We start from the raw sequence: 72,089 nt of genomic DNA on the forward strand, positions 1-72,089 counted from the left end.
CCTCAGAAGGGCTAGGCCTATTGTTTTCAAAGGTGTCCGCAATATATTTAGGGGTTGAAATGGACCAACAACTAAAATGTTCCTGATTTTGCAGCCGTTATAAAGGTCACAAATAGAAACTAATGGACACATAATCTCGCATGAAGTTAGAGTTTAGGACAGCGGGTAGAATGAACCACTACTTTTGTCTGCAAAATACCAACATTACTTACGAGCGATAGCCGAAATACACAAAATGCGAACTTCTGCCTTTTTTGCTGATTTCGTTGACGAATATAGCCAAATATCCTAGACAAGCAAATCATATAGATGAGTCTAAATTTAGAAATACAGAGGGACCTCTTGCTTTTGGAGATGATCGCACAATATTCAAGAACAGGAAAAATTTCCTGACACAATTGAGAAGAAAGTTAGGGACAGGGAAGAAGTCTAGCATTATGTATGGCCATTGGATTATATTTAGCTGTAAAATGGACCACTACAACTAACAGCACGACGAAGTTCGTAAATATTGGTTAAATGTCCCTGGTCGAAATGCTAGTAATATCTGGGCAGTGCTCCGTGGCATAATTTCAAAAGCGAAATCTTCTAACATGGATTTGGACATAAGGGGGCTTCTAACATATTGTAGTGTTGTAGGGTATCATATGGTCGGCCCCGCACGACTATAGCCTTTGCTAACTAGTTTTTTTTTTTTTTTTGAATAGTTTAACAGCATTGTCCTACCAATCTTACTGAAGTTTGTAGGCCTATACTGGCTTAAGTGCATGCCCAAAAGGGCTTGAGGCGAAATTGTTTTGCCCCTCTTTTTCAACCGAACCTACTGAAGTTTGTAGTTTAAAGTGGAACACGTTTGAATGCAAATATATAACAATATTTTCTTTAAAACAAAAAAAAAAAAAAAAAAAAAAAAACAAGTAAAAAAACTGTAAGTTCCTTCCCACAATTTTCAGGAATTTTCACAAAAAATCTGTTAAAAATTCTGTTCAAATCTTAAAAATATCGAATGTTGCCGTTATATTAGGGTCTATTCGACGATGTGGACCTGCATACGCAACTTTTGTCATAAACCATTACAATATTCAAATGCGAAACTTGAATAAAAAATTCGCTGAATATGAAAATTCCGAATATAGGGAGGTACCGTTATATATGGGGCCTATACGAAGATCTGGACCTGCATAGACAATTTTCTGTCATAAACTGTAGTTCCCATTACGAACACCAAATATGTAATTTGAAACAATTCCGGAGAATAATGTCGCTAAAATCGTCAAAATACCGAATATCAGGAGATACCGTTAAATGGTGGCTATACGAAGACGTGTACCTGCACAGAAAATTTTCTGTCATATGCTGTTGTATTCATTACGAACTTAAAATACCAAATTTGAAACAATTCCGATGAATAATGTCGCTAAAATCATCAAAGTACAGAATATCGGGAGATACCGTTATATGGGGGTTATAGGAAGACTTGGACTTGCATAGACAATTTTCTGTCATAGGTTGACGTACCCATTAAGAACTTCAAATACCAAATTTGAAACAATTCCGGTGAATAATGTCGTTGAAATCATCTAAATACCGAATATCGGGGAATACCGTTATATGGGGGGTTTACGAAGATGTGGACCTGCACAGACAATTTTCCGTCATAGGCTGTTGTACCCTTACGAACTTAAAATGCCAAATTTGAAACAATTTCGGTAAATAAAATCGCTTAAATCACCAAAATACCGAATATCCGGAGGTACCATTATATGGGGGCTATACCAAAACCATCACCCATTTTCAATACCAAAAGTCCTACACACATAATACACATTTGAGTAAAATTTTATCCACATACTTCATTTCGTTCGGACGCTAGAGTGATTTCCACCGATGGACAGACGGACTGACATCGCTAAATCGACACTCGACTTAATGGGGTCTAAAATGTATATTTTAAGGCGTTACCAACGGAATGACAAATTAAATATACCCTACATACCCCCCATGGTGGAGGGTATAAAAGTAAAAAGTTCGGCCCGGCCGAACATAATGTTGTTGTTTTTTTTTTTTTGACCACGGTTTGACGGCGGCACTGCTATTTGATCTTAAACTTCTAATATACTTCATATAAGTTTGACTTATCGTTACTTATACCTTCCATTTGGTATAAAGATTAAATAGATCCAGTTTTCCATAAGAATTCCATTAAAATTAAATTCCCTTGTTAAGTTTACTCATGTCTTTCCCTTTAATATATCTTTATATGCTGTATTTGTGTATCTGGGAGTAAATCGGCAAAAGTACAAATGTAACCTTTTAAATTTATTTTAAAGATCTTAAATATCCTTCAAATCTTCATACCCACTAATGCACAATAAAATTCCCCTACAATCTTATCCTTTTGCCATATCCATTTAACATTGGATTTTATTAACCAAATTTTTCTATTTTCTTTTCATTAACCACTCACTGTCGTAATTGAAATATTTGGAAATTTTCTATGTCAACCCTAATTTCGACAACAGACAATTTCCCAATGGCCTGGTTTTAAAGAAATTTGAATATTGCAATTGCATGCTTCTAATATTTATGGTCAACATGAAAAGCAATTAGTTGCAGTTTCCTTAAGCAATGACAACAGCCAGCAACAGGAATAAGAGCAACAACAACTATAACTAGAACAGGAAAATATAAATATCTGAGATAATTTGTAAAAATTTTCGAAAAATGCAAATTTTTTCTTAGTTATATTTGATTGCAGTAAATATCTATGAACTAATGATAGAATTCAGGCTCCGAAGCAAACATGCTTTTGCATGCAGGCAATTTCTGCTGAAATTGAAAACTTTATATGTTGAACGTCACATGAAATGTTGAAGCTGGAATTATGCTACGACGACGAAGCAGAACCAAATATCCGTGTTGGCATGCAAACCAATAGGCGGGCAGGCAGAGAAGCTGTTAGGCACAAAGGATGGTTGGCAGGATATGCCATATATGACAAATAGTGAGTGCTTTCTCTTCTCGTTGTTCTTCTTCATCTGGATATTACTCGTTTCACTTGACTGGATTTAGGTTATCTTCATAAACTAGGCTATATACAGCCTGGCATGAAAGGCATTAGCATATGAGAAAGCATCTTTGATATGGGGCTTGTGTTAGTGTTTTGCGAGTTTTTGCTGCCATGGCAAATTCTGGCTAACTCAGCTTCGAAGTGAATCCTTGAAAGTAATTGAAGAAAAATGGGCAAAATATATATGACATATAATTAATGAGAATTAATTTCAAATATAAAACGTATTGCAGGGTATCTTGTAAATTCATTTAACGTAGCGTTGGCAGGCAATTCACTCATTTATAGGGGAGTAATTACAAAGATTGAGGAAATGTTTTCCAGGTATTAACTTATTAATAAGGACATATGTGGATAAGGTTGTAGCTCAAATCATAAAGATATGATATTAATGGCAAGACAAGTTCTGTTTGTAGTTATAATATCTGTGGAGTAAGTTTAAAGATGGAATCACTTATATTTCAATGCAAAGATTACATCAACACAGGTATCCTCGTTGGATAACAGCTTCCTTCAAACTAATGGCGGAGATTGATAATTTTTGTGCAATAATTTTAAAATTAACAAAAGTTCTCCTCTTTTTATTTTGGCCAAGCAGTCATGTTCAATCACGTCATTTTTGTTTTTACAAAAATATTAATTTATTATGCATATATTTTTGTAAACAAAGTACAGGTCGCATTTATTATAGGAACGAGATGAAATTTTAAACAAATAATTTGTTTGACGCAAGGACTATCCCAATTGAAATTGGAGATAATCGATCAAAATTTAGCTCCCATATATATCTTCATGCCTTTTATTGTAGACCAAATGTGTAATATTAGATACAACCAAATTATCCCTAGAAACAAGTATGTTAAATTTTGTGGAAATCGTTTCAGATATAGATATAGCTGCCATATTGTTTATCCGATTTGTTTTATTTGTCCTCCACAGCCGCAATGTGCACTTCGTAACAACGATATTCGGGGAAATACAGGGTGAGATAAAAACAAACTGCAACAAAGTTAAACGACATATGATTTTATTTGTATACCCTACAACACTATGTGTTGGGGGTATTATAAGTTTGATTGGGCCAAAAAATGTAACACCTCGAAATATTGGTTTCCCACATAGGAAAGTATACATGGTTCTTCCTATCTCACCGAGATGAGTCGATCTAGCTATGTATGTCCGTCCGTCCGTCTGTCCATGTTAATTTGTAATCAAGCTACAGGTCGCAATAATGAACCGATCCTCACGAAATTGGAAATGGAGGTGGGGTTATGGTCAGAATAGAACCCTATTGTTTTTGGAGATGATCGCACGATATTTAGGATTTGAAATGGACCAAAAACAGAAAAAATTCCTGATTCTGCAGTTGCTCTATAGGTCACAATTATGAACCAATCAACGCGAAAAATTAAATGGAGTTAGAGTTTAGGAGTGGGCAGAAACCTACCAATCAGACAATAATTAGCGGGTAAAATAGTCCCTAACTTTTATGTAAGAAAATAGGAAAATTTCCCCTAAACCGCGAATATTTTCAATCCCAGTCAAATCGCAAATACATTAAAAGATCACTTCTGACCATTAAAGTGATGCTAATAGTCAATAAATCGGATATATAGCAAAATAGGTACAATATATATGTAAAAGAATTGATCTTATTTATTCTGCTTATAAATCAAGAACTGCTGGGCCGATTTTCACAATTCCCATCAATTCGGAATGGTCTCTTGCCAGAAAACGACAATATCTAAGAAAATCGCGGGAAAATATACCAATAAAAATGTGAATATCTTTTGTCGATTTTTTTTCAATTTTTGTCATATTTTTTATCGCATGCGAGTTTTTCAATTTGACTTACAATTTTGAATTGTAAATTTTCTAAATTTTTACACTCCCCAACACCACGTTTTAAGGGTATAAGATGCATATTGCAATTATCGTCCGATCCTCACGAAATTTTGCATGGGTGTAGGGTTAGGGTCAGAATTAAAGCCTATTGTTCTTAAGATGTATATTTTGAGGTGCAAACGAACTAAAAAAAATGTATTTTTTCTAATTTTGTAGGCCACAATTGAAAACTAATCGACACGGAATTTCGCATCAGAAGAGAGTTAAAGACAGAGAAGAAGTCTAGCATTTTGGATGACTGTAAAATGGACCACAACTTTCGTGTGAAATTGTTTTGATTACTTAACAACACTACGGAGTGCGTCAATATTGGTCAAATTCTCCGGTTCAAAAAACTAATGGTAATCTCTGGGCGGGGCTCCTTGACATTATTTCAAGAACGAAATCTTCCAAAATGGATTTGGATATAAGGGGAGTTCGAACATGTTGTAGGATATCACATGGTCGACCCCGAACGACTACAGCCTTTGCTTACTTGTTTAATTTTATTGAATGAAAGCAAAAAATGTCGGAAATAGCATCAAATTTTAGAATAAGTTTGGATTTGCTCGAATCGGTCACCTTTGGCACGAATTATGGCCTTCAAACGGCCAATGAAACCGCAGCCCGGATGTTGTTCGCCCATTCCCGACGAAGCACTTGCTTGATGTGATCGACACTATTTTAGTGCCAATCTTGCTTTCTAAAATATTCCAGACACAATAGTCCAACGAATTGGTATCCGGAGATTTTGGTGGTAATTGTGTGCTGCAAATGAAGCGGGGAACCTCATTTTGTAACAATTCTTGGGTGGCGCGTGCAGAGTGCAATGGTGCTGAGTCCTGTTGGAATGTCGAAGGTCTGCGGCCAAAATGTTTGCGTTCCCAAGGCTTGAATACACCCTCTAGAATATTTTCGCGATAATATTCTGCATTAATTCTGATGCCACGGTCGATTAATTTGAGTGGACGGCTCGTATTGCCATCGGCTGTTATGTCGCCTCACACCATCACCATTGGCGGCGTTTAAGTTCTGGTGGCCAACCGAAGGTGCACATATTCAGCTGACCTCTTTGGCAAGTAAACACCATAATTTTTTTATTTTTTTGTTTACAAAATACTGGACAACGCATGTTTTCTCATCGGAGAAAACCAAATTCAGCAGTTCATCACTTTCGGCCAACCGAAGCAACTCTTTAGCTCTTTTAAGTCTATTTTCTTTCTGTTGCGGTGTAAGTTCTTACACGTTTTGGAATTTCAATGACTTTACCCCGGCCTCATTTTTCAACATTTGCCGTATGGAATATTGCGATATGTTCAGCTCACAAGCCATTTTGCTAGTCGCTTCTTTACTTTTCGAACTATTTCCGCTGATGTTGTTGTTTGTTTAACGTCGGGCTACGCCACCAGTGTCACGGTAACGAGCGATGGTACGAGACACAAAATATTTATTCACATTTAAATGATGGAGTGGTGTAACGATAGCCCCTTGTGAATTCCATCACGAATAAATTTTTTTTTGGAAAGTTCTCACCAAAATACTTTTGTACGCTTGTAAACAATATAATGATCTGTCACTGGAATAAATTTAAGAGCTGTCGGACAAGTGGCTTAAAAATGACAGCAGTCTGAAATTGGTTGCAGTTTTTTCATCTTAATATATCCCATTTCCACACTAGATCTTGTATTGGTAGTTATATATGGATGTACTGAGTTTGAAAGTTATCGGATTCTCATAATCGGATGCGCCAGATTTCGGGTTAACATATTATTGTGATGTGTAAAATTTGAAGACAATCGGACTCTTATGTTACACTTGATATTATTCAATATTTTTTAATAGTGATTCAAAATTTTGACCCCCTGTAGAGGAGATTTCTGCAAAAATTTTGACTTCAGGGGAAGGTATCAGAAGGAGTAGACCAATATTGTCCATCTCCGAACTCGATCTATGCTTGATAAAAATATTACGATATACCAAGTTTCTACCAAATGGGATACTCCTTTCGAGAGTTTTAGTGCGCACCAGCCTTCAAGACATACTGACGGGCGTATACCCGTAGATCGACTCCGAATTTTCTAAATATATTCTGTCCAATTAGTCCTGGGGTCCAAAACGGAAAATTTGAAAAATGCCGCTGAGAAGTGTTTTATGGTATCATTTGAACCATATGAACAGTGCCTAAAGTGCCGAAAACACCTTAAATCTGGCGATACAGTTATATGTGGACCTAGAATACATCTGAGTAAAATTTGAATGAATGAATAAATTCATTTAGATTTTAGGTAAGGCCCGTGAACTTACCTGTCCCAAAAATTGTTTTCTTTTTTATTACAAAAAAATAAATTTAAAAGTCTTTTTAGTTTTATCTAAAAAATACTATAAGAAATGATCTAGTAATTATCCTCTTAATGGCCAAAAAAAACACTTCAACAGCTGCACTTTTCCCTAAAAAAAACCATATCCTCTTTAAAGGCATATACCATCACGAAATAACACCGAAAACGTTTCACACCAATCTGATAATTTATACGATGCCCTAGAAAAGATATCCCATCTCTCTGCCCATTGTCGTCGTCCTCATGCTCGGCATTCATTGACTTCGATTTAAGAATTCTCGCAAACAATTCCTCACATCATTTAACACGTTGTTGCATCGACATAAGACGAATTTCGTCCATGACCTTTTACTTTACTCTGCAGCAGATTATGAAAACCACTTATAATGATAATTGGCGCCACAGGCAGTCCGTCTTAACGACTGCACAACACCAGCACCATTCTAAGCATTTATGCCAGCTCTGAGACGGTGGCGAGAGCGACAGATACAAAGGTGGTGATGATGGCGATACTGATGATGATGATGGTGGTGGTGGTAAAGCAATTATCTCATTTGACGATAGAATTACAAACGGCTAAATGTATTGATAGGTACGAAGGTAGATAGTTAGGTACCATAACCCGAGCGAACAGGTGAAATTTCTCAAAGGATTCTCGAAATCCTCTTACCATGAATGCTTGCATGTGGTTTTTGGAGGAAACTGACACCTGTTTGACTACTGAATGCGGCCAAATAGGACAGCAGCAGCAACAACAACAATAATAACTACCTGTGATTCTTTGAAATTGTTCGGTAATTAGATGGCAATAAAAGGGAGAAAAATCACATTGACTGTGGTGTGTTTAAGGATGAGATTAAAATAAATGTTAAGTAAAATTTAAAGGTAATATTGAGAAGAATTGTTAATGCATTCCAGTCCAACTTAATAAGATATTTTTAAATACTAAAGGGGAAAAGATTCATTTTAAATGTTTTGCCAGAGGGCAGGTTAAGCTCGTAAATGGCCATGTAGGTCCACGTTTGCATATAGCCACCACAACGGTACCTTCTCATATTCGGTATTTTGATGATTTTAGCGACATTATTCACCGGAATTGTTTAAAAATTGGTTTTAGAAGTTCCAAAGGGATACTACAGCCTAAGACAGTAAATTGTCTATGCAGGTCCACGTCTTCGTATAGCCCCCATATAACGGTAGCTGTCGATATTCGGTATTTTGATGATTTCAGCGCATCATTCACCGGAATTCTTTCAAATTCGGCATTTAAAGTTCGTAATGGATATTACAGCCTAAGACAGAAAGTTGTCTATGCAGGTCCAGGACTTTGTATAGGCCCCACATATTTTAGGTACAATACTCACCGAAATTGTTTGAAATGGCGTATTTGAAGTTCGTAATGGATGCTACAGGCTGTAACAGAAAATTGTTTATGCAAGTCCAGGTCTGCGTATAGTTCCGATGTAACGGCACCTCCCTATGTACGGTGTTTTGATGATTTGAGCTACACCGTTTATTTCAAGTTTCGAATTTGAATATGGTAATGGCTTATGACAACAAACCGACGTACAAACCCGGCTATATTTTTTAAGATTTTAACATAATTTTTAATTTTATTTTGTGAAAATTTCCAAATTCGTTCAAATGTGTATTCAAAGTTCGGGCCGGCCGAACTAACTGCTTTTAACTTGTTTTTAATTGTTAATCTCAAATATGGTAGAAAGAACCTAATGAAGAAATGTTCAACAGCTGTAAAAAATGACAATATAGGAGCAATCATTCCGGTAACTTCACGATTATTGTAAGCATTTGAAGCAATCGTAAATAATTATCGTGTATGCCATAGCGTGTTCTCTAACTAAAATCGTCAATAAATGTTTTCAACATAAAGGGTCAACATTTCGAATAATTTGTTTTTGTCAAAAATGGGCGATAAGTGTCCACTGGTACCTCCCTTACAAAATGTCGAAATTTAATAAAAAATTGTAGTATAACATTTTGTAGTAATAATAGTAATAACTCCTTCGTACTTCTGACAGACAAGTCCAAAATCGGATAATATTTGTTGACTTTTTTTCATGCCTCCACCACATAAAATAAATAAAATTTATAAACTCACAACATGTTTTCTTTGTATTATCAGTCATGTGGTCCACATAACTCTCATAAAATGTGATGTAAGAGTCCGATTGTCTTCAAATTCATATATTTTTATTATCATAATATTTTTATTAACCCAATGTCTGGTGTGAAGATGGAACATATCGGTCCTCTTCTTCTGGTACCACCCCCCACAAAAGAGTCAAAATTCTCATTTTCCATGAAACTCATAATACATGAACATCCAATTCCATTCAGATTTAGAACATCTCCATACTCCCATCAACACAAGATCTTTTATAAAAATGGTAGATATCGAACCCATTTTTCTGGTACCTAAAAACAAATCGTCAAAGTTCTGAATAATCAAAACGATTACTAAAATCGACATATGAATCCGGTTCATTTTATATTTGACACATTCCATTTTTTCTAATAGCACAAGATCTACTATGAAAATGGAATACAAAAGGGTCAAAACTTTCATATTCCATGAAGCTCATAAAACGTGAAATCTGATTCCATTCAGTCTGGGCACATCTCAATAGTTCTCTTCATAATACAAGAAATGTTGTGATATACATATATTTGCGAATCCCCTCTGGTACCTCACCCACAAAGCCTCACAATTTTCAATTCTTTTATATTTCATAACTTGCGAAACAAGTCAACGATTTTTTATAACTAGTTAGGGTAAGTGTACCAGTAGTCGGCACTTTTAGGGTTTTCGCGATTTAAATCGCTTACAATTCTGAGTGAAACTTTTCAATTATTACAAAGTTAATTTATTCAGATTCGAAATTTTGTATAGTTTTTGCAGTAATAAATAAAGTTTTAATAAATTTTTATTAAATTTCATAAATTTGTAGAATTATTGTAACAATGCTTTTTTGCCAGTAGTCGGCACCACTTGCTAATTGTCCGTATGGCATGTTCCAACAGTCGGCATACCGATTTTTTTTTGTAAGAATAATTAATAATAATAATAAATTAATTAATTAGAATATAATATTTTTGTTTAGTTAAACTGATTCGACGTCTTCATTGTACTTTGCTTAAGAATATGGATTGTTGAGGATCTTCACAGACAAAAATTTAATTTTTATTAGAATAAATCATCTTTTCTTAGCGAAATTGTACACAAAGACAGCTGACAATATGTTTGAAGTAGACAAAAGATATTTAGTTATAATAGTTTCATTTATTTGGGCTTAAAAATAAAAAGTTCCGACTACTGGGACATGCCGAACTTAGGCACACTTACCCTATATCTAAATATTTCTCTCAACCAGAAACCTGAGGTAAGTATGGAATTTATGATTTCACTCTTGAAGAATGATATTTCGTAACACATATTTTATAGTGCTCGAAAATACATCTGTCAAGTTTTATCGAGATCGGTTCAGATTGGGATATATCTTTCATATATATCTCTATCCGATATCAAGACTACTGAATTTTGGCCATTATGACTAAATTCATCCTATAAATCAGTATTTCAAAGTTAGTGTAAATTGGTTCAGATATAGCTATAGCTCCCATATATGTGTTTCATCTGATTTGGTGTTTAAGTCCCTCACAAGCGTAATATGCATTCCACAACAATGTTCTTTAGTACCAAACATCAGATACAGCTCCGAAATAAGTGTATCAAATTTTTTCAAGATCGTTTCAGATTTGGAAATAGCACCCTATATATCCTCAACCGATTTCGGATTAATTGTGCACCAAATGACCAATATCAATGCAAATGACGTGAGTTTTGGCATATCCGATCGAATTTACATTAAATTCGGAGAAAATCGGTTCAGATATAGCTATAGCTTCCATATATGTGTTTCATCTGATTTGGTGTTTAAGTTCCTCACATTCGTAATATGCTTTCGACAACACTGATATTTTGTACCAGATTACTTATAGAGCCCGGAAATACCTCTGCCAAATTTTATAAAGATCGGTTTAGATTTGGATATAGATCCCATTATATTTCGGATTAATTGTGCACCAAATGACCTGACCGAACGAATTCAGACTAGAAGCAAGTATATATATATATATATATATATATATATATATATATATATATATATATATATATATATATATATATGGTATATATATATGATGGTCGCTCTCCACTTGCATAAATCGACGTGGCATCAGAATAAATGCCGAAAACATTCTGGAGGGTGTATCACAGCCTTGGGCACGCAAACATTTTGGCCGCAGACCTTGGACATGCCAACAGGACTCAACACCATCGCACTCAGCATGCGCCACTCAAGAAGGTTACAAAATGATGTTCCTCACTTCATTGCCAGCGCACAATGGCCAGCAAAATCTCCGGGTACCAATCCGTTGGACTATTGTGTCTGGAGTATTTTGGAAAGCAAGGTTGGCACTAAAAAATACCAAAGTGTCGATCACCTCAGGCAAGCGCATCGCCGGAATGGGCCGAAGTACCGCAGAGCAACATTCGAGCAACGTGTGGTGGTTTCATTGGCCGTTTGAAGGCCATAATTCCTGCCAAAGGTGGACAATTCGAAGAAATCTAAACGTATTCTAAAATTTTATGGTTTTTCCGACATTTTTAGCTTTGATTCAAAAAAATTTAAGAAAAAAATTAAAATTATGGCGTTTGTCTTTATTCCAGTTGTTTTATCTCACCCTGTATATCTGCGAATCTCCTCTGGTACCTCATCCACAAAGCGTCACAATTTTCAATGCTTTTATCTGTCATAACTTGCGAAACAAGTCAGCGATTCTTTACAACTTGTTATAACTAAATATTTCAATCAATATGGAATTTATGATTTCATTCCAGAAGAATGATATTTCGTATTGCATATCAGATAGTGCTCGAAAATACCTCTGTTAAGTTTTATCGAGATCGGTTCAGATTGGGATATATCTTTCATATATATCTCTATCCGATATCAAGACTACTGAATTTTGGCCATTATGACTAAATTCATCCTATAAATCAGTATTTCAAAGTTAGTGTAAATTGGTTCAGATTTAGCTATAGCTCCCATATATATGTCTTCTCCGATTTGAGGTTTAAAGTCCCTCACAAGCGTAATATGCATTCCAAAACAATGTTCTTTAGTACCAAATATCAGATACAGTCCGAGATAAGTGTATCAAATTTTGTCAAGATCGTTTCAGATTTGGAAATAGCTCCCATATATATCCTCAACCGATTTCGGATTAATTGTGCACCAAATTCCAATATCAATTCAAATGACCTGAGTTTTGGCATATCCGACCGAATTTACATTAAATTCGGAGAAAATCAGTTCAGATATTGCTATAGCTCCTCTATATGTGTTTCATCTGATTTGGTGTTTAAGTCCCTCACATTCGTAATATGCATTCGAAAATACTGATATTTTGTACCAGATTACTTATAGAGCCCGGAAATACCTCTGCCAAATTTTTATAAAGATCGGTTTAGATTTGGATATAGATCCCATTATATTTCGGATTAATTGTGCACCAAATGACCTGACCGAACGAATTCAGACTAGAAGCAAGTATATATATATATATATATATATATATATATATATATATATATATATATATATATATATAGCAAACTAGGTGGTATGATCGACTTGAAATAAATTCTTTTGTTACGGGAGCTCTACTAAATATGCATAGTGGTTTATGGTATGATATAGTCGGCTTTGACTTTTTGACTTTTGACTTTTCCTTACTGTTTTTTTTTTTTGTTGTTGTTGTTGTTTTTTGTGAAAATATTGATTACAGATTCTATCTCAAATTTGACATGAGCACATTATTTTCTAATCAAAATTTAGAAAAATAACATTGGTCAAAACTATGTCTCCTAATACCGAACACAATTCGTTCATTCAAATCAAAAGGATTTCAGACCCACAAAATCCTTAGTACGGCATACTAATGACCGGAATGTAGCCCAAAAAGATGTTTCCACCCTAAACTGGACAATGGTTCTACAAAAACTTATCATGGATCCATTTTAGGTCTAAGAGTCAAATCTATTTTCCTCCGAAACACCCATTGCCATTATTTATTAAATAAAATGAATTTATTAAATGAGGTCCTGCTGTAAATCTAATTAATGCTATAATCTGCAGCCTACAGCTTTAATATCGTCCATATATCCAAATTATTTGCCGTCGAAATTGCTCACCTTTTATTAGTGTCTTAATTATGGATACTCAAAAAATTTCTGATTATGACTAATTGGCAGCCATAACCTTTTGGGTCAATGTTAAACAATAGTATCCCTTTCATGGGAAGAGTTCATTTTCCAACTTCAAAGGTCATTAAAATATTCCCCACCACAAATCACTTCCGTCAAAGAAACGAAAAAGCCAATGAAAAAAAAAAAAAACGATAAAAACGCAATTATTTGAATACTCCAGCCAAAATATATTTTTACAACAACGCCAACAACAATCACAACAATAAATCGTAATTATACGCTAGACTTAACTTACCAGTATTATATTTAATTAACATATGACCATTTATAAGTTTTTAAATGAATAAATGTTTTAACGCCTTCCCCAAAAAAATCACATCGGTTTCCAGACAGACGCACACGCATACACACAAACATACACATGCAAACATTCAGCACACAGGTGTTGGTGGTGTAGGTGCAAAGCCATCGACAGACATTTAATGCCGTCTGTCTGCCTCTTAGTCGGTCTGTCTATCGGATGGCACAAGTGTTGTTCGGGTATTAAAAAAATAACTGCCGTAACTGAATATCCTTTTTGCGATCATAAATCACTTCACAATATGTTGCTCGGCCAAAATTTATTTTTCCAACATATTAAAGCACTCGCACTAAAAGGGGGAAACAAAACGAAACGGACGAGAAGAAAAATCAAAAATTTCTTTCTTTCAACAACAACAACAAAAATTACACATTCTGAAATAACAATCAAATGAAATGAAATGTTGAAAATTTATATCGTTTTTTTGCTGTTTGTCGTGTTCCTAGCAGGGCCAAAGGATCTCTTCTTCCTCCTCTCTCTCTCTCTCTCTCGCTTAGCGTTTGAGTGAATAATTTCCAGTTATAGTTAAATGTGGCCCAGGAATTTAATTATGGTGGTCAGATGTTTGATGACGGTTTTCGGTTAAGGCAAATCATCCAGCGATGGACGATGGTGTTGTGCCGTTGACGTTTGCGTGTTTTTACATCATTTGTTGTTGGGTGATGTGGCTTTTACTGTTGCCACCGGTTTTTTTCCTTGTATCCTTATTTTTGCCTCGTATCCTTGTTAAACGAATGCTCATGTTTTGGCAATTTTATGCAATAGAATTGTGGCAATTTCGAATGGAATTTGAATACCGACATTTAGCCACATTATGTGGTGTTTAGTGATTTTATAGCCAACGTTTTCAACATTCCTTCTTCATTTGGAGAGGAAATGAATTTTATTGTATCCATTTCATTATACGATTAAACATGCGAACGACCACAGGTGAATGGGACACTTGTAGGCTAGATGATTGGATGCGGTGTTATATTTACTATAACTCGTGGGGAAGCAACATGTATTTATTACCAAGATATGCGACAAGGGCTTTTGCTTTGTATTGTCAAAAAATTAAGATATGTATCAGATAGTATTTATAGCAATGCTTACTGCGACCCGCGGAATATATCGGAAAAACTCTAGTTTAGTAAAAACTCTTCATTTTTTTGGAATTTTTTTCCAGAGGTACATATTTTTGCCCTGATTCCGGGCAACTATTATTTATTGGGGAACGGACCCGGGACCCAAAAGTTCGGGTTGAAGACCCGGATCCACTTACCCGATATAGACAATAAAGGTTTAAAAGCTTATGAAAATACCTATCCCACAAATGATCTCATGATGGGGGTTCTTTAAAGCGGTTCGAAAAAGTCGAAAGAGAGCCCATTATGGGGGACAGAAAAATGCATGTCAAATTTTACCCGACACTCCTACCATTCCAAAATGCAAGAATTTGTGCTAATAACTTTTTCGAGTCCAAAGATACATACATTGTCTACAGGGTGAGATGAAAAAACTGCAACCAATTTAAGACTGCTGTAATTTCTAAGCCACTTGTCCGACAGCTGTTAAAATTATTCCACTGACAGCTCATTACATTGTTTACAAGCGTACAAAAGCATTTTGGTGAATATTTTCCAGAAAAAAAGTTATTCATAATGGAATTTAAGCGTGATAGTGTGATTTCTTTATATTTGGCTGGAAAACCACAAGTGGCTATCGTTAGAGCACTCCAGTATTTAAATGTGAATAAATCTTTGTGCCTCGTACCATCGCTCGTTACCGTGATACTGGTAGCGTAGCCCGACGTCAAGGAAGTGGAAGGAAGAAAACAGCAACATCAGCAGAAATGGTTCGAAAAGTAAAGAAGCGACTTGAATGGGTCGTGAGCTGAACATATCGCAATATTTCATTCCATTGAAATTCCAAAAAGTGCAAGAACTTTCACCGCATCAGAAAGAAAATAGACTCTAAAGAGCTAAAGAGTTGCTTCACTTGGCCGAAAGTGGTGAACTGCCGAATTTGTCCAGCAGTTTGTAAACAAATAAAATGATCGTGTTTACTTGCCAAAGAGGTGCACCTTGGGTTGGCCACCAAAACTCAAGCGCCGGCCATGGTGATGGTGTGGGCCGTCATAATGGTCGCCGATGGTCGCTTTACGCTCGTATTAATCGACCGTGGCATCGGAATAAATGCTGAATATTGTCGCGAAAATATTCTGGAGTGTGTATTAACGCCTTGGGCACGCAAACATTTTGGCCGCAGACCTAGGACATTCCAACAGAACTCAGCACCATCGCACTCAGCACGCGACACCCAAGAATGGTTACAAAATGGGATTCCTCACTTCATTTGCAGCGCACAATGGTCACCAAAATCTTCGGATATCAATCCGATGCACTATTGTTTCTGGAGTATTTCGGAAAGCAAGATTGGCACTAAAATTCGGGTGGCGTGTGACGGTTTCATTGGCCGTTTGAAGGCCATAATTCGTGCCAAAGGTGACCAATTCGAAAAATCTAAATTTATTCTGAAATTTGATGCTATTTCCGAATTTTTTTCCTTTCATTTAATAAAATAAAAAAAAAACAAGTAAGCAAAGGCTATAGTCGTGCGGGTCCGACCATGTGATACCCTACAACACTACAATATGTTAGAAGCCCCCTTATGTCCGAATCCATTTTGGAATATTTCGCTTTTGAAATTATGTCATCTAGCACTGCCCAGATATTACCCTTAGCGTTTTGACCAGGAACATTTGCCCAAAATTTACGCACTCCGTCGTGCTGTTAGTTGTTGTGGTCCATTTTACAGCTACATATACCAATGGTTATCCAAAATGCTAGAATTCTTCCTTGTTCTTAACTATCTTCAATTGTGTGATCAGGAATTTTTTTCTGTTTTTGGTTCATTGGAACCCCTAAATATTTTGCGATCAATTCCAAAAACAAGAGGCCCCTCTGTATCACCAAATTTAAACGGTTTTTATTCGTCAACGAAATCAGCATAAAAAAGTCAGAAGTTCTCCTTTTGTGTATTTCGGATATCGCCTGTAAGTAATGTTGGTATTTTTACACACAAAAGTAGTAGTCCATTGTACCCGCTGCCCTAAACTCTAACTTTATGCGAGATTTCGTGCCCTTTGCTTTCTATTTGTGACGGCTGCAAAATCAGGAAAATTTTTAGTTTTTGGTCCATTTCAACCCCTAATATATTGCGGACATCTTTGAAAACAATAGGCCTAGATCTTCTGAGCCCAACCCTACCCTTGTGATAATTTTCGTGAGAACCGGGCGATATTTGCAATACTTATATAATATCCCCAAGCTGTGTTGTAAGGTGAAAAAATATTACAAAATATTATAAGTCAAATTGAAAAAATCGCATGCGATAAAAAATATGAAAAATTAAGGATATGTCACAAAATACTACAAAATCTATATTAACATCATTATTGGCATATTTTTTTAGATTTTATATTTTTATGTCAAGAGGGCATTCTGAATTGACAAAATTTGTCAAAATCGGTGCAGCCATTCTTGAGATATAAGCATTCTAACTAACATCCCCTTCCTTTGAATATACACATTGTATATATTTCGCTATATATATATCCGATATTTTTACTATCGGCATCTACGTAACGGTCAGAATTAACCTGTTCGTCTATTTGTGATTTCGCCGGCATTAAAAATATTCGCGGTTATATGGAAAATTTGACTTTTATTTATCACAAATGCTATGGTCTATTTCAACCACTAAATATTACCCGAGGATCATCAAAACTGGAAGGCTTCTGCCCAGCCCAAAACTCTAGCTAACTTTCGCTTCGATTGGTCTATAATTGTGACCTGTAGAGCTACTGCAAAATCAGCAAATTTTTCAGTTTTTGGTCCATTTCAACCCCTAAATGGAAATAGAAATAGGGTTCTATTCTGATCTTAACCCCACCTACATTTTAAATTTCGTGAAGATCGGGCCATAATTGCGACAAGTAGAGAGATTACAAATTAACATGGACAGACGGACGGACGGACATACATAGCTAGATCGACTCAGCTCGGCGAGATAGGAAGATCCATATATACTTTCCTATGTGGGAAATCAATATTTCGTGGTATTACAAAATTTTTGGCCCAATCAAACTTATAATACCCCCTACACATAGTGTTGTAGAGTATAAAAATTAAGATAAATTCATCAGGAATATGTGGACCTATATATGAAATGTTCTGGCCAAATATAAAAGTTTTAAACAATTTGTCAATTTTAAACAATTCCGTTAAACACTGTAGATAGAATCATCTATATAGACAAAGTTCCGCCACAGGACGTAGAAGCCGTTACGAACGCTTAATAACGAATTTGAAACTTTTCCGTCAAAAAATGTGGCTTACATTCCCGAAATACCGAATATCGTAAGGTACGATTATATGGGGTTGCCTATAAGAGAACGTGGACCTATGTAGACAAATCTCTGTCTGTGCAGAATTTAAAACAATTCAGTTAACAAATGTGATCATGCAAACACCGAATATTTGAAGGTACCGTTATATGAGGGCTATATGAAAACGTGTACCCACCTGGCACATTCATAAACCTAACCTACCTACGGACAAAATACACAAGTGTGCAAAATTTTAGCTCTCTACCTCGTGATTACAACAGAGAGACAGAGTGAGGTGCTAAATCGACTGATCAAGAATATAAATACTTTGAAAGGTCTAACATGAGTATTTCGGAATGACAAAAGTTAATATACCCTCCCTGTATGTTGTAGTAAATAGAAAGGATTTTTTGAATTATGACAATCGTATAACAGTATAGAAACGGCGATTCGAAACGGAACATTTGTTAATATTAATATGCATAGCATTTCTAACATAATCTTATTTTCCTTCTCTCACCTCTGTTTTTATTATCATTTCCCATTCCCATATTCTCAATTGCTTGCAAAGCCTTTAATCCTTTGTTATGGCGGGCCTATCGCAACATTTACAATAGCAAATTTGTTTATTCATCTTTTTTGTTTGCAATTTTTGTTATCCTTTACGGTATTGTTGTTGGTTATTTTGCAAAAATTTCACATTTAAATTAGGAAATGACAAGGGTGTCTATCGCAACAAGCGCTGTGCAACTGACCTATGGCCGGGTGGGTATTAGTGTCAAATCCCACCTATAGCCGGAGACACACGCATGCAAATATTTGACAACACGTGTATGGCCGAGGATGTGCCAACGACGCACGGTGTGTGGTCTCGCCGCTGTGTCCTTTCGTGGCTCTGATAGGGCATTGCAAAATGCACAAAAAAAGGAAGAAAGAAAAAACATACACGCAATTCACAATTGTTTTAATGGTCACCCGGCAAGGATATTAGGGTTTGAGTGGCGGTGGTAGACAACAGAAAAAGAGTTGTCCTTTGAAATGTGGTATTGTAGCCAAGGGCAACAGCAACAACAATGGTGACATTAGCATCATCGCCCAAAAGCTTTCTATAGGTATTTTAATGCTGGTATGTTATTTTAAATAAATATGTGTGCATGTATGTGTGTACGTTTGATCACAGCAAGGATTTTATGTCTGATATGATGGTGATATTAAGCTTTGGCAAATGTCCCCTTTTTGAGCCATTTTTTGCAAGAACTGTGAAATTCAGATTATTTTTTGTTTGTGTGTCTATATGTGTTAAAATTGGTGGTATTTTGCTGTTACAAAACCCAATGTTATGGTTGTTCAATTGTAACAAAAATATATTTTTTTAATTCTTTTCTTTTTTCCTTCATAACCCTTTAGTCCCTTCTGACTGCTGCTGTTCACTGCAAATCTTGGCATTTTTTGGTAAATGGATTTTAATGTTATTTAAATGAGCGAGCGAGCATTGAATACGACGATGATGTTGCTGTTGTTGTTGTCTGCAGTAGTTTTGTTTGGCCCTCACCATCACCACTCCCGTTTTTCGACTGTTTATAACTGGAAACTTATCATGTTTCAACACTCAAGTGTGGCTGAATGGCAAGCGTGCAGCAGTAGCTGCATCATACCCAGTACACACGCCATTAACACTCACACACACATTCATGAGCTTAACATGCGAATAATCCTGATGCGTTAGCAATGCGATGTGCTGCACAACATGAGGCAATTAGTGCTGCCCAGACTCTCAACCACGAAATTAACAAAGAAAAAATGTGTAAAATAAATAAATAATTGGGCAGCGACGGCCATTTAATACCCTACCGCAAGTTGTGAGTAATAAAATATCTGTACAGTGTGGGTGACGAACTCTAACGGACAAAATGTGGCACTGTTGATGAAAAATGTGTAAAATTTAGGAAAAGCCGTAGGTGAAATGTACATAAGTATGATTAATATTAAACAAGTAAATAATACGTTAACTTCATAGAATACCTTTACAGGATATGAAGAAGTTTAAAGTTTTCAGTCTGTTTGTGTACAGGCTTATATTATCAGCATAAGTCAGATTACATAGGTACATTTTCATCCCAGCACTCTCAAGAACAATAATTTTTATAAAAGGACCATGATTTTTACCAGTAAATTGTTAAAAATGTTCTTACAAAATACATTTTTGTATCGGATGTCCTTGACAAACAATGAAGAAATTCCACCAAATATTAAACATATTTTTTTAACAAATCCGCTATTTTCGTCAGGACTTTTGTTCTTAAAAACTTCGTAAGAAATTTTTGCAAAAAATCCAAAATTTTTTTAAAAAAAATCAACAAATATTCTTAAAAATCTACAAATTTTATCGGGGAAGTATTGAAACACTTATTTGCAAACGAATTTGCAAACTCTTGAAATATCTATGACTTGCCTTTGGGAATTCCTTGTAAAAATATTTAAAGCAAAATTCACGATTTATGTCCGAAAAAAAAATATTTCTTTAAAATCCTCAGCTTTTGTTTGGGAAGTTTAAAAAATCAATAATTTTCTTTGGGAAAATCACAAAAAAATATTTTTAAAAATCGGTGATTTTTTTCAGGATGATAAATAAAATGTTACAAATCCAATTTTTTTCTCGAAATATCCAAAATTTGATTATTTCGGAAATCCAATAAATGGGAGAATTCAATCATACACGCTATGATTATAATTGTAATTTAAAGTTCAAAGAACTAAAAATGCCGAACCATTTGTATCTTTTAAATTCGGACTTGTATTGTCCATTTGGTGCACAATTAATTTGAAATCGGATAAAGCTATATATATGGGAGCTATATCCAAATCTGAACCGATCTCGATAAAATTTGGCAAAGATATTTCTGAGGAGCATTTGATATATTTCCCCAAATATTGTTGTTACAGAGTGCATACTACGGCTGCGGAGGACAAAAATAACAAATCGGATGAATAATATATATGGGAGCTATAGCTATATCTGAACCAATTTCGATCAAATTTGGCATACTTATTTTCAGGCCTAATTTAATATATTCCCCTGAATATCGTTGTTACGGAGTGCATATTACGGCTGTGGGTAACAAATACAACAAATCGGATGAACACTATATATGGGAGCTACAGCTATATCTGAACCGATTTTCACCAAATTTGACATACTAGCTTCTAGACTCAATTCGGTCGTAAGTGCCAAATTCCATCCCATTTGTACAAATATTAGACGTTTGATGCACAATAAAAGGTAAATCGGACGAAGTTATATATGGGAGCTATATCTAAAGCTGAACCGATCTCAATAAAATTTAGCAAAGGTATTTCTGAACTGTATTTGATATATTTCCCCAAATATTGTTGTTACAGAGTACATATTACGGCTGCGGAGAACAAAAATAACAAATCGGATTAGCAATATATATGGGAGCTATAGCTATATCTGAACCGATTTCGATCAAATTTGGTATACTTATTTTCAGGCCTAATTTGGATGTGCGAATTTCCATACTATTCGGGCTGATATTACAATATCATCGGATGAAGATATATATGGGAGCTATATCTAATTTTTTACCTATTATCTCCAATTTCAATAGGGTTCGTCCATGGGCCAAACAAATGTTGTTTGGAAAATTTCATCTCAATCGGATAATAAATGCGACCTGCATTCTTGTTTACAAGAATACATGGACAGACGGACGGACGGACGGACAGACGGACTGACATGCATAAATCAACTCAGAAAGTTATTCTATGGAGATCCTCAAAAGTAACTATGGGTCTCTCTCGCTTCCTTCCCCATGTTACAAACAAATGCAAAAATCTTAAAAAGCTATGATTTTTCCGGAGGATTAAAAAAAGAATTTGTGGTGAGTTACATTTAAAACAAAAATTTACGATTCATTTAAAGTTATATTTTTATAGAATCCTTGGTTTTTTCGGGGTTTTCTAAAATTCTTTATATTTTAGGGAACATTAAAAGATTTACGAAATTAGTCCTCGAAGTTCTTGAAAAAATACTTTTAAAAAATTAACGTTTTTGCCAAAAAAAGGCTTCGAAAGAAAATTGTTGGCAACTGCTCAATCTTGTCAACTTCAAATATCCTGAAAAGAACTGCGATTTATAACCGTTATTACTTACGACCGCACATATAAACCTATTGTTTATATGAGCGGTCGTAAGATTTAGAAGATTTGCCAAAAGAATTTTAGCTCAATTTAATTCTTAGGTTCCTGGGCTATTGATCACGTCACTTTGCTAAAAAAATTTGGTCCTAGGAGTTATTTCAAAAGAACTCCCGGGGAGAACATTCTAGACACAAGACAAGGGAACTGATGAGGATTGGTGGCTCTTTGCAAAACCTAGGTATTCTTTGGTAAAAGTCTATTATTCAGTTAATCCTTTGTGAATCAACAGAAATTGCACGTGGTCTGTGCTTTTAGAAACTAGAAATTTGAATGATCTAAGTTTAAGGGGTTTATCAGACCCATATTGTATAATTTGAGTAAAAATCCACGTTTAGAGCCCAGTTGTATTCTGGTGGCATTTTAAAAAAATCAAAGAAAAAAAGCAGCTACGAGCTTCAACCTTTAAATACGAAATTTAAAACAAATCCGGTCAAAAATAACGCTAAAATCATCAAAATTCCGAATATGGGGGCGGGGGTACCCCCTCTTACCGGGGGTAACGTACTCAGAAGGAACTTCTTGTGTGGATTCTCATACAATTCCATTGACAATTCATCAAAATACAGAATATAGGGAGTTACCTTTATATGGCGTATATCCCCCATCGTGGACCTATATAGATAATTATCTTCCAGGAGGTAAAGTAAAGTCTTCAAGAACTCCTTGTGTGGAACTTCAGGCAATTCGATTGAAAATGTGATAAAATCATCGAAATACGGAATATGGGGGTATACCGTTATATTGGGAATATATAAGATATCGTGAACCTATATAGACAATTAACTTATAGGCGATATAGGAACTCCTTGTGTAGAATTTAGGGCAATTCTATTGAAAATATGCCTCAAATCATAGAAATACGGATACCGTTATATGGGGACCAAACAATATATCTCCGAAAAATATTTTAACCCCACGTTCGAACCAAAGTTATTCCTTCTGAAAATAGCTTCAAATTCGGGAACATGCTCATATTAAAACAGAATTCAGCTCAACTCCTTTAGTAAAAATATTTTTAGCACAAGTCAGATTGATTTTACAATAAATAAAATTTTTATCATTTCTTAAATATTTCGTTTTGCTAATTTTGTTCGCAATATATTGGAATATTCTAGACTTTTCGTTGAAAAGAACTTTCTAGAACTTTAAGACTTTTAATTTAAATTCACACACAACTATCACGGACAATAATGACGTATCAAATCGTTCCTTTTAATCCAAAACAGGTGTTTTATTCAAATCACTTTAAAATAATGTCAAATCGGTTCCACTATCTTAACACAAACCCTCATTGGATTAGCCAACAAATTTGGGCGCCATTTCTCTTTTTTCAACTTTCTGGATTTCTGAATTTATGGAGTTTCTTATTTATTTATCTGTGTAGAGTATAACAAAAACCGGCATGCAATACCTATTAAATTAAAAGAGAGGTTATCAAATTAAAAGAATACCAAGGCAACAATGGCAGACCATCATCACCACCACCGATCGACCGACCGGCCGTCAGCAGCTCGCTGCCAACCACCGACAGTACCATTAAAAAGCTGTAAACTATAGAAATTGGGCAAAAATTCTTGTTTCCCTTGTAAAGTGCAACAGCTAATTGGAATGGAGTGGGAAGGGAGGGGGGAAACGCCGAGATTTGAGCGCGAAATTTCATCAAGTTATTTCTTTAGCATTTCGAGATTTCATGCAATGCAATTAAACTTACTTTGTTATTGGCGATGGATTTGATGCAGACCTTTTTTATTTTTGCAAAATATTTTGTGAAAATCCGATTATGAAGATGCAAATATTCTTATGGAATGTTGGAACGGAGATTTGCACAGCTATAATATTTTTTGTTATAATTTTATATTTTTGTTAAATATTTTTAATGGATCAACTGATTTTGAAATAACAATTTTTCTTTTCTTAATTGTTTTGATTTTTTCATTTGCTAATTTTCTTTATGAAAATTCCTTTTGCAATTCTTTTTTAATTTCATTCAATTTTTGAAATTTGAAAAATACATTTGATATTTATATTTTGATTTCCTTTAATCATTTTCCATCATCACTCATTCGTAATCAATTGAAATTTAGCTCATAAATATCGCTTTCCTTTTGATTATTTTACTTAATTCCCATTAAATTTTTAAAATTATTTTTCAAATATTTCGCAATAAAGGTATTTATTTTCATTAATCGATTAGAAAACACGCACACATGTTCTCCTGAGAGATTCCTTCTTTCTTTTGCATGCATTTACATTTCGTACATCTGGGCGTTTGTTTTGATTATTATTTTTATGCTTCTTTTCATTTGCTACGTTTACGTTGCGTTCGAATACTGATGACGATCCACGTAGTTCAAAATTTATCCGTTTCGTTCAAACACACATCAACCGTACCGCTGCTGTGTTTGTAAACAACTGAATTCAAGTTGGCCGATTCCAAATGCAAAGCTTCGCCAATCCACATTTTATCCATCCATCCATCCAGCCAGCCAACAATTCATTCATTCATCCATTCGCAACAACAGACTGGTGGCATTCGTGTCGTCGTTAGCTTTGTCTGACATCGTCGATATGTATGTAGATGTTTTGCTGTGGTGAATATAGCTTTCCAGTTGCTCTTGAATGTTGCATTTCTCAGCGGGAATGTTGCCAGGATTTTTTCGCAGAGTACAGAGCAATTTTCCTCTCTCGATGCGACTGCCAAATTGTCGCATGTAGTATGAATGATGCAACATGCAGCATTTCCTATAGAGTTGGAGATATCAATGTGTGTATGACTTCGCTGAGAAGAAGTCAGTCGAGTTAGGGATTTCTGGAAAATCCTTTAAATTGAAATGTTAGGTCGTAAGGATTTCCATCAGTCAAGTGTTTGGAGTTTGAATAATGAACGTACATGTGCAGTCAGGCATAGGTATGTAGTAGGTTATCATTTGACAAAAGAAGTACATTGTGTGAAATCTAAAAAGGAAAAAAAGGAATGAAGAAAAATTTAACGATACATCGACTAAATAATGTTTTGGAGATATTTTGAGCAGAGAAGAAAATTTTGTTCCCCCACTTCAAGAACTCCGATAGTCCTGAGAAAAATAATAAAAATCTGTAACACCTCAACATACAAATGTTAGACCTCAGTATATATATTCTTGATCGGCATAAAATTCTATGTCGATATGGTATTGTCCGTCCGTCTGTAGAAATCACTATAGTTTCGGAAAGATGAGATGTCACCTGTCATTTCTAAGCCACTCCTCCGACAGCTGTTAAAATTATTCCACTGACAGCTCATTATATTTTTTACAAGCGTACAAAAGCATTTTGGTTGAGAATTTTCCAAAAAAAAGTTATTCGTGATGGAATTCAAGCATGATAGTGTGATTTCTTCATATTTGGCTGAAAACCACTAGTGGCTATCGTTAGAGCACTCCAGCATTTTAATGTGAATAAATCTTTTGTGTCTCGTACCATTGCTCGTTACCGTGTTACTGGTAGCGTAGCCCGATGTCAAGGAAGTGGACGGAAGAAAACAGCAACATCAGCAGAAATGTTTCGGAAAGTAAAGAAGCTTGATCGAAACCCGTGTCGCGGTGGCCAGGAAATGGCTTGTGAGCTGAACATATCGCAATATTCCATTCGGCAAATATTGAAAAATGAGCTCGGGGTAAAACCTTTAAAATTCCGAAAAGTGCAAGAACTTACACCGCAACAGAAAGAAAATAGACTCAAAAGAGCTAAAGAGTTGATTCGCTTGTGCCGAAAGTGGTGAACTGCCGAATTTGGTTTTCTCCGATGAGAAAACATTCGTTGTCCAGCAGTTTGTAAACAAGCAAAATGATCGTGTTTACTTGCCAAAGAGGTCAGCTGAAAATGTGCACCTTCGGTTGACCACCAGAACTCAAGCGCCGGCCATGGTGATGGTGTTGGCCGCCACAACAGCCGATGGTCGTTCTCTGCTCGTAATTGTCGACCGTAGCATCAGAATAAATGCCGAATATTATATCAAAAATATTCTGTAGGGTGTATGAAAGTCTTGGGCTCGCAAGCATTTTGGCCGCAAACCTTGGACATTTCAACAGGACTCAGCACCATCGCAATGAGGGAGGGGTCAAATACCAGTAGGAGGGTTCAAATACATTTCATATCTACACCAGATCTTGTGTTGATAGAAATATTGAGGTGTACTGGACTTGAATAGGATCGGTTGCTCATTTTCCGTTTTATTACGTTCACGGTTATTATTACTATTTATTTTGCATTTTATGAAATGCAATTTGTGGGGGAAATTCTAGAAGGAGTAGTATTCCATCTTAACACCAGAGCTTGATGTCGCTAAAAATACTGAGATGTGCAAAATTTTTAGACAATGGGGCTCATATTCTCTTTTTAATGGAGTTACGATTATTCAATATGTTGAACCTTCGCAGAGTAGGTACTTGATAGAGTAGACCGGTATTGTCCGTTATCGCAGCCGACCTAGCACTAATACAAATATTCGGATTTGCAAAATTTTAACAAAATTTGATGATCGTTTCTTGGTCTATGATGAGGAGTGGACCGATATTACATATCTCCGAACCCACTCCAAGTTTGATAGTAATATTACGATGCACCAAGTTTGGATCTAATCGGATACACCCTTCCAGAGTTATCGTGTGCACCAGCCATACAAACGGACGGATGGACCAACATCGCTAGGTCGATTCCAAATGTCCTAAAACGGATTTTGTCCAAAGACCCCTAAGGTGTAAAACAGATGAAGCACGTTTTGGCCATATCAAATGATTTATACCCTCTGTAGCGATATGGATGAGGGTATAAATATCTTAAGAACACGAATTGTTCTCTAAAAATTCTTAAGTTTAGAGCTAAGAGAGTGCCAATTATCCTAGAACCCGACATTTAGTGCATAGATTATCTACCCAAAATATTCTTCAGGACCGATGAATTGATAATCCCTTGTATAATATTCTTGAAAGACCCAAGTTAAGATAACAGAAATTGTCTCGAAAAATGTCCTTAAAAGTTCCATAATAAGTCACTAAACCCAGACATGAACATTGAGAGAGTATCTCTCGCTCTTTCCCTCTCTCGGTAAATATAGTGTGCTCTAATTCTTCGCGAAATTGAAAATCATGAAATCATCAAGTGACCGTACCCTCCTACTTCATTGAATGCTGAAAAGCTACTGTCTATCTGCAATAAACATTTTAGTTGACAAACAAGCGAGCAGTGAGTTTACTGAACGATGATGAGTTTACTGATCGTGAAGTTAGGGTCAGAATAGAAACCTATTGTTTTTGGAGTTGATCGCATACTGTTTAGGGGCTGAAATGGACCAAAAACTGAAAATCTTTGATTTTGCAGTTACTCGCAATTATAGACCAATCGAAACGAAAGTTAGCATGGGGCTAGAACTAAAAGCTGGGCAGGAGCCTTCCGATTCTGATGGTCATCGGATAACATTTAGTGGGTGGAATAGACCATAACATTTGTGTTAAATAAAAGTCAAATTTTTCATTAAACCGCGAATATTTGTATTCCCGGCGAAATCACAAATAGACGAAAAGGGCAATTCTGACCGTTACGTAGATGCTGATAGTAAATATATAGGATATATATAGCGAAATATATACAATGTATATACAAAGGAAAGGGATGTTTGCTAGAATGCTTATATCTCAGGAATGGCAGGACCGATTTTGAAAAATTTGGTTAATTCACAATGCCCTCTTGGCATAAAAGTATAAAACCTAAAAAAATCACATAAAAGGATGTCAATAATGATGTCAATATGGATTTTGTAGTATCTTGTGACATTTTTTATATTTTCATATTTTTTATCGCTTGCGATTTTTTCAATTTGACTTATAACATTGAAGTGTATATTTTGTAATATTTTTGCACCTTACAACACAGGTTGGGGATATTATATAAGTATTTGCAAATATCGTCCGACCCTCACGAAAATTTGCACAAAGGTAGGGTTGGGCTTAGAAGGGCTAGGCATATTGTTTTCAAAGATGTCCGCAATATATTTGGGGTTGAAATGGACCAACAACTAAAAATGTTCCTGATTTTTCAGCCGTTATAAAGGTCACAAATAGAAACCAAAGGACAGGAATTGCCGCATGAAGTTAGAGTTTAGGACAGCTGGTAGTATGGGCCACAACTTTTGCGTAAAAAAATACCATCACATCCATTCTACCGAACGGATGAAAATAACTTACAGGCGAAATCCAAAATATACAAAGGCGAACTTCTGGCTTTTTATGCCGATTTCGTTGACGAATATAGCCAAATATCGTAAACAAGCAAATCATACATATGAGTCTAAATTTTGAGATACGGAGGGGCCTCTTGCATTTGGAGATGATCGTAAAATATTTAGGGGTTCAATGAACCAAAAACAGAAAAATTTTCCTGACCATACAATTAAAACCAATCGACACGGAATTTTGCATGAGAAGAGAGTTAAGGACAGGGAAGAAGTTTAGCTTTTTGGATGACCATTGGATTATATATAATCGACGGAGAGCATAAATATTGGGCAATTGTGCTGGGTCAAAATGCTAAGGGTAATATCTGGGCAGTGCTCCATGATATAATTTCAAAAGCAAAATATTCCAAAATGGATTTGGACATAAGGGGGCTTCTAACATATTGTGGTGTTGTAGGGCCTTTGCTTACTTTTTTTTAACTCACAACTTTTATCCATTTTATGAACAATACGATTTTAATCAACAATGGTTTTGAATAAATTCGGGGTTTGAGAAAATATTTTCTTTTAATTGCAATCTTAGAAAAATATATTCTCGAAAATTTAGCTCTCTTTGACCTTAGAAAAATATTTACTTGCAAATGTCGCGAAGCCTTCAATTTAAACAAATTTAAAAAAAGAGGATTAAAAATAATTTGTATTATCTATTTTTTGCAAAATTAACAACCATTATTAATATTTTTTTTTTTTGAAAGATCCATTACCAGGTTATTATTTTTTGCAAAAATTATTTTTCAGAAAATTTACCCTTATGGCTTTAATATAGCCTTCACAAATATTTGTTGAAATTCAAAATTACAGATGTCCTTCGGCTGTTCTCTGACCTTTACAATTAACTTCTCCCACCCAATAAACCTTAACATTAATCTTTTAATATTTTATTCTTCCATAATATATGTAAATATCTACATTTCTGTAAAAAATGTAATTTTTCACACACACACACACACACCCCAATCTCTTCCATCATAGCTTCATTGGCCACAATACATTTGTCCTTCAACAATTTGTTATAAATAGTAAGTTAACCACAATAGATTAATTAACAGTCATAAGTTGTGATGCATGAATGCCGGAATGGAACGTGTTTATCATTGTGTTGTCGTCGTTGTCGTGGTCGCTGACAGAACGCACAAAAGTCAATGAGAATCAGGACGATACAGGGCAGAAGGAAAAACTCCAAGAATAACCAACCGAAATAATGGGAATGCGGAAAAGGAAGGAGAAGGAATAACAAGAACGCCGAGAAGGAGTGTCAGTCAGTCACTCAGTCAGTTCGTACAATCATCAGCAACACTAAAGTGTCAGCAGTGTTCATACAACCAATACCACCGTTGTACGTTGCTGGCGAACACAAACTGTTGTTGAAAGTAGGGAAATATGAGGGCTGGAAGGAACAACAATCAATCATATGCAGATGTTATTTAAAATGATGGAGGAGTCAGAGAGCGTGTGTTTTCCTCCATATGAACGAAAACAACCAACACATTCATACTTTAAAGGATATAAATAACAACAAGCAAGGATACAAATGTATCAAAGCAAGGCAACAAAACAACATGTTGCTTGATACAGGCTGGTGGTGGTGAATTTCTTTCATCGCTTGAACCTCCACAAAATGTTGCAACATAAATCTTGGCAACTTCATCATCATCATCGCCAACATCAACAGCATGATGATTATGTTGCTTTGTTGTTGTTGTTCTCGCTGATGACTTCTGCTACCTCATCAGCGTTTTATGCATCCTCCCAATCTTGTGTTAATAAAACATGAATTGTTGAAACCGAAATGAACCACAACAACACTTTTTAGCATTTAAGCTGCAAAATTTGGTCCACAACAAATCCCCTCCCACCAGCATCCAACCTACCAACCATCCAAACTTTCAGCCAGCCAGTCAGACAAGTAAGCTCCTCTCTTTTATTGATTATGGGAACCGGTGTGTCGGTGCGTTCGTTTGTTGGCAAGCAGTATATTGTGTGCCCTAAAGAATTTCTGGCTGCATGTAGGTGAGTGTGTGTGTGTGTGCGAGCGTGTGCTGGCTTGTGTGCACACGGACGGCTTGTTGGTTGGCTTTATTTGTTGGGGAATTTTCATACTTGTAGAGCTCTTTCTCTGACTCACAAAAGGGTAACCACATGGGAATGTAAGGTTATAGCCCAGGAGCAGCAGCAGTAACAGAAATAGCAACAACAACTTCAACGGTGGCAGTAATTCCATGTGTGCTGTTCCATGACGACCCATAGCCACCACGATATTTTTGTGGGGGCAGTAAACAGGTGGTATTTTCGATGCTATAGCTTTGATATGAGTCTGTAGCAGTAGGAGATTATTTGTAAGTACAATGTATGTATGTATGAATGTTTGTTTTGTTTTTTTTTATTGGGAGAGAAAGAATAAACGATGAAATATAACAGGTAGCAATCAATTTCATTACATCCATATGATTACTTTGACATTTATCGAAGAATATTAGAACAGTGCTCCGAAAAAATATAAATAATGGGTAAGCTGTTTGTATTTAAAGTTTAAGGATAATTTCGTCTTTCGGGGTAAAAGAAAGCCCAAAAAACATAACACTTTAAACTGGCAACCATTTTTTTAAGTTGGAATCACAGGGTGAGATTGAAAAAACTGCAACCAACTTCAGACTGCTGTCATTTCTAAGCCCCTCGTCCAATAGCAGTTAAAATTATTCCAGTGACAGCTTATTATACTGTTTACAAGCGTACAGAAGTATTTTGGTGAGAATTTTCCAGAAAAAGAGTTATTCGTGATGGAATTCAAGTGTGATAGCGTGATTTCTTTATATTTGGCTGGAAAACTACAAGTGGTTATCGTTAGAGCACTCCAGCATTTAAATGTGACAAAATCTTTTGTGTCTCGTACAAATAAATCTCTCGCTCGTTACCGTGATACTGGTAGCGTAGCCCGACATCAAGGAAGTGGACGGAATAAAACAGCAACATTAGCAGAAATGGTTCGAAAACTAAAGAAGTGACTTGATCGAAACCCGCGTCGCAGTGGCCGAAAAATGGCTCGTGAGCTGAATATATCGCAATATTCCATTCGGCAAATATTGAAAAATGAGCTCGGGGTAAAACCATTGAAATTCCAAAAGGTGCAAGAACTTACATCGCCACAGAAAGAAAATAGACTCAAAAGAGTTAAAGAGTTGCTTCGCTTGGCCGAAAATAGTGAACTGCCGAATTTCGTTTTCTCCGATGAGAAAACATTGGTTGTCCAGTAGTTTGTAAACAAACAAAATGATCGTGTTTACATGCCAAAGAGGTCAGCTGAAAATATGCACCTTCGATTGGCCACCAGAACTCAAGCGCCTGCCATGGTGATGGTGTGGGCCGCCATAACAGCCGCTGATTGCTCTCCGCTCGTATTATTCGACCGTGGTATCGGAATAAATGCCGAATATTTTCTTGAAAATATTCTGGTGAGTGTATTAAAGCCTTGGGCACGCAAAACTTTTTAGGCGCAGACTATAGACATTCCAACAGGACTCAGCACAATCGCACTCAGCAAATGAGGTTCTTCTCTTCATTTCCAGCGCACAATGGCCACCAAAATCTCCGGATACCAATCCATTGGACTATGGTGTCTCGAGTATTTTGGAAAGCAAGGTTGGCACTAAAAAATACCAAAGTGTCGATCACCTCAAGCAAGCGCTTCGCCGGAAATGGACTAAAATACCGCAGAGCCCCTTACAACACTGCAATATATTAGAAGCCCCCTTATGTTGAAATTCATTTTGAAAGATTTCGCTATTGAAATTATGTCATGGATCAACGGCTGCAAAATCAGGAACATTTTTATACCCTCCACCAAAAAAGTATGGAGGGTATATTAAGCTCGTCATTCCGTTTGTAACTCATCGAAATAATCATTTTAGACCCAACAAAGTATATATATTCTTGATCAGCGTAAAATTCTAAGACGATTTAGCTCTGTCCGTCCGTCTGTCCGTCTGTTGTAATCACGCTACAGTCTGAACGAATTAAGATGGGAAGCTAAAATTTTGCACAGATCTCTCTTTTATCTGCAGGCAGGTCAAGCTCGATGATGGGCTATATCGGTCCACGATATCGTATAGCCCCCATTGTCTGAAAATCCACACAGAAATTCCTTGTGGGTACTTTATACCTCGGCAGAAAATTATCTATATAGGTCCATGATATCGTATAGCCCCCATATAACGGTACCCCCGATATTTGGTACTTTGATGATTTTATCCACATTTTTCAATGGAATTGCCTGAAATTCCACAAATGGAGTCCCTTGTGGGCATTTTACCTCCTCAAAAGAATTGTCGATATAGGTCCACGATATCGTATATCCCCCATACAACTGTACCCCCCGATATTCGGTATTTTGATGATCTTAGCCACATTTTTCAATGGAATTGTCTTAAAATCCACACAAGTAGTTCCTTGTGAGTACTTCACCCCTTGAGAGAGAATTGTCTATAAAGGTCCACGATATCGTATATTCCCCTATAACGGTACCCCCCGATATTCGGTATTTTTATGATTTTACCCACATTTTTCATCGGAATTGTCTGAAAATCCACACAAGGAGTTCCTTGTGTGTACTTTATACCTCGGCAGAGAATTATTTATATAGGTCCAAGATATCGTATAGCCCTCATATAACGGTACCCCCGATATTCGGTATTTTGATGTTTTTAGCCATATTTTTTCAACGGAATGGTCACAAGGGGTTCTTTGTACACGAGGGGTTCTTTGTACACAAGGGGTTTAGAGAAGGGGACAGAGAATTCTCTATATAGGTTAACGATAACGTATAGCTCCCATATAACGGTACCCCGCGATATTCGGTATTTTGATGATTTTAGCCACATTTTCCAATCGTATTGTCTGAAAATCCACACACGGAGTTCTCTGTGAGCACTTTACCCCTGAAACGAAATTGTCTATATAGGTCCACAATATCGTATATCCCCCATATATCGTATATCCCCCGAATATAGGGGAGATTCGGTATTTTGATGATTTTAGCCACTTTTTCCAATGGAATTATCTCAAAATCCACAGAAGGAGTTCCTTGTAAGTACTTTACACTCAGACATAGTTTTGTCTTTATAGGTCCACAATATCGTATATCCCCCATATATCGGAACCTTTTTATATTAGATATTTTAAAGATTTTAAAAGAATTTTTAATGGATTTTATTCTTTTGAAAATTTTCTAATTCGTTCCAAATTGTGGAGGGTATTCCAAGTACGGCCCGGCCGAACTTACTGCTTTTTTACTTGTTATTCATATATAATAACCCTATATCTATATATAATAACCCTAACCCGTGTTGTAAGGTGAAAAAATATTACAAAATATACACTTCAATATTATAAGTCAAATTGAAAATATCGCATGCGATAAAAATATGAAAAAATAAAAATATGTCACAAAATACTACAAAATCTATATTAACATCATTATTAGCATCTTTTTATGCAATTTTTTTAGATTTTATTCTTTTAGGCCAAGAGGGCATTCTAAATTGACAAAATTTTTCGAAATCTGTCCAGCCATTATTGAGATATAAGCATTCTTGCTAACATACCCTTCCTTTGTATACACACATTGTACATATTTCGGTATATATATCCGATATATTTACTATCGGCATATACGTAACGGTCAGAATTGACATGTTCGTCTATTTGTGATTTCGCCGGGATTGAAAATATTCGCAGTTGATTAAAAATTTGACTTTTATTTAACACAAATGTTATGGTCTATTTCACCCACTAAGTATTACCCGATGACCATAAAAATTGGAAGACTTCTGCCCAGTCCTGAGCTCTGGTCCCATTCTAACTTCCGTGTCGATTGGTCCATAATTGCGACCTGTAGAGCAACAGTAAAATCAAGAATTTTTTTAGTTTTTGGTCCATTTCATCCTCTAAATATTAATCGATCATCTCCAACACCTATAGGATTCTATTTCGACCATAACCCCACTTCCATGCAAAATTTCGTGTCTATAATTGCCACCTGTAGCGTGATTACAAATTAAGATGGACGGACGGACATACATAGCTAGATCGTCTCAGCTTGGCGAGATAGGAAGATCCTTATATACTTTCCTATGTGGGAAACCAAAATTTCGAGGTGTTACATAATTTTGGCCCAATCAAACTTATAATACCCCCAACACATAGTGTTGTAAGGTATAAAAATATAAAAATTATGGCCTTTGACTTTGTTAAAGTTTTATATCTAACCCTGTATAGTGGGTCCGCTCTAATTATACCCTACACCACAAGGTGGTCAGGGTATTATGTCTTTGTGCATTTGTTTGTAACAAGCAGAAGGAAACGAGATAGACCCATAGTTCCTTTTGATGATCTGCATAGAATCACATTCTAAGTCGATTTATGCATGTCCGTCCGTTCGTCTGTCCGTCCGTCCGCCCATGTATTTTTGTAAACAAAGTACAGTTCGCATTTATTGTCCTATCCAGATGAAATTTTGCACAAATCATTTGTTTGGCCCAAGGACGAACCCTATTGAAATTGGAGATAATCGGTCAAAATTTAGATATAGCTCCCATATATATCTTCGTCCGATTTGCCTTTTATTGTGCACCAAACGTGAAATATTGGTCCGAATTGTATGGAATTTTGCACATACAACCAAATTAGGCCTGAAAATAAGTATGCCAAATTTGATCGAAATCGGTTCAGATATAGCTATAGCTCCCATATATATTGTTCATCCGATTTGTTATTTTTGTCCACCGCCGCCGTAATATGCACTCTGCAACAACAATATTTGGGGAAGTATATCAAATGCAGGTCAGAAATACATTTGCTAAATTTTATCGAGATCGGTTCAGATTTGGATATAGCTCCCATATATAACTTCGTCCGATTTACCTTTTGTTGTGCACCAAACGTCTAATATTTGTCCAAATGGGATGCAATTTGACACTTACGACCGAATTGAGTCTAGAAGCTAGTATGTCAAAGTTGGTGAAGATCGGTGCAGATGTAGCTATAGCTCCCATATATACTCTTCATCCGATTTGTCATATTTGTTACCCACAGCCGTAGTATGCACTCCGTAACAACGGTGTTCAGGGAAATATATCAAATACAGCTCAGAAATATCTTTGCCAAATTTTATCGAGATCGGTTCCGATTTGGATATAGCTCCCATATATATCTCTATCCGATTTCAAGTTAATTGTGCACCAAATGGGTAATACAAGTCCGAATTTAAAAGATACAAATGCTTCGGCATATTTAGTCCTTTGAACTTTAAATTATAATTATATTCATAGCGTTTATGATGGAATTATCCCATACAAACTTTTAATTGTTATGTGGAGCTCTACTTAATTAGCAAAGTGGTGTAGGGTATCATAAAGTCGGCCCCGACTTTAAGACTTTCTTTACTGGTTTTGACTTTTCTTTATTGGCTTAAATGTGTATGTATGATCACCATATAAGGTACCAACTCTATTTCCAGATGTTAAAAGTTTTAAGCCCCAATATTCAACCAAATCAGCTGATATTTTACATTTTCGGTTCTCAATAAATTCTTCTTCAACCCTTCTCAAAAACTCTTCTATAACGAAACTCCCAATTAAGCATAGATTTATATTTTTTCACCCTAGACAGATGTTGTCCCTACTGTGCACAGTACTACCCATCTTTCCAAATGGCAACACGAAACGAAAAACAAAACAATTCTAAACATTTTTGTTACTTTGGAAAAATAGTTGAAATAGTTCATTTACAAAGTACTTTAACACGTCAGGATAGCAAAACAAGCAAAAAAAAAGGGACAACAGCAACAATGCAATTGCAATTTAGTCATACACTCAAGCACATAAACACAAACACACACAGTATATGTTGGGTAAAGGGTACCACTGTGCCGCACTTGAATGAAAGCAACAACAGCAGCAAACAAAGTTGTCTCATGGCGACAACTTCGTACATGTGGTACGAATTGTATTTTGCGTGTGGACGGACCAAACATTTGGTCAAACATGGCACAAATGGACTCTCAATTATAGAAGCCAGGCATGTAGCAATTGTAAATTCTACCGTAACTTGGAAGGCAAGCGACTGAAAGGCAGGTATTCAACAGATTCACAATTATCCAAAAATGCCAAGAGATCAGCACACCTATGGTTGCATTTAAACGTTTTAGTTTTGTGGTTGTAGTAGGTCCAGTGCAGTTCAGTTTAGTCCAGTCCAGTCTTTGTTGTCGTAGTTGTTAGTTGCTACAAGTTGCTAAGGCACACCGCTTGATAACGATAACCATGATGATGGAATGATAATATGGACCTCTTCTGCTGCCCTGTGGTAACGAGTCTGGTCATGGTGATGATGATGTTGTAATTTGGTTTCCACTCTTCTCGATTTTTTGATCCTTTCATGCGGCTTACATGTACCCTTCCCAGATACACAAAGTGGACATGTGTGGTGTGTGTGTGCATATATTTAATTCCTTGGTAGAACGGTTTCACATGACACAACTTGGTCACATTCAAGGAGTCTGCATGGCCAATTGGGACCCTACTACTGTCAACATTTGTCGTCCCATCCTAATCCATCTGTCTGGCTGGCTGGCTACCGTCGCTGGCAGAGCACTATTAATTTTCACTCAATTGGAGTGGGAGTTGATTTATTATGGCTACTAGATGTCATCATGATTCAATTCCCACTCACGTAACCTCTTGCCACAGACTCCATTATATAAATAGCAGACAATTCCAACAATAAATTCATAATTAAAGGAGATGATACAAATACATACAAATGATACATGATATGTGCATGTGTATGTGTCGGGGGATGTCCAGTTCTTAAAGTCAATCCACAGAGGAACATTTTACAGATATTTCGTTTCAGTTTTGTTTGTTGTGACAGATGATGCTTTTGAGAGATAGTTAGATGTCAGTTTGTGTTGCAGTGTTTTCGTTGACATTGTGTATGCTGTCAGATACAACTTTATTTGTGCAGAAATGTCTCGTATGAAGCACCTACGGAAGAAAATTTTGAACCCACGTGGCCCTATTTACCCATTATATGGTAATGTATACCAAAGTCACCTTTAGTCACCTTTAGCTCAATATGAGATTTGTATAACCTCCACCATACAATGGAGGGTATCTTAATTTCATCATTCCGTTTCAACACCTCGAAATATTCGTCGGAGACCCCAGAATAAAATAATAAGGCAACTTGGCGATATCCGTCTGTCTGTTTGTTGAAATCAGCATAGCGTTCACATTATTCAATGCAGAGCTTTGAAATTTGGCACAAATTTGGCTCCACTTTAATAATCTACTGAAGTTGCCCTGTAATTATTCTTGGTGTTGGCCAGCGTATTTTAAATTTTAGACTTTGGAAGAGAAAACCATTCTCGCTCCTGACTTAATTTGGTCACTAATTATATGTATTATTATATCTGGTAAAAATACAAAAATTATATTTCTATACCCTCCACCATAGTATGGAGGGTATATTAAGTTTGTCATTCCGTTTGTAACACCTTGAAACATACATTTAAGACCCCACAAAGTATATAAATTCTTGATCAGCATAAAATTCTATGTCGATTTAGCAATGTCCGTCCGTCTATCCGTCTGTCCGCCTGTAGAAATCACTCTAGCTTTCGAACGAAATGAAGTAAGTCGAAAAAAAAAATTACTCAAATCTGTATTATGTCTGCAGGACTTTTGGTATTGGAAATGGGCCATGTAGGTCAACGTCTTCGTATAGCTCTCACATAACGGTACCTCCCGAAATGCGATATTTTGATGATTTTAGCGACATTATTTACCGAAATTGTTTTAAATTTGGTATTTGAAGTTCGTAATAGATACTACAGCCTACGACAGAAAATTGTCTGTGCAGGTCCACGTCTCCGTACACCCCCCGTATAACGGTACCCCCCGATATTCGGTATTTTGATGATTTTAGCGACATTATTTACCGGAACTATTTCCAATTTGGTATTAGAAGTTCGTAATGAATACTTCAGCCTATGCCAGTAAATTGTATGTGCAGGTCCACGTTTTATAACCCCCATGGTACCTCCCTATATTCGGTATTTTAAGGATTTTAGCTACATTGTAAACAGTTTTTTTTCATTTGAATATTGTTATAGCTTCTGACAAAATAAGAAGAAATTCCCAAATTTGTACCGAACGGTAGAGGGTATTTTAATATCGGCCCAGCCGAACTTACAGCTTTTTTACTTGTTTTTATTTCTACGGAGCTTTTTTGTAAAATACAAGTATAAATACAATTGTTTATTATTATTATACTAGCTGGCCCGGTCCGCGTTGCTGGCCCGTAGTTTTAGTCTTTAATGCATTGTTTTAAAAGTATAATAATTCACAGATCTAGTTCACATAAGTGGCACAATTTTTTGTATAAATAATGACTTGAGGAATAATGAATTGAGGTTCACGTAACGGGCAATTTAAAGTGTTTCAAAAAACCTGATCATATTTTTCAGGCACAGATTTTAATTTAAGAGTCAAAAGTCACATATTTAAAAATCAATACATCAACGGTTTATAATAACATTTTAAGCCAAATCGATCCGAAAATATAATCAAAACCCTCGAAATAGGTAAAATCAGGAGGTACTTTTGTGTGGGCGCTTCTCCAAAACATTGACATTGAAAATTTTCTGCGAAGAGGTCTTCTACCCCTTCTACCCCCTAAGAAGCTATGTCACATAAGGGTAAAATCAATTGAAAAATGTGACAAAGGCCCTGGAAATAGCTGTAATCAGCGTATACCTTCATATAAGGGATATACAAAAGCATGGTCCTACGTAGAATTATTCGAAAGAATTTGTTGTTCTTTCTAAAATCTCAAATTACGAACATTTGAAGAATTTGAATAAGCTGTATCATTAAAGGCCGGCTATATCACAATGCAGACCGACCTGATACATATATTGTACAAATGATTCTTCATGGATTGTATGAAATTTAAAACTCTATCGTAACTTTTGCGGAGTATAGAGCAAAACATTTGAGGCCCCTTGTGTATGGTTGAGTTATATAAATTGGATCCTAAAAACATTTGACCCGAACTATTTCCCGCTGTGTAATTTCTGACGATAGCGTATAGTCCCCGTATAACATTACATGTGAGTTAAGGTTACTTTTAAGGGTTCGGAAAAATTTACCGAGAATATGAATCCTTTTTTTACTAAATTTTCAATTCGCTCCACTATGAATTTTTATACCCTATGCCACAAGGTGGTCAGGGTATTATGTCTTTGTTCATTTGTTTGTAACAGGCAGAAGGAAACGAGATAGACCCATAGTTCATTTTGATGATCTGCATAGAATCACTTTTTGAGTTGATTTATGCATATCAGTCCGTCTGTCCGTCTGTCCATGTATTCTTGTGAACAAAATACAGGTCGCATTTATTATACGCTTGAGATGAAATTTTCCAAACAACATTTATTTGGCCCAAGGACGAATCCGAACGAATTTGGCACTTATGACCGAATTGAGTCTAGAAGCTAGTATATCAAATTTGGTGTAGATCGGTTCAGGTATAGCTATAGCTCCCATATATACAGTTCATCCGATTTGTTATATTTGTAACCAACGCCGTAATATGCACTCCGAAACAATGATATTCAGAGAAATATATCAAATACAACTCAGAAATATCTTTGCCAAATTTTATCGAGATCGGTTCCGATTTGAATATAGCTCCCATATATATCTTTATATAACTTCAATATAATTTTGCACCAAATGGGCAATACAAGTCCGAATTTAAAAGATACAAATGCTTCGGCATATTTAGTCCTTTGAACTTTAAATTATAATTATAATCATAGCTTGTATGATTGAATTCTCCCATAAAAACTTTTAACTGTTTTGTGGAGCTCAACTAAATTAGCAAAGTGGTGAAGGGTATCATAAAATCGGCCCCGCCCGACTTTAGGAGTTTCTTTACTGGTTTTACTTGTTTTTATTTCTTCAAAGCTTTTTTGTAAAATACAAGTATAAATATAATTGTTTATTATTATTATATTATCCCTAAAAAATATTTATTTCAATAAAAAATCCTAAGAGTTTATTTTCCTTAATATTTAATTGTATTCCATCGAATATTTTATGAACCGGATTTGTATCAACATCTTTAATTATTAAAAAATCTTCCGAGCGAAAAAAAACATTTCCTAACTTATTTCCGCTTCTCCAAACAGCTTCATCCAACGTACACCTGTTAGGCAACACCAGCAAAAATTTTTGAGGACATTAGTTTGCATTGGCTTCCCCAACAAAACTCCTTGGCCTACACAAAACAACGGCGATTCCAATGTGACCTCTTGTGGTTAAAATATTTTGTGTATTGTCCGAGTACTCTGCTGGTGTTTTGTCTGCATCTTCAGACTTACTTTGTATGTCAGTGGGTATGGTCAGGATTTTTTTTTTCTTGTTTGGGTTTGTCTCTACCCTCGCTATGATGATGATGATAATCTTTAGGCCTATGGTTTTTTCTCTGTTTTTAGTTTTGCGTAAGCCAACAGGGTATTTTGTCAAGTCTGTGGCATCTTCTTGGTTTGTTGTTGTTGTTACTGTTGTTTTATTTTTGTGTTTTGTTTTTACTTTCCTGTTTTGCGGTCTTAATGAACATTGCCGTAAATGGTTTGTTAAATGGCATTTATTGGTTTTGTTACCTTCGGACACAAATCCTTGGTACTTTTCAACAGTGCGTTAGTTGGGGTTATATGGAAATCGATTGGGGTTGCCAGGTCCTTAAAATTCAATGATTCAATTTTTCAATTAATTTATTTTTATACCCTACAACACTATGTGTTGGGGGTATTATAAGTTTGATTGGGCCAAAAATTATGTAACACTTCGAATATTGGTTTCCCATATAGGAAAGTATATATGGATCTTCCTAGCTCGCCGAGCTGAGTCGATCTAGCTATGTATGTCCGTCTGTACGTCTAACCATGTTAATTTGTAATCAAGCTACAGGTCGCAATAATGAACCGATCCTCACGAAATTGAAAATGGAGGTGGGGATAAGGTCAGAATAGAACCCTATTTCTTTTGGAGATGATCGCACAATATTTAGGGGTTAAAATGGACCAAAAACTGAAAAATTTCCTGATTTTGCAGTTGCTCCATTGACCAAAATTATGAACCAAACGACGCGGGAGTTTACATGGAGTTAGAGATTAGACCTGGGCAGAAGCCTACCAATTTAGGCGGCCATCGGACAATATTTAGCGGGTAACATAGACCCTAACTTTTATGTAAGTAAATAGGACATTTCCATTAAACCGCGAATATTTTTAACCCCAGCCAAATCACAACTACATTAAAAGGTCACTCCTGACCATTAAAGCGATGCTGTTAGCCAATAAATCGGATATAAAAGAAAACAGCAATAATATATATGTAAAATAAAGAGATCTTATTTATTCTGCTCATAAGTCAAGAACCGCTGGGTTGATTTTCACAATTTCCTTCAATTCTGAATGGTCTCTGGCCAGAAAAGGATAAAATCTAAGAAAATTGCGGAAAAACATACCAATAAATGAGTGAATATCTTTTGTTCCATTTTTTCAATTTATGTCATATTTTTTTCGCATGCAAGTTTTTTAATTTGACTTACAATTCTGAATTGAATTTTTTTTTTTGAATTTTTACACTCCTCAACACTACGCTTTGAGGGTATTATATGTATATTGCAATTATCGTCCGATCCTCACGAAATTTTGCATTTGGGGGAAGCGTTAGGGTCAGAATTAAAGCCTAGTGTTTTTTAATGTTCTTCTATAGAGTTTCAAATGGACTAAAAAAATCAAATTTTTCTAATTTGTAGTCGCCAAAAATTGAAAACTAATCGACACGGAATTTCGCATCAGAAGAGAGCTAAGGACAGGGAAGAGGTCTAGCATTTTGGATGACCATTTCGTGTGAAATTGTTTTGAATACAACACGACAGAGTACGTGAATATTGGGCACATTCTCCGGGTCTGGGCAGAGCTCATTGACATTATTTCAAAACGAAACCTTCAAAAATGGATTTGGGTATAAGGAAACTTCGAACCTATTGTATTGTTGTAGGGTATCACATGGTCGGCCCCGCACGACTATAGCCTTTGCTTACTTGTTTAAATATTATTTTTATTTATTTTTTTTATGGCCTCCTTCATGAAGTTGTTATATTTTATTTATAATAAATTCTATTAAACTTGAAATTTGGCAACCCTAAACATTCATACCATTACTTGATAGCCAATATGTTTGCCTACCACACCATCCTATCTTTGTGGTTTTCAATGACTGCTGCTGCAATTTCTTCTCTCTTATTTTCTTGTCCATCTAACATTCTTCTGAAAGTAAAGTTATTATTGCCTGTTATTTCGTTCGGTTTTGTTTTCATTTGAGCTATTTGGTTGGTTTGAAACAATTTTAATTTGAATTTCTTTATTAAAATTTCAGTACTTTTGGTTATGGAAAGATATGGGGGGTAAATCAAATCATCCATTCACTAGGGAATCTCATATGAGCCTGGCTACATGAAAGAAAATTGAAGGTTTAGCCAGAAAGATACAGAACAAAAATTGGCTACTGTAATAAGGATATATATTTGTGTAACAATTTCTATGGAAATAGCATTTCTATGTGCTTTTTGAATATATCAAATAACAGCTGGTCTGGGAAATTAGAACTAAAACTTAGAAAACTCGAAAATCAGGTGGTATATTTATATGGGGCTATACAAACAAAAAGGACCCACATTGAATATTTTTCCCAGGAAGACTTTCAATGTAAATCGTTCGATATACCGGAAATCGGGAGGTAAAGCTAAATGAGGACTATACTGATATGGTACCACTTTGAATATTTTTTACGGGTCGAAATATCGAATTGAAGCTTAAATGGGCCAAATACCTTTGAAATGCCGAAAATTCATATATTAATAAGGGAGCGAGCTCTATAGTGATTTCAACAGACGGATAGAAGTAGACAATTCATAGACATTTTCACTGATCATGAGAACACATTCTTTATAGGTTTTTTTTTCACTATTTCGGGACATGGCAAATGGAATGAAAAATTAAATATAGCCTCCGTTTTATGTTCGAGGGTATAAAAATGATGGTAATCAGTGGGAGAGTTAAGGGAAGGAGTGGTCTGATATTGACAAAACTGAGCTTTGCTTCTATTTAATCAAATACCTCCGACTCTTTCTATGAAATCTCTTTTCTTTTTTTGAAAATTTTCAGATATGCCCGATTAAAAAATATGTTTTGGGTTGATTATTCAAAGTAATTACGGAAGGAGTGGGGCAAGGGAGGTACTGGAAAGAGTGGAGCGGCATTTTCCATATTTACATCAGATCTTGTTTTGATATGAATATGGAGATTTAAGAACATCGAAGACAGTCAGACTTTTATTTAACATTTTATAAAAATTATAATTATTCATAATTTTGACCCTTTGTGAGCGATGCACCTGATGGAGTGGTCCTATATACAGGATATAAAAAACTGCAACCAACTTCAGATTGCTATCATTCCTAAGCCACACGTCCGACAGTTGTTAAAATTATTCCAGTGACAGCTTATTATATTGTTTACATGCATACAAAACCATTTTGGTGTGAATTTTCCAGAAAACAACTTATTCGTGATGGAATTCAAGCGTGATAGTGTAATTTCTTTATATTTGGTTGGAAAACCACATGTGGCTATCGTTAGAGCACTCCAGCATTTAAATGCGAATAAATATTTTGTGTCTCTACCATCGATCGTTACCGTGATACCGGTTGCGTAGCCCGACGTCAAGGAAGTGGACGGAAGAAACCAGCAACATCAGCAGAAATGGTTCGAAAATAAAAAAGCGTCTTGATCGAAACCCGCGTCGCAATGACCGAAAAATGGCTCGTGAGCTGAACATATCGCAATATTCCATTCGGAAAATATTGAAAAATAAGGCCGGGGTAAAGCCATTAAAATTCCAAAAAGTGCAAGAACTTATACCGCAACAGAAAGAAAATAGGTAAACTGCCGAATTTGGTTTTCTTCGACGAGAAAACATTCGTTGTCCAGCATTTTGTAAACAAACAAAATGATGGTGTTTACTTGCCATAGAGGTCAGCTGAAAATGTGCACTTTCGGCTGGCCACCAGAACCCAAACGCCGGCCATGGTGATGGTATGGGCCGCCATAACAGCCGATGGTCGTTCTCCGCTCGTATTAATCGACCATGGGATCAGAATAATTGCCGAATATTATAGCGAAATCTTCTGGAGGGTGTATATTAGCCTTGGGCTCGAAAACATTTTAGCAACAGACTTTGGACATTCTAACAGTACTGAGCACCACCGCACTCAGTCAGCACGCGCCACCCAAGAATGGTCACAAAATGAGGTTCCTCGCTTCAAAATGAGGTTCCTTTCAGCGCACAATATTCACCAAAATCTTCCGATACCAATCCGATGGACTATTGGGTCTGGAGTGTTTTGAAACGCAAGGTTGGCACTAAAAATACCAAAGTGTCGATCAACTCAAGCAAGCGCTTCTCTGGGAATGGACCAAAATACAGCAGAGCAACTTTCGGGTAGCGTGTGACTTTTTTATTGGCTGTTTAAAGGCCATAATTCGTGCCAAAGGTGACCAATTCGAACAAATCTTAACTTAATCTAAAATTTGATGCTATTTCCGACATTTTTTGCTTTCATTCAATAAAATTAAAAAAAAAAAATTAAAAATTATGGCTTTTGGCTTTGTTGCAGTTTTTTATCTCACCCTGTATATATTCGTGTTCAGTGTAAAATTAAAGTCATTTAAGACTTGTGCTTCTGTTGTAATCACACTAGAGTCCAAACAGCATGTGCTGGGAAGCTAAAATTTCGCGTAGAGTTGTCTTTTGCAGTCATGTCTACTTCGCAGATGAGCTATTTTAATCAACGTATTCGTATAGCCCCTTTTTAATTGTACATCCCCATATTTGGCATTTTAAAGATTTCAGCCACGATTTAATGTAATAGTTGAACATTTTTGGACTTACTATATGTATTGGGTTCTACTTCCGGCGACATGATATTATTCATATAAGTTCACGTTTTTCTATGACCCCCATTTTAAGGTATCTCTCGATATTCCATATTTTGACGATTTTAGCCACACTTTCTAAAGGAATAGTTTGAAATTCGGTATTTAGAGTTGATTATATGTTCTAACTTCTGAGGCAGAACATTGCCCATATACGTCCACGTTTACCTATAGTATTGTAATGGGTTCAAGTATAGCGGAATAGGTTATAATTCGATATTTAGAGTTCTTATTGGATTCTACATTCTGTTACAGAACACTGTCAATATAGGTCCACGTTTTCCCGATATTCGGTATTTTAACGATTTAAGCCATATTTTCTAATGAAATTACTTAGAATTCAGTTTATGCTGCTCATATTGAACAAATCCTATGTCAAAAGTCAAAGTTTTTCAAGAGGACTATCCTCCCGATATTCGGTACTTTGATAACCAAAGCCACATTTCTTGCAGAATTAATTGACATTTGGATTGAACGTTCCTAATAACAGAATTGACGCATACTCCTTGAATACTGGAATTTCGGTATTTATAGATATATTTTCACAAAAGTAATATTAACAAGTAAAAAAGCTGTACGTTCGACCGGGCCGAACTTTAAATACCCTCCACCATTTGGTACAAATTTGGCAATTTCCAAAAAAAAAAAAAATAATAATAAAATCCGTTAAAAATTCTGTTAAAATATTAAAAAAAACCGAATGCCTATACGACGACGTGGACCTACATAGGCAACTTTTGTCATAAGTTATCACAATATTTAAATGCGAAACTTGAAGAAAAATCTGTTTATAATGTATGTTAAAAAACGGTAAAAGGGCTGCATTCGAAGTTACAAATGTATCTAAAAACATCAAAATACCGAATATAGGGAGTACGTTTATATGGGGGCTATACGAAGACGTAGACCTGCACAGACAATTTTCTGGCATGGGCTGAAGTATCCATTACGAACTTCACATGCGAAATTTGAAACAATCCCGGTAAATAATGTTGCTAAAATCATCAAAATACCGAATATCGGGGGGTACGGTATATGGGGGCTATACGAAGACGTGGACCTACATGGCCCATTTTCCGTTTTATGCTGCAGTATCTATTACAAACTTTAAATACCAATTTTGGAATGATTCCGTTAAATAATGTCGCTAAAATCATCAAAATGCCGAATATCGGGGGGTACCGTTATATGGGGGCTATATGAAGACGTGGACCTGCATGGCTCATTTTTTGACTTAGGATGTAGTATCCATTACGAACTTCAAATACCAAATTTGAAACGATTCCGGTAAATAGTGTCGCTAAAATCATTAAAATACCGAATATCGGGGGGTTACCTTTATATGGGGGCTATACGAAGACGTGGACCTGCACAGATAATTTTCTGAATTAAGCTGTAGTATCCATTACGAACTTCAAATGCCAAATTTCAAACAATTCCGTTAAATAATGTCGCTAAAATCATCAAAATACCGAATATCGTGAGGTACCGTTATATGGGGGCTATATGATAACTTGGACCTACATGGTCCATTTACGAACTTAACCTGCCTACTGGCAAAATATACACGTCTGCAAAAATGTAGCCTTCTTTCTCAATTTGTTCGAAAGATAGCGTGATTACAACAAACAGACAGACAGACGGACAGACAGACAGACACACAGACAGACAGACGGACATGGCTAAAGCTTAGAATTTTACGCTGATCAAGAATATATATACTTTGTTGGGTCTGACATGAGTATTTCGAGGAGTTACCAACGGAATGACAAAATTAATATACCCTCCATAGTATGGTGGAGGGTATAAAAATTGTGAAGGTTACCAAAAGTTCGACCCGACCGAACTTAACTAAGTTACTTTTACAATAGCTATAATTTTGTCTCTTAGAGATAGTTCAAGTTCTAAACGGCTTGCAAAATATGAGCCTCACAAATTTTTTTGCTATGGACATGAAGTCTCCAGATGATGATATACAATGCTGTTATGGATAGAAATTCTAAGATGTGTTGGTCCCTTCTTTACCATTTCCTTTTTTTCCATCCCAAGCCTCTTTGAGGCTTAGCTTTATCTTAGGATGATCTATTAATTGTGTTTGATCAACAGAAAATTCACAAAGAGTGACCCATCTTTAGAGATTCTTTAAAAACTATACTTTTAAATAATACGTTTTGTGTTTGATGGGTACAGTCTTTTTCATTTCAATTGCTAACAGAAAAATATTTTTTTTATATTTCACAGAATAGCTTCAAAAGGCCTCTCTGCGCTAATTTAGAAACGAAAGCATCTTATTATAATCATTTTTTAATCTAACAAAAAATAACGACAAGCCAACCTTTTTCTCACACTTGAAATAATTTTCAGTTTTCTCTTCAATTTCACGTTACGATCCATTTGAGAAATCAAACAATCACCTAGTCTCCTTTTTCCCCTGGGGGTTAACTTATTTATCCATGGCAGTTCATAATAATAATCTATTCATTTCATCCATCCATCCATCCATCCATCCATCCCCATAAATATGACCAACCATACGACCGAGCGACCGTTCGACCGACCATTCATTCATTTCAGTACATTTGCTTATCGTCATTCTCATCATCATCATCATCATCAGTATTTTCTCTTTTCTTTTTTGCTGTTCTTTATCGTTATCGATATGCTTCGGTTTTGTTCCTTTCTTGACACAAAATACCCTGTATGTCCTTTTGTTTTTTTTTTCTCCAAACCAGAGATGGTTTCATTGTTGTTGTTGTAATTGTCTTATTTGTGTGCCATTATAAAAAAACAACAACCCATGCCCATTATCCCTTCGTTTGCGAGCGAGTTCATGTATGAGAATGAAAATGAGAACGAGAAGGATGATGGCGATGATGATGAGTGCTATGACGATGTGCTTTATCATTGTCATCTTTTTAACGTCATCGTAATTATCTTCACCAGCGACACCAAACAAGCAGTCAACCAACCAATAATAACAACAACACTAAGATCTCAATGAACGACAACGAACAACATGTCATGGCATGTTACACTTCTTGCTTTCGGAGTTATGTATCCCTTTTGTTGTAGCTGTAGTTATTGTTGTTGCATCAGCGTCTAGCGTCAGCTATTGTAGTTTCCATTTGTGCAACAAACAACAATTGCACTCGCTACGCTCCCCAAAGAAAGTCATTCAGGACGTCATCGGTATTTCATGGCAACTGCATAACATTGCAACGCTAAAATGAAAATGTTTGTTGTCCTGTTTTCTTCACTCTCTTTTTTGTTGTTGTTGATTGAGTTTCTTCTTGCAAAACTCAAAAAAAACGTAATGGGATATTCCGAAACATTGTCATTCGAAAAAGTAAATAAAGAGTGAAATTGCACAGTGAGTGGAAAAAATGAAAAAACCACCCTGGAGTTTTTATTCAAGTACCCTCATTTAAGTTTCTAGAATTTTGAATTTTCAAAGGCTATCTTTACTAAATTTCCGATGGATTTGTTGGAATTTTTTGTTATCACCGTGTCTGTATGGTAAAAACACCACTTTTAAAGACATATGATTTTAGGTATAGCCCCCAAATGTTATGTCTTGATTTTCTGTATTTTGTTCCCACCCTCCCTTTTTTAGGTTATCTGTGGGCATAGTTGTTTCTCGCAAAAAATTGTTCATATAGCTCCATTTTTTGGTATAATCCCCCCTATAAAGGCAACTTCCGATTTTCGGTAGTTTGATGGTTTTGGTCCAAGATTCTAATCAATTTAGCGGTAATTTGACATTTCGATTTCACTTTCGGAATTTCCTATTTCCTATTTTAAGGCGTTGTCCCCGATTTCCAAACAAATTAACTATAATTTTTTATTTCATTTTTTTTATACCCTACACCACAAGGTGGTCAGGGTATTATGTCTTTGTGCATTTGTTTGTAACATGCAAAAGGAAACGAGATAGACCAATAGTTCCTTTTGATGATCTGCATAGAATCACATTCTGAGTCGATTTATGCATGTCCGTCCGTCCGTCTCTCCATGTATTTTTGTAAACAAAGTACAGTTCGCATTTATTGCCCTATCCAGATGAAATTTTGCACAAATCATTTGTTTGGCCCAAGGACGAACCCTATTGAAATAATTGATAATCGGTAAAAATTTAGATATAGCTTCCATATATATCTTCGTCCGATTTGCCTTTTGTTGAGCACCAAACGTGTAATATAAGCCCGAATAGCATGGAATTTTGCACATACAATCAAATTAGGCCTGAAAATAAGTATGCCAAATTTGATCGAAATCGGTTCAGATATAAATATAGCTCCCATATATATTGTTCATCCAATTTGTTATATTTGTTCTCCGCAGCCGTAATATGTACTCTGTAACAACAACATTTGGGGAAATTTATCAAATACAGCTCAGAAATATCTTTGCCAAATTTGATCGATATCGGTTCAGATTTGGATATATCTCCCATATATAACTTCGTCCGATTTACTTTTTATTGTGCACCAAACGTCTAATATTTGTCCAAATAGGATGAAATTTCGCACTTACGACCGAATTGAGTCTAGAAGCTAGTATGTCAAATTTGGTGAAGATCGGTTCAGATATATATACTGTTCATCCAATTTGTTATATTTGTTACCCACAGCCGTAATATGCACTCAGAAACAACGATATTCAGGGAAATATATCAAATACAGCTCAGAAATGTCTTTGCCAAATTTTATCGAGATCGGTTCCGATTTGGATACAGCTCCCATATATATCTTTATCCGATTTCAAATTAATTGTGCACCAAATGGGCAATACAAACCCGAATTTAAAATATACAAATGCTTCGGCATATTTAGTCATTTGAACTTTAAATTATAATTATAATCATAGCGTGTATGATGGAATTCTCCCATAAAAACTTTGTATTGTTATGCGGAGCTCTACTAAATTAGCAAAGTGGTGTATGGTGTCATAAAGTCGGCACCGCCCGACTTTAGGACTTTCTTTACTGGTTTGTAGTTGGATTAATTTCTTTCTAATATTTTCAATGCCCGCTACTTCGTCAGTGAAAAGTACCGCTTAATATTTTATATTCGTTCCAATAATTTGTGTTAGACCATTTTAGTACTCAAAATGCACAATTTTTTCAGTTTGACATAAATTTTAATAAAAATTTATTACATTGTACTAAATTTTCAGACTTTGAAGTTTTCCTTTACGGAGAGAATATATTTACCTTTTACACCAAAAAGTCTTCGAAATCTTTTATTTGAAGCTTACCGAGAAGGATATTCGTAAATCCATTGCACAATGGACCCACATCCAATTTTTCTGTCCGAAACTATTTCAACGTATCCATATGTTAACCACAGAAACCAACAATGACCCTTCACCCTATACCTAATTATGTATCATTTAGTACTATACGCATTTTCAGAACAATCTCCGTATCTCAACCTCAGATACCAACAAAGAACTCAATATAAAACTTGAGGTTTCCAGGTCTATTCCTTCAACGAATACCGAATTTAGTACTACTTAGTAATTTTCGTGTAATTATAGTACGCATATCCAAAACGACCTCAATATCTCATTTCCAGATACCGACAGAGAGCTCAATATTAAATTTGAAATTCCCAGCCCTATTTTTAACCCAATACCAAACTTAAAACTAATTAGTACTTTTCGTACAATTATGTTACACATTCCCAAAATCACCTTAATATCTCAAACACAGATACTGACAGAGAGCTCAATATCATATTTAAGGTTTCCAGCCCTTTTCCTTTACCATTTTATTTAAATATAAGACGCATTCCCAAGCCTACCATTACCCAATTTAGTACCACTTAGTACTTTTCGAACAATTATAGTATACATGTTCGAAACCACTTCGAAAGCACCTCCATATCGGGATTTCAGTTGTATTCCTTCACCCAATACCAAATCTAGCACCGTTTAGAAATTTTCGTACAATTATAATACACATTTACGAAACCACCTCCATATTTTAACCACAGACACGAACAGTAACATCGATTACAGAAATTCATCTCTATTCCTTGTAACAATACTAAATTTTGTACCACTTAGCACTTTTCGTACAATTATAGTACACATTTCCAAACCCACCTCCGTATCTAAACCCCAGCCACCAACAGTTACATTTGTGTCAACTTTCGAGATTCCATATCTATCCTTCACCCAAAACCAAATTTAGTAACATTAAGTACTTTTCGTACAATTATAGTACAAATTTCCGAAACCACATCCATTTCTTAACAACAGTCACTAACAGTTACGTCTGTATCAAATTTGAGGATTATGGATCTATTCCTTCAGTGATCACCAAAATTAGTACTATTTAGTACTTTTCGTACAATTGTAGTACGCATATCTAAAACTACCTTCATATGTCAGTAACAGATACCAACAGAGACCTCAATATCGTATTTGGGGATTTCAGCCCTGTCCCTTCAACCAATAACAAATTTGGTACAATATAGTAGTTTTCGTACAAATATAGAACACATTTCGAAGCCACTGCCAAATCTGATGCATATATACTACCATCAGTAGTCTAAACATCAAATTTCAGAATTGTATCTCCATTCCTTAACCTAATACCAAATATGGTACCGTTAAGTATTTTCATACAATTACAATGCACATTTCCAAAATAACCTCCATATGTCCAGGTTACACATGAACAATTGCTCTAATACCAAATTTCAAACTGTAAGCCAAATTGTACCAAATGTAGTACTATATAGTACTTTTCGTACAGGGATCACACAAAACATTCAAAAATCCATCTTCATTCGTTCATGATAAACCAAAATGTTTCCAAATTTAGTGTCATTTACTACTTTCCTTACAAATGTGTACTAACACATTTTCAAAACCAACTTCAAGCTTGCTTTCTAAACTCGATTCTCATACCATAAGTTCAAGTTTGTAGCTCTATCCGTTCACAAATAACCAAGTGGTACCATTTTAGAATGTTAGTACAATTTTAAAACGAAATTTGCGAATTTCCAAAAGCTCTTTTTGGTATATCCATTTAGCACTCCATCAGTTAATCTCATTTCAAATTTCAGAATTCCAGCCATGGAAAATGGAATGTTCCATTTTTCCACTTTTCCGAAAATTAGAATGGAGGTGTGACTAGGGTCAGAATAGAACCCTATTTCTTTTGGAGATGATTGCATAATATTTAAGGCCTTGAAATGGACCAAAAACTGAAAAATTCCTGATTTTGCAGTTGCTCTACAGGTCGCAATTATAGACCAATCAAAGCGGACGTTAGCATGTGGCTAGAGCTTAGGGCTGTGCAGAAGCCTTCCAATTTTGTTGGTCATCGGGTAATATTTAGTGGGTGAAATAGGCCACAACATTGGTGTTAAATAAAAGTCAAAATTTTCATTAAACCGCGAATATTTTCAATCCCGGCGAAATCACGAACAGGTCAATTCTGACCGTTACGTAGATGCCGATAGTAAATATATCGGTTATATATAGCGAAATATATACAATGTGTATAGACAATGGAAGGGGATGTTAGTTAGAATGCTTATATCTCAAGAATGGCTGGACAGATTTTGACAAATTTTGTCAATTCAGAATGCCCTTCCGTCATTAAAGTATAAAATCTAAAAAAATCGCAGAAAAATATGCCAATAATGATGTTAATTTAGATTTTGTAGTATTTTGTGACATTTTTTTAATTTTCATATTTTTTATCGCATGCGATTTTTATACCCTACAACACTATGTGTTGGGGGTATTATAAGTTTGATTGGGCCAAAAATTATGTAACACCACGAAATATTGGTTTCCCACATAGGAAAGTATATATGGATCATCCTAGCTCGCCGAGCTGAGTCGATCTAGCTATGTATGTCCGTCCGTCCGTCTGTCCATGTTAATTTGTAATCACTCTACAGGTCGCAATTATGGCCCGATTTTCACGAAATTTGGAATGGAGGTCGGGGTTGGGCCAGAATAGAACCCTATTTCTTTTTGAGATGATTGCCAAATGTTTAGGGGTTGAAATGGACCAAATACTGAAAAAATGTCGGATTTTGCAGTAGCTATACAGGTCGCAATTATATACCAATCGATGCGGAATTTCGCATATAGCTAGAGTTTGGGACGGGGAAGACGCCTACCAATTTGGGTGGTCATCGGATAATATTTAGCGGGTAAAATAGACCATATATTTTGTGTTGAAAAAATTCAAAATTTTTCATTAAACCGCGAATATATTAAATCCCGGCGAAATCACAAAGCCATGACAAGGTTACTTCTGACCTTTACATTGATGTTAACATCCAACAAATCGGATATATAGCAAAATATGTGCGATATATATGTTTATCAAAGAAGATATGCTTGAAAGATCTCTTATATGTCGAGAACGGCTGAACTGATTTCGACAGTTCTCATTAATTCAGAATGGCCTCTTGGCAGGAAACAAAAAACGTCTAAAAAAATCGCATAAAAATATCTCTCTAAAGATGAAAATATTGATTTTGTAACATTTTCTCATATTTTTTCAATTTTGTCATATATTTGGCATATTTTCATTTTGAATTAAAGATTTGGTAATATTTCTACAGCTAACAAAACTAAGTAGTTAGGATATCAGGATATCATATACAGATCGCATTTATGGCCCGATCCTTACGAAATTTTGCATGGATATAAGATGAGGGTCAGAATAGAAGTCTACTCTTTTTGGAGATGATCGCAATATATTTAGGGGTTGAAATGGACCAAAAAACTGTAAAATTGTCAGCAGGTCGTAATTATCGCCCGATTCTCACGCACATTTGAATGGGGGTTACCGGACATTGCAAAACTCAAGCAGTTTTGGATGGCCATTCAAAAATATTCAATGTGTAAAGGAGTTTGGCAACTTTTGTAGACAAAATACGAAAATGTCCATTCCAGTGACTTTTTGGAGAATTCACAAATACAGGAACGCTGATTCGTTGAAGAATATAGTCAAATGTCTGTATCTCATATAGATGCGTTTCAGTCCAAAACCAATAATAAATGTTAATCTTTTGCCACTTCTGAGAGATTATAGGTCTTTGGGAAATATTGGTTCCAGATCTAGGAAGACCATTTAAGTGCAACATCTACCAATAAATTGGAAATGAGCAAATTAGTTTAAGTTGCTATTATTCGAAAATTAGAGAACGAAACTTGATGGGTTTCTTTTATTATTTGTCACAATATCTTGTGGAATTCTTTCGAGTATCTCGCCTATATAAACTGTATCGTTTATTGTAGTGTTGTAGGGTATTCAACGGTCGGCCCCGCTCGACTGTAGCCTTTGCTTACTTGTTTTAATTTGACTTATAATATTGAAGTGTATATTTTGTAATATTTTTTCACCTTACAACACAAGTTGGGGATATTATATAAGTATTGCAAATATCGTCCGATCCTCACGAAAATTTTCATAAGGGTAGGGTTGGGCTCGGAAGGGCTAGGCCTATTGTTTTCAAAGATGTCCGCAATATATTAGGGGTTGAAATGGACCAACAACTAAAAATTTTCCTGATTTTGCAGCCGTTATAAAGGTCACAAATAGAAACCAAAGGACACGAAATCTCGCATAAAGTTAGAGTTTAGGATAGCGGGTACAATAGACCACTAATTTTGTGTGAAAAAATACCAGCATTACTTACAGGAGATATCCGAAATACAAAAAAAAAAAGGCGAACTTCTGGCTTTTTTATGCCGATTTCGTTGACGAATTTAGCCAAATATCTTAGACAAGCAAATCATTTAGATGAGTCTAAATTTGGAGATACGGAGAGGCTTCTTGCTTTTGGAGATGATCGCAAAATGTTTAGAGGTTCAAGTGAACCAACAGAAAAACTTCCTGATCACAAAATTGAAGCCAATCGACACGCCTGTGAAGAGAGTTAAGGGCAGGGAAGAATTCTAGCATTTTGGATGACCATTGGATTATATTTATGGACTTAAAATGGACTACAAAAACTAACAGCCCGACGGAGTGCAGAAATATTGGGCAATGCCCTAGTCAAAATCCTAATTTCAAAAGCGAAATCTACCTTATGTCCATTTTAAAAGCGAAATGGACATAAGGGGGCTTCTAACATATTGTAGTGTTGTAGGGTATAACATAGTCGGCCCCGCACGACTATAGCCTTTGCTTACTTGTTTATTCCGTCGTATTTATTAAGGAACAGTTTTTCTTTATAAGTTTCTTCTTGTAACTCTCTAAACCAGTTAATTTTATTCCCGAAAAGTATTTATTTTTATGCCTCAGCCTACATCACATTTACTTATCGCAAAAAAATTATAGTGTCCATTTTTTTGTATTTGTATTTAAATTTTCCAATTGTTTACAATTTGTAGCCAATTTCTAGTTCGCCAATCTTTAAAATTTATTCGTTTCCATCCACTGAATTTTTCAGTTTAACGCCCGTGTCCGAGTCTCCCGAAGAAAAAAAAAACTTGAATATAAAACAAATGCATTTCATGTGATTATCACCCTTTTTACCCATCTTGCATTACATTTCACAATTCATTGTTTAACATATTAATTTGATTTTGCTGTCATGGAGGATGACACGAATCGCCGCCATCCTTTCGCCCTTTGTTCATTTTTTGGTCGATTCCGTCTGGTTGTCTATCACACCAAACTGAGTGTTCATCGTCCCTGCCGTCGTCGTCGTCGTTCTTTGGTCATTTGATGGCTGAATTCATTTGTGCGAATGCATGACTTTCAATTGCCCTCAAGTTGGTCGGTCGGTCGTCAGAACACTGACAAATCAAACGACCCACCAACCGGCCAACCAACCAACCGAATCACCATTATTGTTTATGGCCGGCAAACGAACGTGTAACATTTGTTTTCTTTTTATTTAGTCCTTACATGTTGTTGTTGTTGTTGGCTTTGTTTTATCTCGTCCTTGCATTTTAAATTTGTTTTTTATGTTCAAATATTTTCTGTTTATTTGTTTTATTTCTCAAATAAACTTTGTGAACTCTTACACGACTCTCTTCTCATTGGCATGTATTGTTGTTTTTGGGGGATAAGAGAAAGAGTTCCAAAAGGCTAGGTAGTTCTTGTTGTTGTTCGAGATTGTCGGCACAACCTTTCTCACACCAGTTTCGGTTACCACTCTTCGTCATACAAATGCGAGTCCGTTCATTGGCATTGTAATGTTTGACTAGGTGAGTAATAGTATCTGTTTATTCTTGTGAATATGTGTGGGTGTGTTTTACGAGATTTTATGTCCAGGTGTCAAGAGCCACATATCTCTGCAAAAGGATTTTCTTTCAATGTCGAACATGATCCATTGTGGAAAATATTTTCGTTACTTTTATACTCGGGCAAACGAAAGTTATGAAATCAGGCCGCTTGTCGATAACATCACGTTCGTTTTCAAGTCCACCGAACCAGTGTCTGTATGTGTATGAAATTAAGTCCTTTGAATGTGTGTGAGAATTGTCACACATGCTTGCTTGCTCTCCAGATGTCATTGTGTGTGATTGACAATGAATAATCCATGGCGATGTATGACTCTCTTATGCGAGTGGCCTAGACTTTATTATCGACATGAACTTTTTTTGGGATCATTAATATCAACTTGTAAAATCAGATTCATTTCGGATGTCAAAGGATGAACTTTATTATGGTATGATGCATGTACTTTCCAATGTCATTTAAAACATTATGAAGATGTCCTGAATTAAAGTCATTACCCACGTTGATAGATGGATTGACATGATATTGGCGAAATGAAAAATTATCTGAAAGCAAAAAGGACTTTAATACAAATTCGATAACTAATATATTTATCGATTGGGCTAAGTAAGTTCAGTCCCTGGCAGGATCGGTTTAAGGATCCTTAAACCTTAAGTAAAATACCAGGGTTGAAAATTTTTACAATATTTTGGTGGCTTCAAATCTCTCAAATATTCGCATCACTCTACAGGTCGCAATTTTGGCCCGATCTTCTCGAAATTAAGAATGGAGGTGGAGCTAAAATCAAAATGGAACCCTATTGCTTCTGGAGAATATCGCATAATATTTTGGGGTCGAAATGGACCAAAAACTGAAAAATTTCCTGATTTTGCAGTTGTTCTACAGGTCGCAATTATAGACCAATCGACGACGAATTTAGCATGGGGCTAGAGCTTAGGGCTGGGCAGAAGTTTTCCAATTTTGGTGGTCATTGGGTAACATTAAGTGGGTGAACTAGACCATAACATTTGTATTAAATAAATGTAAAATTTTCCATTAAACCGTGAATATTTTTAATCCCGGCGAAATCACAAATAGACCAACATGTCAATTCTGACCGTTACATAAATGCCGATAGTAAATATACCATATATATATAGCGAAATATATACAATGTGTATATACAAAGGAAGGGAATGTTAGCTAGAATGCTTATATCTCAAGAATGGCTCTTGGCATAAAAGAATAAAATCTAAGAAAATAGCATTAAACAAGTAAGCAAAGGCTACAGTCGAGCGGGGCCGACCGTTGAATACCCTACAACACTATAATAAATGATACAGTTTATATAGGCGAGATACTCGAAAGAATTCCACAAGATATTGTGACAAATAATAAAAGAAAACCATCAGGTTTCGTTCTCTAATTTTCGAATAATAGCAACTTAAACTAATTTGCTCATTTCCAATTTATTGGTAATTAAATTGTCTTCCTTGATCTGGAATCAATATTTCCCAAAGACATATAATCTCTCAGAAGTGGCAAAATATTAACATTTATTTTTGGTTTTTGACTGAAAAGCATCTATTTGAGATACAGACATTTTACTATATTCTACAACGAAATCAGCCTTAACGAAATAGTCAGAAGTGCGTCTTTCCTGCATTTGTGAATACTCCAAAAAGTCACTGGAATGGACATTTTCGTATTTTGTCTACAAAAGTTAACAAACTCCTTTACACATTGAATATTTTTGGATGGCCATCCAAAACTGCTTGGCTTTTGCAATGTCCGGTAACCCCCATTCAAATGTGCGTGAGGATCGGGTGATAATTACGACCTGCTGACAATTTTGCAACCCCTAAATATATGGCGATCATCTCCAAAAAGAGTAGGCTTCTATTCTGACCCTCATCTTATCCCCATGCAAAATTTCGTAAGGATCGGGCCATGAATGCGATCTGTATATGATATCCTGATATCCTAACTACTTACTTTTGTTAGCTGTAGAAATATTACCAAATGTTCAATTCAAAATGAAAATATGCCAAAAATATGACAAAATTGAAAAAATATGAAAAATGTTACAAAATCAATATTTTAATCTTTAGAGAGATATTTTTATGAGATTTTTTTAGACGTTGTTCCTTTCCTGCCAAGAGGCCATTCTGAATTAATGAGAACTGTCGAAATCAGTTCAGCCGTTCTCGACATATAAGAGATTTTTCAAGCATATCTTCTTTGATAAACATATATATCACACATATTTTGCTATATATTCGTTTTGTTGGATGTTAACATCAATGTAAAGATCAGGAGTAACCTTGTCATAGCTTTGTGATTTCGCCGCGATTTAAAATATTCGCGGTTTAATGAAAAATTTTGAATTTTTTCAACACAAAAGATATGGTCTATTTTACCCGCTAAATATTATCCGATGACCACCCAAATTGCTAGGCTTCTTCCCCGCCCTAAACTCTAGCTACATGCGATCATCTCCAAAAGAAATAGGGTTCTATTCTGACCCTAGCCCCACTTCCATTCTAAATTTCGTGAAGATCGGGCCATAATTGCGACCTGTAGAGTGATTACAAATTAACATGGACAGACGGACAGACGGACGGACGGACATACATAGCTAGATCGACTCAACTCGGCGAGCTAGGAAGATCCATATATACTTTCCTATGTGGGAAATCAATATTTCGAGGTGTTACATAATTTTTGGCCCAATCAAACTTATAATACCCCCAACACATAGTGTTGTAGGGTATACAAATTCAAAAAATGATGTTAATTCATTAATTATTTTTTTTTTTATATTTTTTATCGCATGCGATTTTTTCAATTTGACTTAAAATATTGAAGTGTATATTTTGTAATATTTTTTCACCTTTCAACACAGGTCGGGGTTATCATATACAGATTGCAATTATCGTCCGATCCGAAAATTTTCACAAGGGTAGGGTTAGGCTAGATGGGCTAGGCCTATTGTTTTCAAAGATGTCCGCAATATATTTGGGTGTTTAAATGGACCAAAAACAGAAAGAAAGAAAAACAGTAGCCAATCGACTCGCTTAAGAAGAGAGTTAAGGTCAGGGAAGAATTGTAGCATTTTGGATGACCACTGGATTATATTTAGCTATAAAATGGACCACAACAGCTAACAGCACGAGGGAGTTTGTAAATATTCTGGAAATGTCCCTGTTCAAACAGTTAAGAGTAATAGCTGGACAGTGCTCTATGACATAATTTCAAAAGTGAAATCTTCCAAAATGGATTAGAACATAAGCGGGCTTCTAACATATCATAGTGTTGTAGGGTATCACATGGTCGGTCCCGGACAACTATAGCCCTTATTTACTTGCTAAATATAAATTTAATTCTGATTACCTTAGCCCCCATAGACATTTTAAAGACTCCTCCCGCCCGACCTTAAGAGTTTTAAAGACTCCCCCGAAACCTTAAGATATATATAGACCCATAACTACTAATAAGAAAATTATTTCAAATCTCAAGTTTTGCTCTCTAATTTTCGTTTGATAGGGATAAATATTTTAATTTCCAATATATTTTTTAATTTCCAATTTAGTAGTCTAAATTTAGATGTCCGATAAATCTGAAAATAATATTTATCAGAAAACTACGTTCACTGGAATAATAGTTTATGTATGGTTCATTGCTTTCTCGTAAAAGGGGAGACCATAAAAGATTTCCTCACTATTGTCCACATGAACCCTATAGTATTCTAAACTTAAGATTAGTGTGCATATCTTCGATTTCTGGGTGTAAATGGGTGAGGGTGTGTAAATGTCAGAAGTGCAATTTTCAGCATTAAAATTATTTTCGCTGTCGAATAAAAGTTTTGGTATATTTGAATAAAATCGGGTTATCATTTCTGGTTCTATGGGGCAAGTTGTTTTTGTGAAATGTTTTACCTTTTAAAGGAAAACAAGTAAACAAGTAGCTTTTTTTAATACCCTCTATTGAAAAATTTCCAAAAAATTCGAAAACTACCACTTAAATAATAACCGTTACATGGGGACTATACGAATACGTGGACCTGCATACGAAATAGTTTGTCACAGGCAGTAGTGCCCCTTACGAACTTCAAATAGGAAATTTGTTACAATTACCTTGATTAACGAAGACGTGGACCTACATACGAATATTTTTGAAATAAGTTGTAGTACCCATTAAGATATTTCAAAACGAAATTTGAAACGATTCCGGTGAATAATGTTGCTGAAATCATCAAAATACCGACTATCGGGAGGTACCGTTATATGTGTGCAGGTGCACACAAAAAAATTTTGTCATAGGCTGTAGTAAGCATTACGAACTTCAACTACGAAATTCGAAATAATCCCGGTAAATAATGTCACTAAAATCATGAAAATACCGAATATCGGGAGGTACCGTTATATGGGGGCTATACGAAAACGTGGACCGACATGGCCCATTTACAAACTTAACCTGCCTACTGGTAAACTAAGCAAGTATGCCAAATTTTAGCCTTCTATTTCAATTTGTTCGAAAGATAGCGTGATTTCAACCGACAAATAGACAGACAGACGGTCTTAGAATTTTACGCTGCTCCAAAATATATATACTTTGTAGGGTCTATTATGAATATTTCGAGGAGTTACAAACGGAATAACAAAATTAATATACCCTCCATAGTATGGTGGAATGTAAAAAACTCGGAATAATTGGACCGAAATTGCCCATTTGTGCACCAAATCCACCACTCCCTTCGAGAGTTATCGTGAGCACAATCCAGACGGACGGACACTGCTAGATCGATTCCAAGTGTTTTAAAACACATCGGGCTTAAGACAATTATTGCGATTAGGCATGTTTTGGCCTTATTATATGATGTTTATCAGTAGACAATATCGGCTCACTACATCGAGTACCCAACTCCCCCCACAAAGGGTCAACATTTAGAATAATTGCGACTTGATCGAAACGCGCGTCGCAGTGCCTGAAAAATGGCTCGTGAGCTGACCATATCGCAATATTCCATTCGGCAAATATTGAAAAATTAGCTTGGGGTAAAGCCATTAAAATTCCAAAAAGTGTCAGAACTTATACCGCAACAGAATAAAAATAGTCTCAAAAGAGCTAAAGAGTTGCTTCGATTGGCCGAAAGTGGAGAACTGCCGAATTTGGTTTTCCCCGATGAGAAAACATTCGTTGTCCAGCAGTTTGTAAACAAACAAAATTATCGTGCTTACTTGCCAAAGAGGTCAGCTGAAAATGTGCGCCTTCGGTTGGCCACCAGAACTCAAGCGCCGGCTATGGTAATGGTGTGGGCTGCCATAACAGCCGATGGTCGCTATTCGCTCGCATTAATCGACCGTGGCATCAGAATAAATGCCGAATATTATCGCGAAAATATTCTGGAGGGAGTATTAAAGCCTTGGGCACGCAAACATTTTGGCCGCAGACCTTGGACATTCCATAAGGACTCAGCACCATCGCACTCAGCACGCACCACCCAAGAATGGTTACAAAATGCGGTTCCTCGCTTCATTTCCTGCGCAAAACGGCCACTAAAATCTTCGGATACCAATCCGTTGGGCTATTGTGTCTGGAGTATTTCGGAAAGCAAGGTTGGCACTTAAAAACACCAAAGTGTCGATCACCTCAAGCAAGCGCTTCGCCGGGAATGGACCAATATACCCCAGAGCATCATTCGGGCATCGTGTGATGGTTTCATTGGCCATTTGAAGTCCACAATTCGTGCCAAAGGTAACCAATTCGAACGAATCTAAACTTATTCTAAAATTAGATGATATTTCCGACATTTTTTGCTTCATTCAATATTCAAATTATAGAATTTGACTTTGTTGCAGTTTTTTTATCTCATCCTGTATTTCATACATTGCAAAATTATTTCCCAGTTCTCTTCAAACTTCGTAAATTGCAATATTTGTACCAAAAATAGAACCAGCGAATGTTTGGGATATATAGGTCTAATCTTTATGGTGCGACCATAAATAAATGTTCAAATGACCATCTGTTGGAAGACCGTCAGAAACTTTTAAAATTGTTACTTGCTATTTTTAAGATCCCTAGATTACTAAAGTCTTTTCAAATGTTGGTTTTTTAAAGACTCCTATTGTTAAATTCATCACATTTTTTTATTGGAGACCAGTTTCGTATCAAGGATTTTAAACCATGTATTAGTATTTTTCTCCTTACAATGATATAATCATCCTTCAACTATGCAACAATAAAAATAACACAAACAAATTTCCAAAAAAAAAAAAAGAAAACTTTCATCTGATTTTAAAAACTCAACATTACTTTAAAATGCCAATGAAATATTCCACGCACAAAAAATCAATCTGGCCAATCAATTATCAAATTAGTGCAAATATTGGCCTTCGATTTTACAAGTACTATGGACTAGTTTGCAATTCACCTCATACATTGGCGAACATATCTTCACAACATGATGAATGAGAGTTTGGTTTCCACCAAAAATAAAAGAGAACAACTTGTTCCGCCGTATGAAGTTCATTGAATAAACGGCCTGAGCCAAACCAAACTTTGACGAATGTGTGCGGATGTATACCTTCAATATTTCACATGAAATAATGAGAACATTTGTTTGAAGTGCGTTCGATTGTTTACATGTCCCCTCTCTCCCCCCTTCTCGATGGGTTGGGTGTGTGAGTTCATCATATTCCAACCCAAAAAAAAAAACGTGAGGAAAAAGGAATTGCGTACTTGGTTTTTCCTAAAAACCCAAATAAACGGCAAAAACTATGCCTGTTGACTCGCTAAAAGAAGGCAATGCCACCAGCAGCTAAAACAATGCCAATTGGACGACTCATAAGCAAACTCACAGAGCCAGAGAGAGGTGACGGTACGAGGAATCGGCGTCCGTTAAAGTTTCATAAAATCCTGTTGACCTAAATTCCCTTGATTCGAGTGGAAAGTGATCGTTACCCTTTGATAAGTGGGAAAACATTTTCCCATGCGATGGCGTTGTTGTTGTTGAGCACACTAGGGAAATTGCAGAAGCCGTTGCCACAAGTGTTCGGTTGTTGTGGCAGAGGTGGGGTGGTGTTGGGCGGCATTTTGCATGTGGACCAGTTGAATTGCCTCTAAACTACTACTCTTGATTACTGGGAAAGTGTTTGGCGTGTGTTTTCGTTTTTCTTCTTTGGTTGTTTGTTTGTGCGAGCGCAAGGCAATACAAGCTTATTATGATGTGCGATAAAACACGCACGGCGTGTGTATTGGGGTCGAATGGAGATGTGTTTCACTTATGAGATTTATCACCAAACAATATAAGGGATGTGGGAGGAGTGGCTACTAAAAATCCAAGTTATTTAATTAAGAATAAAAATTAAAAAATTCCAGATAGTGTTTTTGAATAATTTTAAAAATCTCATAGGACATAAAAAATAAAAAAACGTTTAATTTTTTAAAAAATATATAAAAAAGTTTTAAAAGTTAAAAGTTGTTTCTGTATTCTAAAAGCTATTTAAATATATTTCAAACTTCAAACAAGTAAAAAGCGGCTAAGTTCGGCCGTGTCGAACTTTTAACTATTTCGAAGGAACTTGAAAAATTTAAAAAAAAAAGTCGGAAAACTACCTAAGTGCTAATTTTTTGTCATAGGCTGGACAAATACGAAATTTGTTACAATTACGGTGAATAATATCGCAAAAATCAAAAAAAAAAAAATACGGAGGATCGGGAGTTACCGTCATATTGGGGCTATACGAAGGCCTGCATACGAAATTTTTTGCCATAAGTTGTAGTACCCATTAAGATCTTTCAATACGAAATTTGAAACGATTTCGGTGGTTAATGTTGCTGAAATCATCAAAATACCGACTATCGGTAGGTACCGTTAATGGGTGCTATACGAAGACGTGGACCTGTATATAAACATTTTTGTCATAGGCCCATTACGAACTTTAAATATGCAATTCGAAATAATTCTGGTGAATAATGTTGCTGAAATCATCAAAATATCGAATATTGGGAGGTATTATTATATGGGACCTATACGAAGACTTGGACCTGCATTCGAACATTTTTGTCATAGGCTGTAGTACCCATTACGAACTAGAAGAATTTTACGCTGATCCAGAATATATACATAGTAGAGTCTATTATGAATATTTCAAGGAGTTAAAAACGTAATGACAAAGTTAATATTCCCTCCATAGAATGGTGGAGGGTATAAAAATATTAAAAAAAACCTTTTAATATAATTATACCCTACATTCGATAGATTCGATAGATGTTCATTTGTTTGTAACATGGAGAGGGAAACGAGATAGACCCATAGTTACTTTTGAGGATCTTCACATAATCATTTCCGGAGTCGATTTATGTCAGTCAGTCCCTCTGTCCGCCCGTCTGTCCATGTATTTTTGTGAACAAAATGCAGGTCGTATTTGTTATCCAATTGAAATGCAATTTTCTAAACAATTTCTGTTATGCCCAAGGACGAAAACTATTGAAATTGGTGAGAATCGGTTCAAATTAAGGTATAGCCCCAATATATATCTTCAATAGATTTGGAGTTAATTGTGCATTAATAGCCAATATCAGTCCAAATTACCTGAATTTTAGCACATTCGACCGAATTTAGTCTAGAAGCAAATTTGGAGAAAATCGTTTCAGATATAACTATGACTCCCATATATATGTTTCATCCGATTAGGTGTTAAAATCTCTCATATGCGTAATATGCACTGCAAAAGAATGATAATTGGTACCAGATAACTTATGGGGCTCAAAAATACCTCTGTCAAATTTTGTCGAGATCGGAATAGATATAGCTCCGATATATCTTTATCCAATTTTTGGTTTTTTTGTGAACCAAATGCCTAATATCAGCCCAAATGGACTAAATTTTGGCACTTCCGACCGAATTCAGTCATAAAGCAAGAGTTTAAAATTTTGGTGAAAATCGGTTCAGATATAGCTATACCTCCAATATATGTGTTTCATCCGATTTGGGGTTAAAGTTCCACACATCTGTGACACAGGGTGAGACAGAAAAACTGCAACATAGTCAAACGCTATAATTTTTACATTTTTTAAAAATTTTATTGAATGAAAGCAAAATATTTCGGAAATAGCATCAAATTATAGAATAAGTTTAGATTTGTTCGAATTGTTTACCTTTGGCACGAATTATGGCCTTCAAACGGCCCGAATGTTGCTCTGTGGTATTTCGGCCCATTCCCGGCGAAGCGCTTCCTTGAGGTGATCGACACTTTGGTATTTTTTAGTGCCAACCTTGCTTTTCAAAATACTCCAGACATAATATTCCAACGGATTGGTATCCGGAGATTTTGGTGACCACTGTGCGCTGGGAATGAAGCGAGGAACCTCATTTTGTAACCATTCTTGGGTGGCGCGTGCTGAGTGCGATGGAGCTGAGTGCCCAAGGCTTTAATACACCCTCCAGAATATTTTCGCGATAATATTCTTCATTTATTGTGATACCACCGTCGCTTAATATGAGCGGAAATCGACCATCGGCTGTTATGGCGGCCCACACCATCACCATGGCCTGCGCTTGAGTTCTGGTAGCCAACCGTAGGTGCACATTTTCAGGTGACGTCTTTTGGCAAGACGTTGCCGGGCAACGAATGTTTTCTCATCGGAGAAAACCAAACTCGGCAGTTCACCACTTTCGGCCAAGCGAAGCAACTCTTTAGCTCTTTTGAGTCAATTTTCTATCTGTTGCGGTGTAAGTTCTTGTATTTTTTGGAATTTCAATGACTTTACCCCGAGCTCATTTTCCAATTTTTGCCGAATGGCTTTTCGAACTGAACCATTTCAGCTGATGTTGCTGTTTTCTTCCGTCCACTTCCTTGACGTCGGGCTACGCTACCAGTATCACGGTAACGAGCGATGCTACGAGACAAAAAATATTCATTCACAATTAAATGCTGGAGTGCTCTAACGATAGGTACGGTTTTCCAGCCAACTATAAAGAAATCACACTATCGCTCTTGAAGTTCATCACGAATAACTAAAAAATAAAATTCTCACCAAAATGATTTTGCACGCTTGTAAACAATACAATGAGCTGTCACTGGAAAAATGTTAACAGTTGTCGGACGAATGGCTTAGAAATGACAGCAGTCTGAAATTAGTTACAGTTTTTTCGTCTCACCCTGTAAGCACTCATCAACAATGATATTTGACACCGGGCATCAGATACTGCTCGAAAGTACGTCTGCCAAATGTTATATAGATAGTCGGCCCTGCCCGGCTTTTGACATATGCTTACTGGTTTAAAAATAAAATTACATTTTCAAAAATTAATTTAAATCTTTAATGCTCGAAAATAATTTTATTAATGTCTCTTGTTGAGCTCTCAAAATTTAACCTTGGCTGTGGGCAATGGAAAAATAGTTTCTCAGTGGCTGAGGAAAACTTATTTCCTTTTGAAAAAAGCTTGTATGTGAAAAAGGCAATTAGTGGCTAAGTAATATTCTTTAAAAAATATCCCCTTCATTATTTTTTCGAAATTCCTTACAATTTCTAAAAATTCCATTACACCCCCATGTACACCTTAAGAAACATGTTTAGACCACACGTCCAATAGGTTGGCAAATATTTTCACATGTTGTTTTATAATTTGAAAATTTTTTCTATACCCACTCGCACTCACACACTCGCACACTCACCTCAAGTCCATGTCTTTCAACATTTTTCGTTCAACTTCATATTTATGAAGTTTATTTTTAGATTCCTTGTGACGATAGCCAATTTCTTCGGTGTCCCAGATGTAGTCAAGGATTAGTCGCGTGACAATGTTGTGCATTTCATGACAGTTTGGATGTTATTTTTTTTTGTCCTCTCCTTCCACTTATAGACATGATTTTTTATGTTAAACAAGTTGTTCGGACTCAGCGGGCTCATGTGTAGTTCAGTTGGATGAGAAGAAGGCATGCAAAATGGTGGTTGGACAGGAGGAAAATTTAAAATAAATTGAGATTGATGTCATTGTAATAAGTTCAAATTGTTGTAGAGGTTTGAACATTAATCAAGCATGGGTTTTGTTCTAAACAATATTTTATAGTTTAAAGGGGGTCATGATTTATGAACTACTTAAATCGGATATACCGAATGTCATGTACGATGTCAAATGAGAACTTTTATTTGCCGGCCCATGAATAATAATGTAATCATGTAAGTAGTGTAACATTGCGTACCAAACTTGGATGACCGATTTAATTTTTATATAATGGAATTTTTAAGAAAACTTCAAAGGCTATCAGAGTCAGAAGCGTGAATTTATTAGAAATATTTTTCAAGGGCTTCGGAATCTTAGAAATCGGTTTAAAAAATAATAAGATCTCCGAGACCTATAATTGTGGATTTTAAAAACATTATACCTTATTAAACACAATGAGAATTCTTTAAAACATTTTTTGAAGGGCTGTGAACGTAAATTAAAAAAAAAATAATACTTTTAAAAACTTCAGGTCTGATATATTTTTAAGGGATGAGAGCGTAAATTTTTTTTGAATATTTTTAAGAGTTGTGAATGTATTGCTTTTTAGCTCCAGGGCCAAAAACGCGGATTAAAAACATTAATGACATAAATTGAACAGTATTGGCGTGTTTGGTCCGGATACCATAGTATTTTGTTGTTGCAAAATCGCATTATTGATGTTTTTATAAGAACAGATGGGAGAACGATGGTAATATTTACCAGGGGGTAAGGCAGGGAATACCTAGGATATACCTAAACGTTAACGTACCCTTTTTTGTCTGGGATATTTCCCCAGGAGTTACTTTAATAACAAGTAAAAAAGCTGTAGGTTCGGCCGGGCTGAACTTTCAATACCCTCCACCATTTGGAAGGTATGTGGCAATTCTCAAAAACAATTAAATCCGTTAAAAATTCTGTTAAAATCTTAAAAATACCAAATGTAGCTGTCATATTAGGGCCTATACGACGACATGGACCTACATAGGTAACATTTCTCATAAGCCATTACAATATTCAAATGGTAAACCTTAATAAAATCGGTAATTATGTAGGTAAAATCATGAAAATAGCGAATATCGGAAGGTACCGTTATATGGGGGCTATACGAAAGCGTGGACCTGCACAGACAATTTTCTGTTTTAGGCAGTAGTATCCACAACGAACTTCAAATGCCAAATTTAAAACAATTCCGGTGAAAAATGTCGCTAAAATAATCAACATACCGAATAACTGGAGGTACCGTGAACCTACATGGTCCATTTTCAATACCAAAAGTCCTGAAGGCATAATATACATTTGAGTAAAATTGTATCAATCTACTTCAAATTATTCGGAAGCTAGAGTTATTTCAACAGAGGGGCGGACGGTCGGTCATCCTTAAATCGACATAGAATTTTATGCTGATCAAGAATATATATACTTTATAGGGTCTAAAATGCATATTTCGAAGTGTTACAAATGGTATGACAAACATAATATACCCACATGGTATGGTGGAAGGTATAAATAGGCCTTACACGAACTGTAGGATCGAATCTAAAACTTTATTTTGAACTTCTCGTTGACGAAGTAGCGGCCGCTTGCTTGTATCTTCGTTGTATAGATTGTATTGTGTCTGGGACGGTCGATATCGAAAATGCGGCCCGATATTGAATGTTTTGCATATTCAATAACGTTACCTGCAGATATTCGGTATTTTTATGATTTATCCCACATTTTTTTATCGGATTTGTTATAAACTCGGTATTAGTACTTTATAATGAATTTTACAACCGGTTTCCAACATTGTCCATATTGATTCACTAATCGGTATCTTTTAGTAAAAGATTGTCTATATAGGTTTACGTTTTGCTATAGCGCCCATATAACGTTTCCACCCCCGTTATGGTAAATTGAAAACTTTAACTGCATTATCCATTCGATTCCACCGATATTTGGAGTTTAAAATAGAACAAATTGGAATATTGAACCCAGGTACCTTTATTTATAAATGTTTTCAATACAGTACGATGGAGATCACTGAAACTTTCGTCTGACCGAATCTAACTTGTTCTACCAGAGTATAATTTCGATTTTATCGAATCTCGTCAATGTTTCTAATATTTGGTATGACCAGTAAACCCAGCTTTTAATATCCTTCACCATTTGAAAATATGTCTTCAAGTGATTTAGTATTCAAACGGTGTATATGTTGTTATACCCTACAACACTTTGTGTTGGAAAGTATATATGGATCTTCCTATCTCCCCAGCTGAGTCGATCTAACTACGTATGTCCGTCTGTCCATGTTTATTTGTAATCACTCTACGGGTCGCAATTATGGTCTGATATTTACGAAATTTAGAATGGAGGTGGGACTAGGCCCAGAATAGAAGCCTATTGCTTTTGGAGATGATCGCATAATATTTAAGGGTTGAAATTGACAAAAAAAACAATTTCCTGATTTTGCAGGTGCTCTAAGACTGGGCAGAAGCCTTCCAATCTTGATGGTCATCGGGTAATATTTAGTGGGTGAAATAGACCATAACATTTGTGTTAAATAAAAGTCAAATTTTCCATTAAACCGCGAATATTTTTAATTACGGCGAAATCACAAATAGACGAACAGGTCAATTCTGACCGTTACGTAGATGCCGATAATAAATATATCGGATTTATGTACCGTAATATATACAATGTGCATATACAAAGGAAGGGGGTGTTAGCTAGAATGCATATATCTCATGAATGGCTGAACCGATATTGACAAATGTTGTCAATTCATAGAAATGTGCCAATAATGGTGTTATTATAGATTTTGTAGTATTTTGTGACTTTTTTTATTTTTTCATATTTTTTATCGCATGCGATTTTTTCAATTTGACTTATAATATTGAAGTATACATTTTGTAAAATTTTTTCACTTTACAACACGGGTTGGGGTTATTATATACAGATTGCAATTATCGTCCGATCTTCACGAAAAATTTCATAAGGGTAGGGTTAGGCTCAGAAGAGCTAGGCCAATTGTTTTCAAAGATGTCCGCAACAACTAAAAATGTTCCTGATTTTACAGCCGTTATAAAGGTCACAAATAGAAACCAAAGTACAAAAGGAAATCTCGCATGAAGTTAGAGTTTAGGACATCGAGTAGAATGGACCACTACTTGTGTGTGAGAAAATACCAACATTACTTACAGGCGATATCCGAAATACACAAAAGGCGAATTTCTGGCTTTTTATGCTGATTTCGTTGACGAATATAGCCAAATGTCGTAGACAAGCAAATCATAAAGATGGGTCTAAATTTGTAGATTCAGAGCGGCTTCTTGCTTTTGGAGATGATCGCAAAATATAAATGAACCAAAAACAGATCACACAATTTAAGCCAATCGACATGCCTGGGAAAAGAGTTAAGAACAGGGAAGAATTCTAGCTTTTTGGATGACCATTGCATTATATTAAGCTGTAAAATGGACCACAACAACTTACAGCACGACGGAGTGCGCAAATGTCCCTGGTCAAAATGCTAAGGGCAATATCCGGGGAGTGCTCCGTGACAAAATTTCAAAAACGAAATCTTCAAAAATGGACTTGGGCATAAGGGTGCTTCTAACAAATTTTAGTGTTGTAGGGTATCACATGGTCGGCCCCGCACGACTACAGCCTTTGCTTACTTGTTTAGGAATGAATTATTACAAACCTGAAAATGGCCATAACACCTTTAATATTGATTTTTCGGCGTTGTTAGCTATTATTTGTGATCAGTTTAGGAATGAATTATTACAAAATTTAAAATGGCCATAACTCCTTAAATATTGACTTTTCTGCGTTTTTAGCTATTATTTGTGATCAGTTTTTTTGTCCGTCTGTGGGAATCACTCTAGCTTCCGAACGAAATGAAGTAGGTTGATAAAATTTTACTCAAATGTGTATTATGTCTGCAGGACTTTTGGTATTGAAAATGGGTGAC

The sequence above is a fragment of the Musca domestica genome, unplaced genomic scaffold (assembly GCF_030504385.1).
Source record: "Musca domestica strain aabys unplaced genomic scaffold, Musca_domestica.polishedcontigs.V.1.1 16, whole genome shotgun sequence".
Classification (NCBI taxonomy): Eukaryota; Metazoa; Arthropoda; class Insecta; order Diptera; family Muscidae; genus Musca; species Musca domestica.